At 51.3% G+C, this 71,139-nt stretch overlaps 1 protein-coding gene across 4 annotated transcripts; it reads right to left on the reverse strand.

Annotated features, from left to right (window-relative positions):
* Positions 1 to 8,736: 8,736 nt before the first annotated feature.
* On the reverse strand, positions 8,737 to 54,918 carry LOC140425400 (uncharacterized). Of its 4 annotated transcripts, none has more exons than XM_072509632.1 (9): positions 54,723 to 54,918; positions 37,037 to 37,136; positions 34,848 to 34,972; positions 34,247 to 34,396; positions 34,119 to 34,146; positions 29,432 to 29,482; positions 29,280 to 29,321; positions 22,098 to 22,163; positions 8,737 to 11,162 (listed from the first exon to the last, which is right to left on the reverse strand). In XM_072509632.1, the coding sequence occupies exons 2-9, from the start codon at positions 37,086 to 37,088 to the stop codon at positions 11,140 to 11,142; spliced, it is 537 nt and encodes a 178-aa protein (XP_072365733.1). In that variant the 5' UTR covers positions 37,089 to 37,136; positions 54,723 to 54,918; the 3' UTR covers positions 8,737 to 11,139. The 4 variants fall into 4 exon arrangements, with proteins under 4 accessions (XP_072365733.1, XP_072365730.1, XP_072365732.1 ...); XM_072509629.1 differs by lacking the exon at positions 54,723 to 54,918 and adding an exon at positions 54,514 to 54,701; XM_072509631.1 differs by lacking the exon at positions 54,723 to 54,918 and adding an exon at positions 54,462 to 54,558.
* Positions 54,919 to 71,139: the final 16,221 nt, after the last annotated feature.

The following is a 71,139-nucleotide window of genomic DNA, read 5'->3' on the forward strand; positions in this document are numbered from 1 at the left end:
GAACCACAAATTCACCCCGGCGACACTTAAGACCATAAGACATAGGAGCGGAAGTAAGGCCATTCGGCCCATCGAGTCCACTGCACCATTCAATCATGGCTGATTTCAACTCCATTTACCCGCTCTCTCCATAGCCCTTAATTCCTTGCGAAATCAAGAATTTATCAACTTCTGTCTTAAAGACACTCAACGTCCCGGCCTCCACCGCCCTCTGTGGCAATAAATTCCACAGACCCACCACTCTCTGGCTGAAGAAATTTCTCCTCATCTCTGTTCTAAAGTGACTCCCTTTTATTCTAAGGCTGTGCCCCCGGGTCCTAGTCTCCCCTGCTAATGGAAACAACTTCCCTACGTCCACCCTATCTAAGCCATTCATTATCTTGTAAGTTTCTATTAGATCTCCCCTCAACCTCCTGAACTCCAATGAATATAATCCCAGGATCCTCAGACGTTCGTCGTATGTTAGGCCTACCATTCCTGGGATCATCCGTGTGAATCTCCGCTAGACCCTCTCCAGTGCCAGTATGTCCTTCCTGAGGTGTGGGGCCCAAAATTGCAAACAGTATTCTAAATGGGGCCTAACTAATGCTTTATAAAGCTTCAGAAGTACATCCCTGCTTTTATATTCCAAGCCTCTTGAGATAAATGACAACATTGCATTTGCTTTCTTAATTACGGACTCAAACTGCAAGTTTACCTTTAGAGAATCCTGGACTAGGACTCCCAAGTCCCTTTGCACTTCAGCATTATGAATTTTGTCACCGTTTAGAAAATAGTCCATGCCTCTATTCTTTTTTCCAAAGTGCAAGACCTCGCACTTGCCCACGTTGAATTTCATCAGCCATTTCTTGGACCACTCTCCTAAACTGTCTAAATCTTTCTGCAGCCTCCCCACCTCCTCCATACTACCTTCCCCTCCACCTATCTTTGTATCATCGGCAAACTTAGCCAGAATGCCCCAGTCCCGTCATCTAGATCGTTAATATATAAAGAGAACAGCTGTGGCCCCAACACTGAACCCTGCGGGACTCCACTCGTTACCGTTTGCCATTCCGAAAAAGATCCTTTTATCCCAACTCTCTGCCTTCTGCCTGACAGCCAATCATCAATCAATGTTAGTACCTTGCCTCGAATACCATGGGCCCTTATTTTACTCAGCAGTCTCCCGTGAGGCACCTGTGGGGCCCAAAACTTGGGCCGCCTCTTTCTAAAGCTGGACGAAGGACACTCACGGCAGGGGACTTTTGCTAGACAGCAGAATAGTGACCCTGGGAAAACTGTCGGACAAGCTACAGCTCCCAAAAGAAAAAGAGTTGCAATACACGCAACTGAAGAACTTCATGGGTTGCATGGTGGAGCAATGGTTAGTACTGCTGCCTGACAGTGCCGAGGACCCGGTTCGATCCCTGCCCACTGTTCGTGTGAAGTTTGCACATTCTGCCCGTGTCTCACCCCCACAACCCAAAGATGCACAGGGCAGGTGGATTGGCCATGCTAAATTGCCCAATTGGAGTTTTAAAAAAAAAGAACTTCCTCCGCAAGGAAACAGCAGCGTTCCCCCAATGCCCAGGACATTCCTAACTGGACAGGCCCTTTACCGCAGGCAAGCCAGGGGACAGAACTGTGCTGACAAATACGGAAGACTACTGGAGAAAACAAGGTCACCACTGGACGAGATAAAAAAATGGGAGGATGAACGAGGCATGGAAATAGGGGGAGGACTCTGGATCAAGGCACTGCACAGGGCAAACTTCATCTTACACGCAGCGCTGAGCTTAATGCAGCTGAAGGTTATGCACAGAGCAGACTTGACAAGAACACACATTAGCGGTTCTTCCCAGAGGTGGAGAACAAATGCGAATGGTACCATGTCCCAGACTTGCTGGGTGATGCGCAATCAATTACCCTCGAGACAAGGTGAGTCATAACTAATAGGCTTTAATCAGCTAGAACTGTTCCCAGCGGCTTCGAAACAGAAAGTGAAGGCTGCTGGGATGGCACTGGTTCTTATACTCCGCCTCTCAGGGCGGAGCTATGTATATTAGCCAATGGTAGACTCCTAGGTCTAGCCAATGGTCATCCACCTCTAGGTACTGCAATACCTGGTATTACCACATTCACCCCCTGTTAAAAAGAACCCGGCGCGGTGATGGCCTGCGTTAATGTCGCCTTTCGCATGGTAGGACCAGGTATAGAGGTACCGTGATGTCGAAGGTAACAGAAAAGTGTTTATGGTGCAGCAATCAGTCGATCGGGTGGCCTGGTCGTCCTTCTGGAGCGTCTGAGCTTCGGCGATGATCCTGGTGGGGGCCCCGGCGGTTGCGACTCTGGGAATGTGGTGTCTTCATCCCAGGCAGCTTCGTTACCCCTGGGAGGCGCTGTTGGGGCAAAAAGTGGGCAGGGGGGAGGGACGCCTGTAGGGGGGAGGGGTGCCTGTAGGGGGCATCGGTGCTTGTTCGGCGCTGGGTAGGGGTGGCGGCAGTACTGACCCTCCGGTCAGGTGCTGCGGGGAGGGTGGGGCTGGGGGCAATGGTGCTGGTGCGCGTGGGGCTCCGGCGGGCGCCAGGTCCCGAAGGGAGACCGTGTCTTGGCGGCCGTCGGGGAACGCTACGTAGGCGTACTGGGGGTTGGCATGCTGCAGGTGGACCCTCTCGACCAACGGGTCCGACTTGTGTTTCCGAAGCAGGACGGGTCCGGGTGTCGCTAGCCAGGTTGGGAGCGAGGTCTCGGAGGAGGACTTCCTGGGGAAAACAAGGAGACGTTCATGAGGTGTCTGGTTTGTGGTAGTACAGAGCAGTGTCCGGATGGAGTGAAGGGCCACCGGGAGGACTTCTTGCCAGCGGGAGACTGGGAGATTCCTGGACCGTAGGGCCAGCAGGACGGTCTTCCAGACCGTTCCGTTCTCCCTTTCTACCTGCCCGTTTCCCCGGGGGTTGTAACTGGTCGTCCTGCTGGAGGCGATGCCTTTGCTGAGCAGGAATTGACGCAGTTCGTCGCTCATAAAGGAGGACCCCCTATCACTGTGTATGTAAGTGGGGAAACCGAGCAGTGCAAAGATACTATGGAGGGCCTTGATGACAGTGGTTGTGGTCATGTCTGGGCAGGGGATGGCGAATGGGAAACGGGAGTATTCGTCAATCACGTTCAGGAAATACGTGTTGCGATTGGTGGAGGGGAGGGGGCCTTTGAAATCCATGCTGAGGCGTTCAAAGGGGCAGGCAGCCTTTATCAGGTGCGCCCTCTCTGGTCGGTAGAAGTGCAGCTTGCACTCCGCACAGATTTGGCAGTCCCTGGTGACTGTCCTGACCTCCTCGATGGAGTAGGGCAGGTTGCGGGTCTTGATGAAATGAAAGAAACGAGTGACCCCCGGGTGGCAGAGGTCCTCGTGGAGGGCTCGGAGGCGGTCCACTTGTGCGGTGGCACAAGTGCCGCGGGACAGGGCATCAGGAGGCTCGTTCAGCTTCCCGGGACGGTACAAGATCTCGTAATTGTAGGTGGAGAGTTCTATCTTCCACCGCAAGATCATGTCATTCTTAATCTTGCCCCGCTGTGCATTATCGAACATGAAGGCAACCGACCGTTGGTCCGTGAGGAGAGTGAATCTCCTGCCGCCAGGTAATGCCTCCAGTGTCGCAGTTTCTACTATGGCCTGGGCCTCCTTTTCGACCGAGGAGTGGCGGATTTCAGAAGCGTGGAGGGTGCGGGAGAAGAAAGCCACGGGCCTGCCCGCTTGGTTGAGTGTGGCCGCCAGAGCTACGTCGGACGCATCGCTCTCGTCCTGGAAGGGGAGGGACTCGTCGATGGTGCGCATCGTGGCTTTTGCGATGTCCGCTTTGATGCGGCAGAAGACCTGGCGGGCCTCCGTCGACAGGGGGAAGGTTGTGGACTGGATCAGTGGTCGAGCCTTTTCTGCGTAATTGGGACCCATTGTGCATAATAGCTGAAGAAGCCGAGGCAGCTCTTTAGGGCCTTGGGGCAGTGAGGGAGGGGGAACTCCATGAGGGGGCGCATGCGTTCAGGGTCGGGGCCTATGACTCCACTTTGCACTACGTTGCCTAGGATGGCTAGACGGTCGGTGTTAAACACTCATTTATCCTTATTGTCGGTCAGATTAAGGATATTTGCGGTCTGGAGAAATTTTTGGAGGTTGGTGTCGTGGTCCTGCTGGTCATGGCCGCACATGGTGACGTTATCAAGATACGGGAACGTTGCGCGTAAGCCGTATCGGTCAACCATTCGGTCCATCTCACGTTGGAAGACCGAGACCCCGTTCGTGACACCGAAGGGAACCCTTAAAAAGTGATAGATCTGCTTCGAAGGCAGTGAACTGGCGGTCACCATTACGGAGGTGTCTAGTGGTAGGCAGACTTGAGATCCACCGTGGAGAAAACCTTGTATTGCGCAATCCTGTTCACCTGGTCGGCTATACGGGGGAGAGGGTATGCATCCAGCTGTGTAAACCTGTTGATGGTCTGGCTATAGTCGATGACCATCCTATGTTTCTCCCCGGTCTTTACCACCACGACTTGAGCCCTCCAGGGGCTGTTGCTCGCTTCGCTGACCCCTTCCTTCAGCAGCCTTTGGACCTCTGACCTGATAAAGGTCCGTTCCTGGGCACTGTACCGTCTGCTCCTGGTGGAGATGGGTTTGCAATCCGGGGTGAGGTTCGCAAACAGGGAAGGCGGGTCAACCTTAAGGGCCGCGAGGCCGCAGACAGTAAGGGGGGGTATAGGGCCGCCAAATTTAAAGGTCAGGCTTTGCAGATGGCACTGGAAATCCAGCCCAAGAAGGGTGGCTGCGCAGAGGTGCGGCAGAACGTACAGGCGGAATTTGCGGCATTCCCTGCCTTGGACAGTGAGGTTCGCTAGGCAGAACCCCTTTATCTCCACCGCGTGTGACCCGGAGGCCAGGGAGATCCTTTGGTTTACGGGATGGGTGACAAGAGAACAGCGCCTTACCGTGTCAGGGTGAACAAAGCTTTCCGTTCTCCCAGAGTCGATCAGGCACGACGTCACGTGGCCGTTGATGGCGATCATTGTAGTGGCTTTCGCTAGCGTCCGGGGCCGACTCTGGTCCAGGGTTACGGAGGCCAGCTGCAGTAGAGTCCTGGTCGGGCAGCATGTAGTCGGCTGTGCTGGGGGCCAGAGGCCCCATTCAAGATGGCGTCAGCCACGGGTTGCACATGGAGTCCGGGGATGCCGAAGATGGTGGCGGCGAGGGACAAAATGGCGGTGCCCACCCGTCCAGCGTGGAGGCCGGGGGCCAAAATGGCCGCAGCCAGGTGTCGCACGCGGCCTGGAGATAGGAGGGCGGCGGTGGGCCTTGGATGGACAGGACCTGAAAGAAAGGCTGCCGATAGTCGCTGGAGACCGCGGCCACGGCGCGGGCCTGGCAGACCCCGACATAGTGGCCTTACTTGCCGCACCTTTTGCAGGTGGCGGTGCGGGCCGGGCAGCGCGGGCGGTGATGATTCGCCTGCCCGCAGAAGAAGCAGCATTGGCCGGCGGCGATAGCGGGCCGTCTCGCCGCGCAGGCTTGCGGGGTTAGCGGAAAAGTCTGGGGGGCTGCCGCGACGGGGTGCCACGCAGCCCAGGGGGGCGCCGCGAGTCCGGAAGCAAAAGCCAGCGTGTTTCCAGTGTTTCTTCAGGGCTTTGCCTTCTAATTGCCAGCAGGTGACGGGCGTAGACCTGGTTCACAGGACGGATGTAATGTCCTCCTAGCAGCTCGATAGCTGCAGCATAGTTCGCCGCCTCTTCGATCAGAGGGTGGATCCCAGGGCTGACTCGCGAGCGTAGAAGGTGCATTTTCTGCCTTTCCGTGGGGGTGTCGACGGCCGTGTCGAGTTAGCCCTTAAAACACGCCAGCCAATGCTTGAAGATGTTTCAGGCGGGATAGAGGGGGATGTAAAAGGGGTGGCGGAGTTGCGCTACTGGTTAGGGAGAATATCACAGCTGTACTGCGGGAGGACACCTCAGAGGGCAGTGAGGCTATATGGGTAGAGATCAGGTATACGAAGGGTGCAGTCACAATGTTGGGGGTTTACTACAGGCCTCCCAACAGCCAGCGGGAGATAGAGGAGCAGATAGGTAGACAGATTTTGGAAAAGAGTAAAAACAACAGGGTTATTGTGATGGGAGACTTCAACTTCCCCAATATTGACTGGGACTCACTTAGTGCCAGGGGCTTAGACGGGGCGGAGTTTGTAAGGAGCATCCAGGAGGGCTTCTTAAAACAACATGTGGACAGTCCAACTAGGGAAGGGGCAGTACTGGACCTGGTATTGGGAAATGAGCCCGGCCAGGTGGTAGATGTTTCAGTAGGGGAGCATTTCGGGAACAGTGACCACAATTCAGTAAGTTTTAAAGTGCTGGTGGACAAGGATAAGAGTGGTCCTAGGATGAATGTGCTAAATTGGGGGAAGGCTAATTATAACAATATTAGGCGGGAACTGAAGAACATAGATTGGGGGCGGATGTTTGAGGGCAAATCAACATCTGACATGTGGGAGGCTTTTAAGTGTCAGTTGAAAGGAATTCAGGACCGGCATGTTCCTGTCAGCAAGAAGGATAAATACGGCAATTTTCGGGAACATTGGATAACGAGAAATATTGTAGGCCTCGTCAAAAAGAAAAAGGAGGCATTTGTCAGGGCTAAAAGGCTGGGAACAGACGAAGCCTGTGTGGAATATAAGGAAAGTAGGAAGGAACTTAAGCAAGGAGTCAGGAGGGCTAGAAGGGGTCACGAAAAGTCATTGGCAAATAGGGTTAAGGAAAATCCCAAGGCTTTTTACACGTACATAAAAAGCAAGAGGGTAGCCAGGGAAAGGGCTGGCCCACTGAAGGATAAGCAAGGGAATCTATGTGTGGAGCCAGAGGAAATGGGCGAGGTACTAAATGAATACTTTGCATCAGTATTCACCAAAGAGAAGAAATTGGTAGATGTTGAGTCTGGAGAAGGGTGTGTAGATAGCCTGGGTCACATTGAGATCCAAAAAGATGAGGTGTTGGGTGTCTTAAAAAATATTAAGGTAGATAAGTCCCCAGGGCCTGATGGGATCTACCCCAGAATACTGAAGGGGGCTGGAGAGGAAATTGCTGAGGCCTTGACAGAAATCTTTGGATCCTCACTGTCTACAGGTGATGTCCCTGAGGACTGGAGAATAGCCAATGTTGTTCCTCTGTTTAAGAAGGGTAGCAAGGATAATCCAGGGAACTACAGGCAGGTGAGCCTTACTTCAGTGGTAGGGAAATTACTGGAGAGAATTCTTCGAGACAGGATCTACTCCCATTTGGAAGCAAATGGACGTATTAGTGAGAGGCAGCATGGTTTTGTGAAGGGGAGGTCGTGTCTCACTAACTTGATAGAGTTTTTCGAGGAGGTCACTAAGATGATTGATGCAGCTAGGGCAGTGGATGTTGTCTATATGGACTTCAGTAAGGCCTTTGACAAGGTTCCTCATGGTAGACTAGTACAAAAGGTGAAGTCACACGGGATCAGGGGTGAACTGGCAAGGTGGATACAGAACTGGCTAGGTCATAGAAGGCAGAGAGTAGCAATGGAAGGATGCTTTTCTAATTGGAGGGCTGTGACCAGTGGTGTTCCACAGGGATCAGTGCTGGGACCTTTGCTGTTTGTAGTATATATAAATGATTTGGAGGAAAATGTAACTGGTCTGATTAGTAAGTTTGCAGACGACACAAAGGTTGGTGGAATTGCGGATAGCGATGAGGACTGTCTGAGGATACAGCAGGATTTAGATTGTCTGGAGACTTGGGCGGAGAGATGGCAGATGGAGTTTAATCCGGACAAATGTGAGGTAATGCATTTTGGAAGGTCTAATGCAGGTAGGGAATATACAGTGAATGGTAGGACCCTCAAGAGTATTGAAAGTCAAAGAGATCTAGGAGTACATGTCCACAGGTCACTGAAAGGGGCAACACAGGTGGAGAAGGTAGTCAAGAAGGCATACGGCATGCTTGCCTTCATTGGCCGGGGCATTGAGTATAAGAATTGGCAAGTCATGTTGCAGCTGTATAGAACCTTAGTTAGGCCACACTTGGAGTATAGTGTTCAATTCTGGTCGCCACACTACCAGAAAGATGTGGAGGCTTTAGAGAGGGTGCAGAAGAGATTTACCAGAATGTTGCCTGGTATGGAGGGCATTAGCTATGAGGAGCGGTTGAATAAACTCAGTTTGTTCTCACTGGAACGAAGGAGGTTGAGGGGCGACCTGATAGAGGTATACAAAATTATGAGGGGCATAGACAGAGTGGATAGTCAGAGGCTTTTCCCCGGGGTAGAGGAGTCAATTACTAGGGGGCATAGGTTTAAGGTGAGAGGGGCAAGGTTTAGAGTAGATGTACGAGGCAAGTTTTTTTACGCAGAGGGTAGTGGGTGCCTGGAACTCGTTACCGGAGGAGGTGGGGGAAGCAGGGACGATAGTGACATTTAAGGGGCATCTTGACAAATACATGAATAGGATGGGAATAGAGGGATACGGACCCAGGAAGTGTAGAAGATTGTAGTTTAGTCGGGCAGCATGGTCAGCACGGGCTAGGAGGGCCGAAGGGCCTGTTCCCGGGCTGTACATTTCTTTGTTCTTGTTGTTCTATAGCAGCGGAGTTGTCTGCATGGGGGCTGAGCTGAAGGCACTCCGGCTTGATGCGGATATCCATCTTTTCAACTGAAGTAATAGCTGATTAAATTGATGCGCAATCAATTACTCTCGAGACAAGGTGAGTCACAACTAATAGGCTTTAATCAGCTAGAACTGTTCCCAGCGGCTTCGATACAGAAAGTGAAGGCTGCTGGGACGGCATTGGTTCTTTGGGCGGAGCTATGTACATTAGACTCCTAGGTCTAGCCAATGGTCATCCACCTCTCAGGTACTGCAATACCTGGTATTACCACATTGGGTACTGGACTGCCTTCTTCGAGGTTACACGGGGGTTGGGGGGGGGGGGGGGGGGGAGTAGAAAAAAAGAGGGTGGAGCCGTGCCGAAAAGGGACGGTCTTCGGGTATCAGAACCGCCACAAGGAGAAGGGCAGGCGCCCTCGCCTTTACGCCCAAGTTGCCCCCTCTGGAGAATCAAGGGAAAGGGGGCCGAATTGGACAGAGAAGGGGGTGGGGGGGGGGGGGGGGGGGGGGGGAAGAGGGATCTAAAAATGGGAAGCGGACATAGCCCAGAACACAGGGGAAATAGGACGGAGGCAAGGGGAAAAACAGGCCAGGAAGGATGCCTAGAACAGCAACAGGAAGAACACACTTGGGGAAGCATAAGCATGCCCCTGGTTATATTTCAAAACCAGAGAGCCACACAGTGGTAAAACAGAGGGGTCAGGTTCCAAACCACCAGGAACCTTGAGCAAACAGAGCCCCCACACCCTCAAAACCTGTGCTCGACAGTACTTGCAAGAAAATACATCAACTCCCAGTTTCAACTATACATTTTCAATAGATCCCTTGTTACTTATACATGCTTCTTATAAGTTTAAACACTAATGTAACAACTCTGCGGTGTAAAAATGGGGGAGCGGGGAAGAAAGGGTAGGCTATGTTTCGGGGTTTTATGTTTGTACCGGTGTTTTACTTTGTCTTATTGTTTGGCACAATTGTGAATTATATAAACTGAAAAGACGAATAAAAATATTTAAAAAAATAAATAATTGGAAGATGAAGAAAACAAATGACACTTATTTTGCAAACATTTCCATAAGTAGTAACTCCTTAACAATCCATTCAGCCATGAAACCCAGGTGGGATCGAGTGGGCTTTCTTGGCTGGTTTCAATCTTAGTGGCAAACATCGAAAATAGGAGGAGTAAGTCATTCGGCCCTTCGACCCTACTCTGCCATTCAATAGTATGGTTAATCATCCATCTCAATGCCATATTCCCACTTTCTCCCCATACTGCCATTAAAATCTAAAAATTATCCATCACATCTCTTGAATACATTTGGTGATTTGGCTTCCACCGCCTCGGTGGTGATAGAGAATTCCACATGGTCACTACCCTGAGTGAATAAATGTTTCCTCATCTCAATCCTAAATGGGGGATTTAAAATGACTGCATTTGACAAAAGAACAGAAGACAAAGGTTATCTTGGTATTCCAGTGAGCAGTTTTAGCAAGACAGAGCAGACCCTATTGTGTTTTATGCTGTTGAACCAGGTCTGGATGTGAATGGCTACCCAGTAAATTTTCCGCCATGTCCCCATTTAAGTCTGTATCCCTTGAACATAGGGGAGTGGAGATGGCCACTGCACCAGGGGGGAAATGCTGTTCTAAGGTTAGCATTCTTAAATGTGTCAATAAATATCTTCCAATGAAAAATAAATAACAATCACATTCCACTGCATTGTGCACTGATTCAGGGTTGATTTTACAACAGTATTATGCAAATTTTGCCCGAGACGGGTCCCGCCCTCTCAGCCTTGAAACATGATTTCTCAAAAACAACTTGTGCCAAAGCGGAAACTCCTATCCTGACAAAAGGGGGGCGGGGGGGGGGGGGTTGAATCTTCTGTGATGTGGCAATCGCTAGGCTTGCCACTCTGCTCCTACATTCATTATCTTAAGCTGGAGCTCTAGACTTCTCGAAAGTCCATGGCTTGGTAAGAAATGTGGAGCGCAGTAGCTCCTGTAGTGCTCGAGTTTAGCGTAGGAGCATTGGGGGAAATGAAGCCATGCCTGCTTCTTACAGCACTAGCTGCCGTGTTCCAACAAGTTTAAATGGCTCAGCCACTTTGACAAGCTAGGAGAAGACTGGCAAGTGGGTGAGGGGGTTGAGATCGGTTGTACATTGTTACCCAGGGGTTAGAACCTTTTTTAATGCTAAATTGTCTGGGGTAACTAGTCGGAACTGACTTTTAAATTGGAGTTCCGGAACATTCCATTTGCAGGGGGATTGCCCAGCAGACGATGAAACTTCCCTGGCAATTCCAGTGTAGTGAGTGCACGCAGATTTCCAACGGGTCCGCAGTGCATCTTTTGGGGGTACCTCTAGGGTATGATCCTCCGGAAAATTAAGATATGGTCCAACATATCTAACATTTCGTAAAAACCAAATTAATTCATACAAATATTCAAATTCAATTTTCTGTCAGTTGAGTTGGTTTCGGAGGTCAGCATCATCTCTTTCAGCTGCTTTCTCCTGCACTGCCTAAGAAAAAAAAAAGTGGCAACAGTAAGTTATGATAAGCTGCATTTATTTATAGCTACCATCCTTGGTCCATGATAGTAATGCCATTGCAGAGCCAAATTAGCAATAAGTTTCCTGCCTGATCCCAAACTTGCTCATTCCATCCGAGTATTATTAACTATACAGGATAGATAGCCTTATCGCTAAAATTGTCAACCACTGAACACAGCAATTTGCATTTTGCTGGTGAATTTCAAGCATTAGGGTGACCAGATCCATGTTACTCCCGGGTGCACTTTCAACACATTTGTTGCTATTTATCCGGTCCTATTCAAATCACAAGCCTTGCATTCTTTATATTAGTTTCCCCCACACAATCTAGAAAATGGATTGTGTCGCTCCCATTTTTTATAAGCGTAAAAATATGCACGGAAGACCTCTATGTCCTAGGTGATGCATGGCATTCATTATGTGTGCTCGAACATTGTTAAGGTTCCTCTGCAGGTACTCGAGCACATACTGGAAATGGATGTTAAACTTTAACATATGCAAAGTCAGGGGGTGGGATTCTCCGGTCCGCCAGCCGCGTTTTCCAGCACGGCGCGTTCCTGCCAGCAGCGGGGCTCTGTTGCCGCAGCCAGCCAATGGGGTTTCCCATTGTGGCCATCCCACGCCATCGGGAAACTGCGGGCATGGGTGCGCTGCTGGCAGACCGGGGGACCTGTACCAGAGAATTCCACTGAGGGTCTTTTGGAAAATTTCACTCCAGGTTAGCAGCCAAATCCAACTGTTTTTGAAGGGACCACTGGATGCTGTCAACTGAAGCGTTATCTAAGGTTTTCATTTGCCTTATTGCAAGCCCCAAGGAGTAAGATTGTACCTCCCCTGTAAGACAGCATCGCAAGACCTCAGTAGAGTCCAATCCAGTTGAATTCTCTTCCCCAACATGCCAGTGATAAAGATGCACAGTGGGTCTTCTGGTGGTGGCCACGGTGTAAGTGGTCACACACAGGGCATATCCTGCTGGAAGCCACAGAAAGGAGCTCTTTTTACCCGATACTTGGTGGAATTTTAATGAAAAGGCGTAGGTGAAGGTTGGAAGAGCAGTTGCCCCCGGAAGTGGTATGTCTGCTGGTTATCAAACCCGGCAGAACACAGTGAGAGGCCAGGCCAAAGAGTTGGAGGCGGCTGATTTGTTATATTGTAGGTGTAACGTAAGCGGCTTCCTTGTAGTGCACTTGACAAAGGAAGGTTCAGACGTGGAGATAACTTCAACACGTTTATTAAACTATTTACACTTCTATTACTTGTGTTCGACACTACTGCTAATCCTACTATAGCTACCCAGACTGACTAACCAGCTGCTGCAATCCACGTGGTGGGTGTAATATTGAATCAACCCTGTGTCTCTACTCACTGACTGGAAAGAGGCAGATCATGTGTGTGGTGTCCTTTATATATGGGTTGGTGTAATGCCCCCCCTGTGGTCGTGTCACCTCCTTGTGTATCGTGAATGTCTATTGGTCCTGTCCTATCTAACTGATCTATTGGTTGAGTGTGTGTCTGTGATGTCTTTGGTGCTCCCTCTAGTGTCTAGCTAGCCTACATGCATTTACATTGATGCATATCACCACATCCCCCCTTTTTTATATGTTACATATTTTCTGTACACTAAGAAAATTGAACAAAAAACAGGTAGATACGTTAAGGTATATACAAGTCATGGGAACAGTGATTAAACAATAAGCCCAAAACATTCGTGTGAGTCCAAAAACCATCAATCATCATGGTCAAATGTCTCTCTTGGTTATGAATGCCATCAACGTCCCTGTGCCACAGGAACCAAGAAGTGGTCAAATCACTTCGCTGTCTGATTTGGAGTCCCTTTCTTTTTCCGATGTTTGTGATGATGCTGTCGGATGGCATCTTGTGGCTGATAAGGTGTTGACATTGAAGAGGTACCATCAACAGTATCATTTGAGGTCATGGATGTGCCATATGTTGAAGTTGGATAAGACTGTACATACTGGTTCTGGCCACATGCTGTGTAGGAAGGGTGATCCTGCTGAGAACCATTGTAGCTTGTCGAATTGGAACCGGAATTGCTGCTCGCATAAATACCTAGTGATGGTGTGAAACTGGAACCTTGCATCTGATAGGAATATGCCGGCTGTCCAGGCTGGGGTGCAGCAAATCCTGGGCTGTAACTAAGGCATCCAATCTGTAGTGCAGATTGTGCTTGCGGTAGTCCTCCTTCGGTCCAGATTCCATTAGTGGGCAATCTGTAGTGCTGGCCTGTTTGAGAATATGCTGCATAGCCTGCTTGCTGCTGCATGCCCGAATACTGGCTTTGTCCAGCATGAGCTGTCATTGGCTGCACTGCTGGTGTGGAAAAAATGTGTGGGCATAGCTGTGGTGAATATTGGTGTATTCCTTTTGGACTGTAGCCGCTGCTTGTTATTACTGACCCAGTGTAATTGTTAAGTGATCCATCTCCTGTCGTTGGGGCATCTGCTGTCACCCTGAGCGTGCCATCACTGAGGTTGCGGCACTCCCTGTCTGGAGTAAAGTCCAGCTTACATGAATCAGAGTCGGCGTTTGGTTGCTCCCCATCTGGAGTCTGGTCTGTTTTAACTGAGTCAGTGTTGGTTTGTTGATGCTCCCTGTCTGGAGTCTCAGCAGGTTCACTGGAGTCAGCTGAGATTTCTTGAAGCTGCATGTCTGGAGTCGGAACATGCAGGAATGCATCGACTTGTGAAGAGGTTCGAGTGAATGAGGGTGGAAGTATCGTGGTGTCACCGGAGTCACCAGTGGTCTCACAGTGATCGTTGAGTGCCTCTGTACACACTAGCTGAGGTCTGTCACTTTGCACATCTTGCATGGGAAGTGGAATGCTGTCGTCACTCGTCTCACATGCTGTGGGTAGATCCTCAGTAGCTGCTTGTTGTTCACTTGGGTTGGGTAAATTGTCAGTCTTCATCTGGTAGTGCAAACAATGTGGGTGGACTGTCATTGCCACTTTGTTCTTCACCGTAGCATGATAGACCGTCATGGTCGTCCTGCTGTGCACTGGAGCGTGGTAGACTGTCATAGTCTTCTTGCTGTTTACTTGAGCATGGCAGACTTGCATCGTCTGCCGCTAGTTGGTCAGAGGAGGTTGCTAGACCCTCATGGGCTTGTTCCTGCAAGGACTGCGCGTCGGAGTCTTGTGTTGCTTCTATCGTGGAGGCTGTCCACGAGCTTGCTGCGGAGGCTTGTGACACTGGAGTCACGTCTTGTGTGTGAAAGGACTGCGCTCTGGAGTCTTGCGTTTCTTCTATCGTAGAGTCGGGAACCCTGAGCGGTGCGTGGACCACGCTCTGTGTGGCAGCAGGCCGCTCTCTGTGGGCTTGCACCGCTCTCTGTCTCGTGGTTTCAGGCTGCAGCATCATCCTGCACTCACGTGTCGGGATGTCATATCTGCTGGGCTGAGGATCCTCAAATCCGAAGAACAAATCCGCGTCTGCGTCGGATTCAATACAGGGGTCGCCAATGTGCAACATGTCTCATTGCGGTTCGGATTTGGTACTGGGATAGCCTCCCAAGGTGAAAGGTTCGTCCGAGTCGTAGTCTTCTAGGCCATATCATCACTGTTTGCATCAGAGCTGGCATTGGGCTCGTGAGGTCCAGAGAAAATGTAAAGGTCGGTATCGAAGTATTCAAGGTCGGAATCATCGGTTTGGGCGTAGGTAACTGCTTGTTGCAGGGTTCTTCGGAGGTTAATTTCATTCCCTGGTTCAATGTGAGGCATTGTGCTGTCATTCCAAGTGAAGGAAGGTTGTTTTACAGCTTTAAAAGATTTTTTCTTTGGTTTGGGATGTTTTCCCTTTAAATGGGCGTGGTCCGGGGCCTCTGGCATCATGACGCGCATGGCGTAGCGCGTAGGAAGCGATTGCGCATGCACAGATCGCTGTTACTTTACCGATGGCCGTTTCCGTGATTGCGCATGCGCGGCGTCTCGCTCATGCGCAAACAGATCTTCCCGTTCTGTGCGCTTCTCGCGCAACTGCGCAAGTGCAGTCCCTGTAGAAAGATGGCCACCGTCCAAAATTGTTCTCTGCTCCGGGATTTCGGCCTCGAGGTGAGTACTGGCGCTTCTCTTACCTTTTCTTGCTGGTTGGAGTGTGTTTTCCTCACAGTATTTGCCGAATTTGTCCAGGACTGCATGGAAGTCGCTCCTGTTTTGCCCCTTGGAGATCTTGAATTTTTAAAAAGATTTATTCTGCTCTGGCACCGGCGATGGTGAGGAGAAGCTCTGTTTTTTCAGGATCGGCCACTTCTTCTAGTTCGGCTGCCACCAGGAAGATTTCAAACTTTTTGCCGGAATACCCGCCAGTTTTCCGGAGATCGCCGTGGCACTGGAGCTGCTGCGGAACCTGGACCTCGAACATCTTGCCTGGGTATCATTGCTGGTTGCCACTGTACGCTGAGGTATTGCTATGTGGATTGAAACAGTTCACTTCTGGTACCCTGATTTGTTATGTTGTAGGTTTAACATAAGCGGCTTCCTTGTGGTGCACTTGACAAAGGAAGGTTCAGACATGGAGATAACTTCAACACGTTTATTAAACTATTTACGCTTCTATTACTCGGGTTCGACACTACTGCTAATCCTACTATAGCTACCCAGACTGACTAACCGGTTGCTGCAATCCACGTGGTGGGTGTAATATTGAATCAACCCGGTGTCTCTGCTCACTGACTGTCGCCACTGGAAAGAGGCAGATATGTGTGTGGTGTCCTTTACATATGGGTTGGTGTAATGCCCCCCTGTGGTCGTGTCACCTCCTTGTGTATCGTGAATGTCTATTGGTCCTGTCCTATCTAACTGATCTATTGGTTGAGTGTGTGTGTGTGTGTGATGTCTTTGGTGCTCCCTCTAGTGTCTAGCTAGCCTACATGCATTTACATTGATGCACATCACCACAGAGGCCTGTACTGCAGCAGAAACCAGTGTAAGCAAAGCGGCGGGGGAAGGGTTGATGTAAGCTGGAAGGCACCACATGGAGCAGTTTATGTTTTTTATTAAGGAGGAATTCGTCAGCAGAGGAAGGAAATGCAGGAGGATCGCTCAAAAGGCCATCGAAGGAACTGTGGCACATCTGAAGAGTTTGTTGGAAAGGGTGGAGAAGTGTTTGGAGGTGCAGATCTGGAAGATCGAAGGAGTGATCTCAGGCCACAACGATCGTGTGGTGGCTCTGGAGGTGGAGGTGGGGCTCCTAGGAGACCTCGGTAAAATGTTGAGGGCAAAGGTGGAGGAGCACGAGAATGCCTCGAGAAGGCAGAACTTGCGTTTGTGGGCCTGCCTGAAGGAATGGAAGATGCGAGTGCCACGAGGTAAGTCTCAAAGATGCTGGCAGGGCTGGTGGCGGAAAGGGTGCTGGATAAGGCGCCTGAAGTGGACCGAGCGCATAGGTTCCCGCAGAAGCCTAGAGCTGATGAGCTGCCACAGGCGGTGATCGTGAGACTGCACAAATTTGTGGAGAAAGAGAAGAATTTTTGCCGTGGGCCAGGGAATATGATCCGAATTTATTAGGATATCGGAGCAGAGTCGACAAAGCAGCAGGTAGGCTTCAACAAGGCCAAGGCGGTGCTGTACCGGCGGCATATCAGGTTCGGGGTGCTCTACCCAGCGGAATTATGGGTAACGTTCATATTTCGAGACCCCAGAAACAGCCAAAGACTTCATTAAGGAGTATAAACTGGGGGAGAACTGAGTGGACAATGCTTGGGAACCGGGGTGCTGGCACTTTGAAATGGTTGGCAGCATGTTTGAAGTGGGGGATTGTCTTTTTTTGCGGGGGGGAGGGGGGGTTGCTGCTTACGGTTGGGGTTATATGTGAGGATGGATGTTTCCATCCCCCCTCCTGTTTTATGGGACTGTTTGTGTTTAACATTTGTTTGTTTGCTTTTGGAGAAGGCTGCCTGGAGTTCAGAAGTCTTTGTTTGGGTGGGGGAGGGTAAGGCCAGCAGGGAGCCTTCCTCCTTGACCCGAGGAGTGGTGGGGGGGAAAAAAGGACTGGTCATTGGGAGATGCCTTTGAGCGGGGGCTGCCGCGCTAGAAAGTGAATGGAAGTGAAGTGGCTGGGGCAGCGGGGGGGGGGGGGGGGGGGCGGCCAAAGCAGGCGTTTAGTGGGGAAGATGACGGATAGTAGAGGGGATTGGAGGCGTGAGCCTCTGGTACGACTGGTAACATGGAACGTCCGAAGACTGAATGGGCCAGTTAAAAGGTGGCGCGTGTTCACGCACCTCAGGAGATTGAAAGTGGGGTGGTCCTTCTGCAGGCGATGCACCTCCGTGTGAAGGACCAGGTTAGGTTAAGGAAGGGGTAGGTCAGGCATATTTTCCACTTGGGGTTTGATTCACAATCGAGGGGAGTGGCGATTTTAATGAGCAAAAAAATGGGATTTGAGAGTGCCAAGGAGGTGAGAAATCCGGGTGGGAGATATGAGTGGGGTATTGGAAGAGGCACTAGTGGTGTTGGTAACTGTGTATGCCCCAAATTGGGATGATGTGGGTTTTATGAGGGGGTTGCTGGCAGCAATCCCGGATTTGGCCTTGCACCAATTGATCACGGGAGGAAATTCTAACTGTGTCCTAGAGCAGAGGGTGGAAAGGTTGAGCCCCAGACCGATGGGTAGGGTATGAATGGCAAGGGAGCTGGGGGGTGTTTATGGCGAGGATGGGTATGGTGGATTCATGGCGCTTTCAGAACCCAGGGTGAAGGGAGTATTCCTTTTCACACGTCTATAGAGAGTATTCAAGGATTGATTACTTTGTAATGAGTAGTGAGATTTTGGTTGGGGTGGAGGGGGCAGAGTATGCGGGGATAGTTATCTCGGACCATGCACCCCACTGGCTGGATATTCGGTTTAGATTGGGTGGAGAGCAGAGGCCAGGGTGGAGGTTTGATGAGGGGTTATTGGTGGAAGGAGGTTTTTGTGATAAGGTGCGGGTGGCGATTAAGGAACATGTGAAGTTGAATCAGAGTGGGGGGGTGTCGGTGGCCATTTTATGGGGAAGCGCTGAAGGCAGTGGTTCAGGCGGGAAAATTATTTTGTTTAAGGCCCGTAGAGATAGGGAGAGGAGGCAGGAACATTACTGTCTAGTGAGCAAGACAGTGGAGGTGGACAGGGAATATTCGAGGATGCCGACCACGGAGGGATTGGTGAGGAGGAAAACGTTGTAGGACCTATTTGACAGGCTGGCAACGGGAATGGCGGTAGGGCAACTGCATAGGGCAAGAGGGGTGCAATATGAGTACGGGGAGATGAGCTGCATGCTGGCGCACCAGCTGCGGAGACAGGCCGCGTCCAGGGATTGGGGATGTGGTGTCGGAGCCAGGGAAGATAAATGAGTTTAGAGTATTACCAGGGACTTTATGAGGGGGACCCGGGGGAGGAAAGGGGGACATGGGCAGTTTCTGGATGAGTTGGAATTTCCCCAGGTGGAGGAAGCAAAGAGGCAGGCATTGGAGGAGCCCCTGGGGCCTAGGGAGGTGCTGGATAGTATCAGGGGTATGAAGTCGGGGAAGGCCCCTGGGCCGGATGGGTACCGGGCGGAATTTTATAAGGAATTTGCGGCGGACAAGGCACCACATCTGTTGGGGGCGTTTAATGAAGCACTGGAGAAGGTAGAGTTGCAGGAGACGATGAAGCAGGCAGTAATCACACTAATCACGGAAAAGGGGAAGGACCCGGTGGAACGTGGGTCGTATAGACCCATATCACTATTGAACACGGATGCGAAAGTATTGGCTAAGTTGCTGGTAGGGATGATGGAGGATTGTGTCCCGGGGGTGGTTGCAGAAGATCAAACAGGCTTCGTGAAGGTAGGCAGCTCGCAAGTAATACAAGACGACTGGTGAAAGTGATGATGAATCCCATCGGGGGCTCTGGTACCAGAGGTGGTGCCGTCCAAGGACGCGAAGAAGGCATTTGATTGGGTGGATTGGCGATACCGGTTTGAGGTTTTGGGAAGGTTTGGGTTTGGGCCAAGATTTGTGGCATAGGTGCAGTTGCTCTATGTGGCACCAAGGCGAGGACGAATGATATGAGCTCACAAAGCTTTGACTTACACATGGGCACGAGGCAGGGGAGCATGCTGTCGCCGCTGCTGTTTGCGCTGGCCTTAAGAACCATTAGCGATGGCTCTTCGGAGGTCGGTGGAGTGGCGGTGAATTATGAGGGGACAGAGGGAGCATCGGGTGTCGCTCTATGCCGATGACCTCTTGCTGTATGTTTCAGATCCGCTGGAGAGTATGGGAAGGATTATGGGCCTGCTGGGGAGATTGGAGGGTTCTCAGGGTATAAACTGAATGTAGGGAAAAGCGAGGTTTTCCTGGTGAATGAGCTGCGACAGCGGGCTAATTTAGTGGGGGGGGGATGCCATTTACGGTAGCGAGGGATCGGTTCAGGTATTTGGGGATTCAGGTAGCGAGGGAATGGACAGGGCTCCTTAAGTGGAACTTAATGAAGCTGGTGGAGGCGGCCAGGGAGGATCTTAAGAGGTGGGATTCATTGCACTTAACGTTGGCGGGGAGGGTCCAAGTGGGGAAAATGAATATTCTGCCGAGGTTCTTATTTATGTTTCAGGCTCTCCTCAATCTTTATACCAAAGGCCTTTTTTTCGGAAAGAGGACACAACCACTTTGGACTTTGCATGGGCTGGGAAGGTGCCGAGGGTGGGGGGACCCTACTACAGAGGCAGGGGAGGGGGGGTTTGGCATTGCCAAATTTGCTTCATTATTATTGGGCAGCGAATGTGGACATGGTGCGGCGGTGGTGGGAAGGAGAAGGGGTAGAGTGGGTTAGGATGGAGGAGGAATCTTGTAAGGGGTCTAGTTTGAGGGTTATGGTGACAGCAGCATTGCCAATGGCTCCGGGTAGTTATTCAGGGAGCCCGGTGGCGCAGTCCACGGGGAAGGTATGGAATCAGTTGAGGAGGCATTTTAGGATGGAAGGGATGTCGGTGTTAACGCCGCTGTGCGAGAATCATGGTTTGACCCGGAGGGGATGGATAGTGTGTATAGGCAGTCAAGGGAAGTGTAACTGGTCAAGGTGAGGGATCAGTATTTGGTGCAATGGTTTGCCAGTCTGGAGGAGCTAAGGAAGAGGGTACAGTGGGGGGTGAGTTCAGGTACTTTGGACAAAAGATCTGGAGGGAGGTTCCCTCGGTTGCCGGGATACACCCTGCTGGAGCGATTGCTGCTTCCAGATGTGGAAGGGGAGGGAAAAATCGGGGATACACAAGTGGGTGGGGGAGCAGGGAGGCAGTGGTGAAGACCAAGGAGAAATGGGAAGCGGAGTTGGGAGGGGAGAACAATTGGAGAGTATGGAGTGAGGCACTGTGTAGGGTAAACGGGACCTCCGCTTGTGCAAGGGCGAGCCTGGGGTGGTGCACATGACTCAGGTGAGAATGAGTGCGTTCTTTCAGGGGATAGCAGATGAGTGTGAGAGGTGTGGATGGGGGCCAGCGAATCATGGGCACATGTTTTGGGGTTGCGAAAAATTGGAAAAATCTGGGCGGGAGTGTTCACGGTCTGAGCCAGGATAGTGGAGGAGGAGGTGGATTCCGACACTTTGGTGGCGATATTTGGGGTTTCAGAGAAGCCAGAACTCATGGAGGAGAAGAGGAAGGCCGATGTCTTAGCCTTCACCTCTGATTGCACGGTGACAGATTTTAATGAAGTGGCGGTCGGCATCGCCACCGGGGATAGCGGCTTGGTTGGGTGACCTGTACGACTTCCTGCATTGGAGAAGATAAAATATGAGTTAAGGCGCTCTGCAGGGGGGGGTTTGAGAAAAGGTGGGGGATGTTTGAGGATCTGTTCGTCGCAGGGGGTGAGAAAGGGAAAAAATCTGCACGGACTGTATAGTTGATTGCTGGGAAGTATGTTTCCCAGGGTGTTTATTTGCTGTAACCTGTTTTAATACAGGTTTGTAATAAAATACATTTTTTTAAAAAAGATGCACTGTGGTCCTGCTGCCTGTCTCGTTACACATGTGCAAAGTACTAGATCACACTCCAGTTTGAACACAATCCAATTTCTAGGCCGCTACATCTCTCAATGTTAAAATTCATCTCAGGCAGCACAGTGGCTAGCAATGCTGGTCACGGGGCTGAGGACCCGGCTTCGATCCCAGCCCCGGGTTTCTCTCAGTGTTTGCGTGGTCTCACCCCCCACAAAGATATGCAGGGTAGGTGGATTGGTCGCGCTAAAAGTGCTTCAGAATTGGAAAAAACAATTGGGTAAAATTTGATCGCTCATTTGTCTCATTCCTTGGTTAATGACTCTCAATGTACAGCAACCTGCTGGTTCTGGCGGCTGGCGAGTAATCCAGTGGTCGTGAGGCTAAATGAAAGACACGGAATTCAATAATTCCACGTTTGTATAATTGGTCACCAATGTCTGTTCAAAACAATTTGTTATGTTTCACTCATTTGCTGTTGAGTTTCAACATGGTAAATAGAGGAGAATTCTCCCTTGGCAACATCACAATGAATCAAATGAACTAAAAATCATGCCCTTGGTGATGACGCTCTTTTGCCTGGAAGACAGCCCAGGAATTCTGATGCTGCATCCCACAATTTATTTTGTCTGAAACTGTATGTTCGGAACTCAGTTCCTGCAACTAAAAGTTCCTACTAGGCGAGAAAGAGAGAGCGAGAGAGAGAGAGCGAGAGAGCAAGAGAGAGAAAGAGAGAGAGAAAGAGAGAGCGTGGACAAAAAGCGACAAAAAAAGAAAGAGATTTTATCAAATCTGCATTTATTCCAGTCTGAATACTTCTCCTGCACTACTATTGGCCAAGTGCCCAGAATTAAACGCCTTAAAATTGATCATTTAGGAAGATACAGTCTTCCAAAAATAAAGAAAATGTCAAGGTTCAAAATTACATTTGTTAAGTCCCACTCACCTTTAAGTTGATAAAAAGCACAACAAATCACAACGAGAACTACAATCACAATTGATATGCCAATACCTAAAGAAAAATGATGAGAGATATTCAAATTAATGAATTGGTCTTGTGCCAGGATTCCTCCATCAACATATTTTCTTCCTTCTACACTCACAAGCACATACAAATAGATGCACAATAAACATATGGCAGTCGAATGGCACAAAGAAAGGCCCTACAAACAGCAACGAGATAAATGACCGGATAAAGTGTTTTGGGGATGGTGATGGAGGCATGTTAGCCAGGCACTGGAGAATTCCCTTGTCCTTATTCAAATTGTGCCAATGAATCTTTTATGCACAGTTGCAAGAACAACTGGAGCCTTGGTTTAACATCTCATCTGAGGGGTGCCTCTGATAACGCATCAATCAATTCTCAGTATTGCAAGTGTCAGCTTGGATTGCGTTTCCGGGTTTTTAAAATCCGAAACCCACAACCCCCCATTCGCTGATATTCTGGTCAGAGCGTTATTTGAAATGCCTTGAGCAGTTTGTAATGAATCAAAACTGTGCCTAAATTAGTGTAATTTGGCATGAGACTCGCAACCCTGCTCCAAAATACTCAGCAGGCCTATCGCGCCATTATTAGTAAGGGTCATTTCTGACGTTAGAATTGAGCGTATGGTTGAATCGTTTCAATCCAACTATTTCACACTTCACTAGGAGATGGAGGCTGATTCTGAATGCCACTAAATTCCCTCACATTTAGCTGCATGTACTCAGCTCCACACAACCAACTTTCCATCTCTTCATTTGCCATATACCTGCCCATTTCACCACTCTTGACGAGGATTGTAACAGCATTCAGAAGGACAGAGCCAATGTTTGCTACTTTTCCCTTCTTCCCAGGGCACTATTGATTTAAGAATTTGTGCCTCCATCCAATTTAGGCTCTTATTTTCCAGGTGTTCTCCTTGTTATAACCTGCCTACTGACGATTGGCTGGGGACTAATGACTATCCCACAATCCTATGGGAGTATGAACTTCCCCAATGAGGGGGGCGGAGAAACTCCTACTATAAATAAGCTGGCCAGTCCAGGAACCAGGAGGAAGGAGAAGGTAGCAAGGGAAGTTACTGCTACTGCTATGTATATATTGTTATAGTAAATAAATGTTATTATTTTGTATCCTTACAACTCGTGCTGGATTCTTCAGGGCCCTTACAAAACTGGCGACGAAGGTAAAAGTGAATAGCTGTCTACACTGCTGAAGCCACCTCCCTGGATTTTTGTTGGATACAGGTTGGAAGTTGTTTTCTATTATACCATGCCTCTGTACGGACGTTTGGATGTTTTTGATGCTGCGCTGGAAAGCTGGAACCAGTACACACAACGGATGCAGTACTATTTCCGGGCAAACAATATCACTGAAAACGAGCGCCAGGTGGTCATATTGCTCACCGCCTGCGGGCCGCATACGTTTGGGGTGATTAGGAGCCTTACGTACCCAGCTGCGCCGGACACCAAAACGTTTGACGAACTTGTGAATATAGTGGGGCAACACTTTAACCCAACCCCGTCCACGATAGTCCAGCGTTACTGGTTTAATACTGCTGAAAGGACCCCTGGAGAATCCCTTGCTGATTTTTTTATCTAGGCTACGCGGGATTGCGGAATACTGTGACTATGGTGAGACCTTGTCAGAAATGTTACGCGACCGTTTGGTTTGCGGTATTAACAATGCGGCCACCCAGAGAAAGTTGTTAGCGGAGCCAACATTGACTTTTCAACAGGCAATACAAATAGTCTTGTCCCGAGAGAGCGCAGAGCGAGGAGTACAGGAGCTACAGGGAATGGAAGTGCATGCCTTGGGGCGCAACCCTTTCCGCCCAAAAACGTCCCCCCGCACTCCTGCGGTACCTTGGGCGAGGCAACGACTAGACCGACGCCAGTGGCCATCGGACATTCCTCCCCGAAGGGAGCCTTCTCCAGAGCCAATGGATGAGGAGCCATGTCCGTGTCAGACTTGCAGGTGCCGACCCCGTCGCGGACGGCGGTCCTGGGGACGCCAGAGGCGCCGTTGTTCCGACCGAAACTGGGACCAGCCCAGGGGCCGTAACTGGGACCAGCCCAGAGGCCATACCTTCCATGTGGATGAACCTGCGGCGACCACACCTGAGGACGTGGAGACGGAGGACGACTGCCTGCAGCTGCATTGTGTGGCAGCTCCCCGTGTGGCCCCCATTAAGGTGACAGTACGGGTCAATTGCCACCCACTGGAGATGGAGTTGGATACTGGCGCAGCGGTCTCCGTGATCGCCCAGAGGACATTTGACCGCATCAAGCAGGGTATACAGACCCTTACATTAACTGACTCACAGGCCAGGTTGGCCACCTACACGGGGGAACCACTGGACATTGCAGGAACTACAATGACCCCTGTTGTCTATGGACGCCAGGAGGGGCGTTTCCCACTTATCGTAGTGCGTGGCCATGGGCCCAGCCTGTTGGGTCAGGACTGGTTGCGCCATTTGCGGTTGCAATGGCAGCACATCCTCCAAACAGTTTCTGGAGGGTTGACTAAGGTGCTAGGACGATACCCAGAGTATTCCAGCCTGGTTTGGGGAAAATAAAAGGGGCCGTAGCCCGTATCCAAGTTGAACCAGGAGCCACGCCGCGCTATTTCCGGGCGCGCCCAGTGCCTTACGCCTTGCTCGAGAAGGTAGAAGGGGAGCTCACACGTTTGGAGAGTTTGGGTATTATCAGGCCCGTCCGTTTTGCTGACTGGGCAGCACCAATTGTACCAGTAATGAAGCCAGATGCCACAGTTCGCTTGTGTGGCGACTATAAACTTACAGTGAATAAAGTTTCCCGACTCGACCGATCCCCAATGCCTCGCATAGAGGATCTCTACGCGAAACTTGCAGGCGGACTCTCATTCACAAAATTAGATATGAGTCACGCCTACCTGCAGTTGGAGCTGGACCCTGCCTCCCAACCATATGTAACAATTAACACACACCGGGGCCTGTATGAATATACACTGTTGCCCTTTGGAGTATCCTCTGCCTGCGCAATTTTTCAATGTGTTATGGAGGGCATTTTGAGAGGTTTACCACGTGTGGCTGTCTACCTAGATGACGTGTTGATTACAGGGACATCGGAGCAAGAGCTTTTGGAAAATCTGGAGGCTGTCCTTAAACGCCTTTCGGAGGCTGCAGTCCGTTTACGTCACACAAAGTGCGTATTTCAGGCAAAAGAAGTAGGTTATCGGGTGGACCGCGAGGGTCTGCACCCCGTCGCAGAGAAGGTGCGTGCAATTCAACATGCCCCCACCCCGACTGACACTTCGCATCTTCGTTCTTTTCTTGGTCTCGTAAACTATTACAGGAAGTTCCTCCCCAATCTGGCAACTACGCTGACCCCCTTACACCTGCTGCTAAAGAAAAATCACACCTGGGTTTGGGGTCAGCCGCAAGAAACCGCTTTCCGGCGGGTAAAGCAACAATTGTCGTCGTCTGGGTTACTAACCCACTATGATCCGGGAAAGCCTTTGCTCGTCACATGTGATGCATCCCTGTATGGTATTGGGGCTGTCCTGTCCCACAAGATGGAGAACGGGGCCGAGCAACCGATAGCTTTCGCCTCCTGCACATTGACTGCAGCGGAGAAAAAGTACGCGCATATCGAGAAGAAGGACCTGGCAGTGGTTTTCGCGGTGAAACACTTCCACCAGTATGTGTACGGCCGCCATTTCACTATCGTGACTGATCATAAGCCCCTGCTGGGACTCTTCAGAGAGGATAAGCCAATACCGCCCATTGCTTCTGCACGGATCCAGCGCTGGGCTTTGTTGCTTGCTGCATATGAGTATTCTCTGGAGCACAAACCAGGTACGCAGATAGCAAATGCCGACGCACTGAGCCGATTGCCTTTATCAACCGGCCCCATGTCGACCCCCACGACCGGTGAGGTGGTCGCAACCCTAAATTTTATGGACACCTTGCCTGTCGCTGCATCACAGATCCGTGAGTGGACCCAGACGGAGCCAGTCCTGTCAAAGGTTCGGCACATAGTCCTGTATGGTGGGCAGCATAGACAGCTCCCAGGTGAGTTGCGGGCATTTTCCTCCAAGCTGTCAGAATTCAGCGTGGAAGACGGCATCCTCTTGTGGGGGACGCGTGTGATTATCCCGGAAAAAGGCCAGGAGCTGATATTATCAGACTTGCACAATGGGCATCCGGGCGTGACCAAGATGAAAATGTTGGCCCGGAGTTAGGTCTGGTGGCCAGGCCTCGACACCGACATTGAGAAGGTGGCCCAAAACTGCTCCATTTGCCAGGAGCATCAGAAGCTTCCGCCGGCCGCGCCCCTACATCACTGGGAATGGCCAGGGCGGCCTTGGGCACGCTTACATGCAGATTTCGCAGGCCCTTTTCAGGGATCCATGTTCCTTCTACTAATTGACGCCCAGTCCAAATGGCTGGATGTGCATAAGATGCAGGGGACAACGTCCTGTGCAACAATTGAAAAAATGCGTTTATCATTTAGCACGCATGGCCTCCCCGAGGTGCTGGTCACGGATAATGGCACTCCATTCACGAGTGAGGAGTTTGCTAGGTTTACAAAGACGAACGGCATCCGCCATATCCGCACTGCCCCTTACCACCCGGCTTCAAATGGGTTGGCAGAGCGTGCAGTGCAAACATTCAAAAGAGGCCTAAAGAAGCAGTCTTCCGGGTCAATGGACACGAGACTGGCTCGGTTTTTGTTTACGTACAGGACCACCCCCCATACAGTGACGGGGTAGCTCCCGCAGAACTCCTAATGGGCCGGAGACTTCGCACCCGCCTTAGTATGGTCTTCCCGGACATTGGCGCAAAGGTACGCCGCACACAAGAACGGCAGGGACCGGGATTGTCTTGGCATCGTCCGATTTGGCAGTTTGCGCCCGGTGACCCAGTATTTGTGCGGAATTTTGCTGGTGGTGCCCAATGGGTTCCTGGTGTAATCTTTCGCCAAACGGGCCCTATATCGTACCAAGTGCAAGCCCAGGGTCGTCTCCAGCGAAAACATGTAGACCACGTCCGGTCCAGAAGATCATCCCCGCAAAAGATTCCCCGCCCCCGGAGCTCAGTTCAACAGCGGCAAAGACCAGAAACAAGGGAAGGTAGTCCTCAATCTTCCACTGGTGCCTCACTCGAAGCCTGCGCAGGTCGTGACGGGACCGAATGGGGATAGAGACGCTGACATGACGGAGGCAGCAGACTCTGACTCCGAGATGGAGACACAGGATGAATCAGAGGGGGAATCCTCGGGTCCACAGGCCGTGGATGTACAACCGCGCCGTTCATCACGGAAGCGCCGGTCTCCGTCTCGTTATACGTCGCCTGATCCAGCGCCGCGTGCAAATGGCGTCCGGCCTGCGGCCAAACTAGTTTGACGCCTTCCTTCGCCAGGGCCTACAGTGGATTCCTTGGACTTTGGGGGGGGAGGGATGTTATAACCTGCCTACTGATGATTGGCTGGGGACTAATTACTATCCCACAATCCTATGGGAGTATGAACTTCCCCAATGAGGGGGGCGGAGAAACTCCTACTATAAATAAGCTGGCCAGTCCAGGAACCAGGAGGAAGGAGAAGGTAGCAAGGGAAGTTACTGCTACTGTTATGTATATATTGTTATAGTAAATAAACGTTATTATTTTGTATCCTTAAAACTCGTGCTGGATTCTTCGGGGCCCTTACAAAACTCCTCAATCCCAACAAAATGCACCACCCTCTTATTTGTCCAAAATAAAATTTAATTAACATTCCCAAACCCATTACATATGTCAATGTTTTTTTTTTTTTTGCTGCAGTCTTCCTCAATATGAACCGTATTCCCCAATTTGGCAATCCTAGAATGTGAAAGAGCACTACTCGCAGCTGAAGAAAGGTTCAATTTATACATATTTTGCGAGAGGAGGAGGGGAAGTGAGGAGATTACTTAACTAGACCTGAAGCAAAGGATATTTCGTACTTTTCTCTTACTGCCCGCTCCCCCAGTTGCGTTGTGCCCTGGCAATAGAGCCACTCGCAATGCCATTTGAGCGTCAAGGGGTTGGAAAGGGATTTTTAAAAAATGTACAACACATGGTAGCCATTTGTACATAGCAAAGTTCCACACACAACAATGCGGTAATGAACAGATAATCTGTTTCGTTAGCTGTTGGTTTACAACTTAACAACTAGACCTGAAGTAGGCGACGGAGGGACTTAGAAAGTGATCTTTTGAACTGAGGAAGGATGTCACTAATGCCCAGAGGGAATAAAATAAAGGGTGGTCAAAATTAAAACCAACAGGTGGTCAAAGCCGTTGAGAAGATTTGAAGATATGCGCCAAAGTGAACAAATTGAGAATGAGCTTGAATAAATGGGGAGGCAATAGTGTAGTGATAATGTCACTGGACTAGTAATCCAGAGACCTAGGCTAATGCCCTGGCGACACCAGGTTTGAATCCCACAATGGCAGGTGGGGGGAATTTGAATTCAACCACTTAATAAATTCAATTGATTAATAACATTTCAAAGCTAGTACAACATTAGCCAAAGGAGGGATCATTGCATCTCCTCAGTCTGGCCTCCATGTGGCCCTAGATGTTGCAACTCTCATTCAGGGCAAGGATGGATAATAACTGCTGCCTCACCAAAGTCAGCGACAGCCCAAGAACAAAAAAAAAAGTTGTCCAAATCCTACATGCCAACTTTTACTACTCATTCTACTATGTCACCCACAGTGTGACTAGCAGTTGGCTCACTGTCCAGGTTACTTCACGGAATCAGAAACAGAGGTCCAAGCACTTGAGGAACTCGCTAAATTGGTATTGATGCCTATCACATCCTTAAGAAACCAAAAAAATCAAACCCATTAACACACATTAAACCGGGTTGTTCTTGAAGAAGTCTTGGGAACATGGGCAGCTGGAATGCCCTCACACTGTGCCTGCAAATATGGCACATCGATCAGTTCAGAACATAGAACACTTCCACCTTTTGTTCGATAAATTGGACATTCTGAATTCTCCCTCTTGGTACCCGAACAGGCACCGGAGTGTGGCGACTTGGTAATTTTCACAGTAACTTCATTGCAATGTAAGCCAACTTGTGACACTAATAAAGATTATTAGTTTTCATAACTGCCAAGACTTTTATGACTTACCTATATGCATATGCTCCGCTTTTGACGTTGGTGTGTGAGATTCTGGATGGAAAAATTTTTAAGAAGTACACGATTAATCATGAATGAAAATCACACGATGGAAGTATAAAGGAATGCAGTAACCTGCTCAGAAATAATTGCCAAGAGCTTACCTGGACTAACTGTTGTCAGGTTTTCAAAGGGAGATACCAGCTCTTGTATATCTATTAAAGATACTGTAATTATTTTGGAGCTTAATAACACCTTTGATCAATTAAGAAATTAATGTGATAATTTTTGTGTAGATGTACTTTTCAAACATTTTACCTGACTCAATGTCTTTGTTCCCTTCTAAATGGTTTTAATTTAACAACCCTTCCTCCTCTTTTCTAAGGTCCACATTTGCTTAAGAACGTTCGTACATGCTGTCCCTTTCAGCATCAGCTTTACTCCAGCGGTAACTTATCTCCGTATCAGAAGGCTATGGGTTCAAGCAGCACTTCAGAGACTGGAGTACATAATCTAGGCAGTTTTTTTCTGTGCCGTGTAGAGAGAGTGCTGTGTGTTAGAGGCAACTGCTAGCGGATGTGAAATTAAACCTTCTTCCTTCTCAGATGGACCGAGGAGATACCATGCTCTATTGAGAGAAAAGTATGGAAGTTCTCTGAGCGACTGAGTAACAGTTATTTCTCGATTAACATCTCAGATTGGGTAGATGGACATCAAATTACTGGAGCGTCATTCTCCGCCCCCCCGCCGGGTCGGAGAATGGCCGTTGGCCGCCGTGAATCCCGCCCCGCCGAAGTCTCCGGTACCGGAGATTGGGCGGGGGCGGGAATCGGGCCGCGCCGGTTGGCGGGACCCCCCGCTCAATTCTCCGGCCCGGATGGGCCGAAGTCCCGCCCAGAAATTGCCTGTCCCGCTGGCGTAAATCAAAGCTGGTATTTACCGGCGGGACCAGGCGGCGTGGGCGGGCTCCGGGGTCCTGGGGGGGGGGCGATCTGACCCCGGGGGGTGCCCCCACGGTGGCCTGGCCCGCGATCGGGGCCCACCGATTCGCGGGCGGACCTGTGCCATGGGGGCACTCTTTCCCTTCCGCCTCCGCCACGGCCTCCACCATGGCGGAGGCGGAAGAGACTCTCCCCACTGCGCATGCGCGAGAAACCGTCGGCGGCCGCTGACGCTCCCGCGCATGCGCCGCATTTCCGCGCCAGCTGCCGGGGCAACAAACGCCATTTCCGCCAGCTGGCGGGGCAACAAACGCCATTTCCGCCAGCTGGCGGGGCGGAAATCCCTCCGGCGTCGGCCTAGCCCCTCAATGTTGGGGCTCGGCCCCCAAAGATGCAGAGCATTCCGCACCTTTGGGCCGGCGCGATGCCCGTCTGATTGGCGCCGTTTTTGGCGCAAGTCGGCGGACATCGCGCCGTTGGGGGAGAATTTCTCCCCTGTTCTGGGAACTGGTTGTTCATAAGTTGATGCCTTTCCTTCCATCATTGGTAGGGTTGTTCGCTGATAACTGCACAACGTTCAGTGCCATTTGTGACTCCTCGGACACTGAAGCAGTCCATGGAAATGCAACAAGATCTGGACAATATCCAGGCTTGGTGGTGGTGGAATTGGGGGTGGGGGGGCAGCGGCAAGTAGCAAATAACATTTGCACCAGTAAAGACCATCTAACCATTACCCTTTTGACTTTCAATGACATTACCATCACTGAATCCCCCACCATCAATCTAACCATCACCCTTTGACTTTCAAGTTATTACCATTACTAAATCCCCCACCATCAACATCCGGGGGGTGCGACATCCGGTGGCAGCCATGGAGTGAGCAGTCACATATTTGGTAGCCCCCACTCGACGTGGATTTTTATTTGGACCTTTCCCTATTCGTAGGGTGGACGTTTGGATGGAAAAGGTGTAGGAGTGCCAGCAGACAGTGTGACTCCACTGGTATGGCTGGATCCACAGACAAGAAGTGGGTCAAGAAGAAGGAAGCTGGGGGAGCAGGAGAATCTTTGTACGCCACAGATCAAGATGGTGGTAGGTAAAGGGCCTGTTCTGCCCACACAATGGTCAACAGTGCAGCTGGTGGACTTCTTGAATGAGACGTTCATCCAGCAGAGAAGGGATGCCCATGAGGACCTAGCCAGGGTGGCAGAGCTGCTTAAAAGCAGGGATTGATCATGTGGAGCAGAGGCTGGAGTCCCAGGGCCAAGCGATCCAGAAAGGAGGAAATGGTGGGGGAGCAGGAGGAGCAGCTCGCCTCGTTGGTGGCTGAGATGGGAGTGATGCAGGAGACCCAAAAGCGGCTGAAGGTGACGGAGGAGTTGGAAGACTGCTCCAGAAGACAAAATTTGCGGATCATGAGGATGCCAGAGGGCACTGAAGGAGCAGATGCTGGCACACATGTGGCCGAGGGCGCTGATGAGGCCGCAGGCGGGCGAGCCACCGAGGGCGATGGTGATGCAGCTGCACTGTTTCCTGGACAAGGAGAAGATTCTGCGATGGATGAGGCAGACAAAGAGATGCACCTGGGAAGGGAATGAGCTGCGGATGTACCAAGACCTGGGCGCAGAAATGGTGAAGAGGGGCCAGGTTCAACTGGGTCAAGGTTGCCCTCTTAAGAAGGGGCTGAAGTTTGGGATGTTGTACCTTGCCCACCTCTGGTTGACTTTCCAGAACCAGGAACATTTTGGTACGCTAGAGGAGCTGACGGAAATTTTGAGGGACAAGATTGGCAGGAGGAGGACATTGAACTGTGAGGAGGTTCGGGGTGTGATTTTGTTTGGTTTTTGTTGGAGCTTTTCTCCGGTGAGATGCTTTGTTGGACTTGGTGGTGGGGAGCTTTCTGTTTCTTTCTTGAGGGAGTACGAACGGCAGGCGGAGGTGTGGGAAATCAGTGGGGGGTTTGGAGACTTCGGGCGGGGGCTGCCAGCCTAGCTGGGCTGGCTAGTTAACGGGAGCACAGTGAGGGGCAGTCAGGTAGTTGGTACAGGGTTGGGGGATGTGGTTGTTGTTTTTGCTGGGGGTGGGGTGGTTGCTGACAAGGGTGTGGTTGCTGTGGTGCAGCAGGAAAGGATGTGATGACGGTGGACATCCGAGGATGGGCCGGAGGGTCACATGACATGGGTGCTGGCCCAATGGCCTAAAAAGGGATATGGTAGGTCGATGGGGGTGAGGGAGAAGCTTCCCAACCAGGCTGTTAACGTGGAAAGTGAGAGGTCTGAATGGGCTGGGCAAACGGTCAGGTCTGTTTGTGCACCTGAGAAGTCCGAAGGTGGACCTGGCTTTTGCTCTAAACAAGAGATTCATTTCAAGATAGAGGATCAGACCAGGTTGAGGAAAGGATAGGTAGGCCATGGGGGTTCGGGAGACCGAGCGCAAAGGATATTTCGTACTTTTCTCTTACTGCCCGCTCCCCCAGTTGCGTTGTGCCCTGGCAATAGAGCCACTCGCAATGCCATTTGAGCGTCAAGGGGTTGGAAAGGGATTTTTTAAAAATGTACAACACATGGTAGCCATTTGTACATAGCAAAGTTCCACACACAACAATGCGGTAATGAACAGATAATCTGTTTCGTTAGCTGTTGGTTTACGGATAAATATTGTCCAAGACACTGGAAGAATTCCTTTCTCTTAACTAAGATTACTGGAGGCAGCACGGTGGTGCAATGGGTTAGCCCTGTTGCCTCACGGTGCCGAAGTCCCAGGTTCGATCCCGGCTCTGGGTCACTGTCTGTGTGCAGTCTGCACATTCTCCCCGTGTTTGCGAGGGTTTCACCCCCACAACCCAAAGATGTGCAGGATAGGTGGATTGGCCACGCTAAATTGCCCCTTAATTGGGTACTCTAAATTTATTTTTTAGAACTAAGATTACTGGAATCTTTTACATGAATGAGAGACAGCTTTATGGTGTGGGACATTGAGTCAACAGTCTCGAGCACTTTCACAATGACGTTATTGTAGAAGTGCATTGTATCACATCAGAAATACTAGCAATGATAATTAAAAGTCAGATTAAGGAGTTACCTCGAGATTGCGCAAGTTTAGGTTAAGAATGCAAAGCCTTCATCCTTCGCACACTCTTGCAAATGGCAATCTTCGAGTTAACTTCAAGACCACATGCATTTCAAGCTCAGGTCAAGTTATAACATTTTCAAGACTACATTCAAACTGTCCTTTCTTCACCAGATTTATTCTCCCAGAATAAACAATAGTCTCAAAAAATATGCTGATAGGGCAAGGGGAAGTATGGTAGGAGGCGGCTGGAGGGACCCTAGACAGACTATTGGCAAAATATAATAGCCGGAACGTGACGATCACAGCTGGATTGACCTTACAACTGAAGGTGTGTAGTGCAGTGCAGCAGGCTCACGAGATCTTCAGGGCAGCAGAATCAGAGGAAAGGAAGCACCTTTACAGCACTATCGGCTTTAAAATAGGCAGGTTTTAAGGTCCCAGCAGGTTTTAAGGTCCCAGCAAGTGTGTAACGTAGGTGGGTAGGCCGGGAGGTTTAGCAGTCAGGAGTGTTCAAGTTAAAAATAGTTTTAATTCTAACTGCTCCTGGATAGCTATTCTGATAAGACAGCAGGAACCATCTGAAGTTTCTAGTTTAAAATCGGAGTATCAGATTGGTCCCAGTGCAGTGTAATCGTCCATCTGAAGTTTGAACTTCCCTGGCAAATACCCTGCAGTCCTTGTGTGGGGACACCAGGAGGGCCTCCTAGTCTATCTTCTGGGGTACATCCTGGGTATGAGCCACCCACCCCGGAGATCTAACGTTACGGACTGATGTGTCCAATATTTAGTACTTTACTATTTAAAACAGTCAGTAAAGTAAATCCAAACGGTTACTTGCCTCTAAAGTAAAAGGTGACCTCATCCACCTAAGAAAAAGAACATAAACGTGATTAGAAAATAAATTACTAAATGTTGAAACTAAAAACCATTTAATGATTCACCCCCCCCCCCCCACCTTAACCTTACCTGGTTATCTTTTGTGCATCTGCATGTATGTTTCACCAATGCGTGTTTTATTAAAGTGCAATTAAGCCATATCTCCTGGTGCTGTAGATTTAGACAAGGGCGAGTGCAATTTGATGGTTTGCCATGTACCAAAATAGCAACGGGTTTATTCTGTGACAAGAACAAAATTCTATTAATGTGCTTCGATTCCTTAAAATAACATCCAGTTACAAATTACTTCTTGCAAATAAAATTGAAATTTACTATGAAATTAGAAATTATAGGCATATTAAAGAGCCATAGGCAAAGAAAGTAAACGCTGGACAGAACTCCCTAATGCATCAGCCAAACCCTCTAAACCCCACTTACTGCACAGAGACACTAGAGGGGCCAGGGGTCGAGTGCGGAGGTGGGGAGAAGAATGGTGAAGGGCAGAGGCACTGCCTTTAAAATTTCTAATCCAGCGACAAGCCCACCGTAGAGGAAATTTCATCTCAAATCTTTATTAGTGCTACAAGTAGGCTTACGTTAAGACTGCAATGAAGTTACTGGGCAAATCCCCTAGTCATCACACCATTAGACATGGAGCTCCTAAAACGAGATTTCAAGTTGGAAAACTTACATCCACATTCCATTCTTTTTCTTCCTGCCATCCAGCCGGGCAGCCAGAAAAGATGTTTCCCGTCTTAATTCTACATTCATTCCCAACATCGATGATTGGGTACGTTTTCTCTTGAGCCATTGTAACTGTAAAGTGAAAGCACTCTGTAAGAATATCGAGCAGTGGACAGATTCTATGTAGGCTCTAGGGCGAGATTTTCCATTGCATCAGCAGGATCTTCTAGTCTCGCAGACAACACACCCCTACTGTAGGTTCCCCAACGGCGAGGATGCAACAACGGGACACCCCATTGACCGACAACAGCGGTACCAGAAGATCCCGCCACCAGCTACAGGCCAGTCATCCTACCCTGTAGATTGACTGCCTTGTTGCTGCGCTGCAAAATGGTGTCATTTTTTTTAAACACACGCGCTGAATACAGATATAAAATATATAAGCCCATCTTTACACCAGAAAAGATTCAAGCGTGCTGCATCGGCCAAGTACAACTGCTGTGACCATTATTGCTGTGTTATTGCACTCCATCAATGGGAAATAATGGCCTTGAATTTTCTGTGCTGTTACATCAGGAATGTAGTGTAATTTGGACAGGAAATGATGGGCTACTGCTCCTTCTCCATTCACACCAGAAGTGGACAGGCAAAAGATTACAATATGCAAAGGAGGAAATTGCATAACACAACACATTTCTCCAACGATTGCATTCGCGATGTGGGTGTCTCTAGTTAGGCCAGCATTTATTGCCCATCCCTAGTTGCCCTTTAGGAGGTGGTGGTGAGTTGCCTTCTTCAACCGCTGCAGTCCTCGAGGTGTAGGCACACCCACTGCGCTGTTAGGGAAGGAGTTCGAGGAGTTTTCTCCAGCAACATGTCACAATGCTCACCACAAAGGATACCCAGGTGCCCCTCATGTTCGGTGTTGGCAAGGACCTGCAGCGGAAGTGGAGGGGTGTTTTATATTTGAGATGACCAACTTGCCAATATGTTGACCAGGACCCCCAAAATCTTTAACCGCTCCCGAGTCCAGGAAATAGGCCGGTGTCAGGGACATAACCTGTCCCATCGAAAATTGGCCAGCACAGCAGCAGACATGATGTTGAGAAGCTTTGTATCTCCCAATTTTAAAAGGGGTGCAGAAAGAAAAAATCGTGGTGGTGTTTGCGAACAAGTCTCATGAAGGTGGCAGGACATGTACAGAAGGCCATATTAAAAAGAAAACATGGAACTCTTTGTTTTACTGATAAAGACAAGGGGTGCAAAAGCAAAGAAGCTATGCAAACCCTAAGTTAGGCCCTAGCTGCAGTACAGTGTTCAATTCTGGGCACCACACTTTATGGAGGCTTTATAGCAGGTGAAGAGATTTACTAGAATTGTACCAGGGGTAAGGAAATCCAGTTGTGTGGACGAGAGAAGCTGGGACTTTCATCAAGCAGAGACTCTGTGCCCACAGGGAAGGCTCAAGAGGATTGACAAAAGAACCAGAGGGTTACATGAGGAAACTTTTTTCTTTTAAAAAGCGCAAATTGTTGAGAGATGGAATGCACTTGGTGAATGAGTGGTGGAAGTTGATTCAGCAGTGACAGTTCTAAAAGAAATCAGTTAAAATACTTAGGAAAGGGGGGGGGGGAAATCAGGGCTGAATAAAGAATTGGATTAATTGGATAGCTACACCATGGAACCAGCACAATGGCATTGCACAGTTAAGAGTCAACAACATTGCTATGGATCTGGAGGAGTTTCACAAAACCCAGATAGGACAAGGTCAAGGGTAGCAGATTTATTTCCCCAAAGGATATTAGTGAACCAGATGAGTTTTGTTTTTACAAAAATCTGGCAGTTTCATGGTCACCATGACTGAAACAGCTTTTTCATTCCAGATTTATTCAGCTAATTTAAATTTTGCAGCTGCCGTGATGGGATTTGAACCCAATGTCTGGGTTATTAGTCCTGGCCTCTGCATAGACCTGTAACCTGTAAGATGTGCAGGTTAGGTGGATTGGCCATGCTGAATTGACCCTAAGTGTAACATAAGGACTATGTTACTGTGCCCATAATTGAAAGGGTCTGAATTTACAAAGAGCCATCATCTGGCCCATTTAAATTGTTTCTTTTGTCAGTTTGTGGATCCACAATGCAGTTTAAATGGTAACGCGTATAGAATACAATAATTTTTAACATTGTTTCACCTACCTTTTGTTATAACAGCGAGGAGGAAAAAGTACAGGTTCAGAGTCTGAAACATAGTGATCGGATTAAAGAGCTCGGAGACGTGGATGAAGTTACAGTGAATCTAGGGGGAGGGAAAAAACAATTTGAAGGAAAAATAATTATGGGACGATACGTTTTATGGAATGAAAACTGTTGCGATTAGCTGTAACACAGTCACCTCGAAACCAGAGAATCTGGATTACTTCAGAGACCTTAGCGCAAAGTGCAGGATGGTTATACTCCACTGGGAGAGTTCAGCATTCTAGGAGGCATTCATAGAATTAGAGAATTCCTACAGTGCATAAGGGGCACAGCGCCAGGGACCCGGGTTCAATTCGGACCTTGGATGACTGTGTGCGATGTTGCATGTTCTTCCTGTGTCTCCTTTGGTTTCCTCCATGTGCTCCGGTTTCCTCCCACAGTTCAAAGATCTACAGGTTAGGTGGATTGGCCATGCTGAATTGACCCTCAAGTGTCCAAAAATGTTAGGTAGGGTTATGGCATAGGGTGGGGCCTCGGTCAGGTGCAGTGGGTCATCTCTCAGAATCCCTACAATGCGGAAGGTGGTGGCCATTCGGCCTATAGAGTCTGCACCAACCCTCTGAAAGAGCACTCCACCCAAGCCCACTTCTCCTGCCCTATCCGCATAACATAACCTGCACATCTTTGGACTGTGGGAGGAAAGCGGAGCATGCAGATGAAACCCTTGCAGACACGGGGAAAATGTACAAACTCTAGACAGACAAGCCAACCAAGGCCGGAATCAAACCCAGGTCCCTGCCGTTGTGATGCAACAGTGCTAACCACTGTGTCACTGTGCAGTCTTCCAGATTTTACATCCTACCTATCTTAGTATCTGGATTTTTTTTAAAATTCGTTTTGCATCAAGACAAGCAGAGCTGTGTCGGGTCAATATTAACCTCTGAATCAGCATCATTAAAAAATTCTCTGGTTATTAGCACCATGGCCATTTTCTGGGACCTTGCTGTGCACAAATTGGCTGCCCTGTTTGTAACATTACAACAGTGACTACATTTCCAAAAATACCTCATTGGCTGCAATGTACATTGGGAATTTTCGAATTTTCAAAGAATGTACAAGGAGCAATAGAAACACAAATTACTTCATCTTTCACTACGTACTGCACACATGGATAAATCAGAATGGGCAGACAATTGGAAACTGTCAACAAACAACAAAATGTGCTGGAAAATCCCAAGCACGTCTTGCATCTGTGGGCTCAAGCTCCAGGAATTCTCTTTAGTGAATAGCAGAGGCACAGGCTGGAGCCCTGTAGAGGTTGATCAAATGTCAGGGATGTAAGAAAAGACTTCATTTAGCCTAACAGTGTGAAGAAAGTTCCAGCACAGGAGCTAGATCAGAGTCTGAATCACAGTCCCCACAAGAGACCAAAAGATAACTGCCAGCCAACATCAGGCAAAATGGGAAATGGGAGATGGCCAGCTCCAGAGTCACTCAGCAAAAGAGCTTCCCGATTATCAACAAACAACTCAAGGACCAATACACTATCCACGAAGTGGAATCCATAAATAGTATCAAAGGATGCAAATCATGTTCAAGTTGACTGCACTCGACCACAAACAAAATTGTTGTGAAACCGTTAAACTAAAACTAAAAAGATCAACAGAAACAGCCTTCTCACTAAATCAAAGGGATTGTGGTCTGCATTCATAGATACCTAAATTACATCAGCAAATCTGTATAACCCTAGATTCTCTACTGGTGGGCCCAAGCCTCTGTCAAAAGGATGTAGAAAAGTTGGTTCTGAAGACAACGTGGTTCTGGACTGCTAACGAGAAATTGTCTGGGTTCTTTTGGAGATTGAGCAGCATCACTGCAGAGCATGTGAGAGGTTGCGAGGTTCATGGATAGCACGTTTATAGATGTGGTCACCCTCCAGCTTAAGGCTATGCAGGGAAGGAAGGCTTGAAGGAAATCCCCAGGCAGTCAAGAAGAAACCTCTAGTTGTACAGGAGTCCCTAGAGTGCATTGCACACTCTAACCAGTATTCAGAGAAGGAAGGGGACAGGAGAGCACAAAGACTGGAAGAATAGTAATGGTACGAAATTCAATAATTAGGTGAAGAAACTGGCATTTTTTGGCTGCAGATGTAAATTTGGGATGATGTTTATGAACATGGGGAGTGTTGTTAGGGATGATTTTCTCTGCTCAACTCAAAGACAGGAAGCTCGTGCTGGGGTTTGGGGGGGGGGGGAATGGAGGAAAGAAAGGGTTGCCTCCCACATTGCAGCACTTGTCAAGAACAGGTCAATTACAGGGTTTTTTCTCATAAGGGTTAAAAGGACACACGCACACAAAGGTTCGGGATGTCCTTCTAACACCAGTCATGGTGCAATCAAAGCCCTGTAGCAAAACTTTGGTTCAGTTCTCAAATGGAACGGCCAAGGCCAATGGCATATCTCTGCAACTTAGACAAGACTTCACTCCTTCACTGATCTGGATGTTTCTCCACTTCCAACCTCAAAGGAACAACCTGACCTCAGGCTGGCAGGCCAATTAAAGACTCAGTGATTAAACAATTGTAATGCAACATCCCAGGGTGCAACCTGATCTATGTAGAGGATTTAAATCTTATTGCACTGTGTTTTATGAACATTTTGAAATTTTTGCAATGTTCTTTTACATATTTTATAAATAAAGTATATTTTTGCAACATGTGGTACCCTCAATAACGAGGTTTGAGTGTAAACAGTAAAGAAGGCTTTAATAAACTAAGAACTAGACTAGTGCCAAGACGTGTGCTAACTGCTGCACTGCCCACAAGGCGGCCCCTTATATACGGCTCCCAGATGGGCGGAGCCAGAGTTCCCCAGGGTTCCAAGCCCGGTCTTAAAGGGGACATCACCTTACATGATGACAAGGATACAGTGTTACAGTAACCGTTCATCGCATTCACCCCCTGTTTAAAAAAGAGTCCGGCGGGGGTGAAGTGCCATCATAGGTCCATCCGTCTCAGTGACCGGATCGTCCTCATCGACCTCCTCAGTTTGGGCGGTGGTGCAGCAGCCGGTGGTGCTGCGGACACGGACGTCCTGGTTGAGGGTACGACCGGGAGCACGGCGGTCGGAGCTTCGGTCCGGGTCGGGGCAGGGGAACAGGGCGCAGGGAGAATAGGTGGGGCCGGGGGTAGCGGTGCTGGCGCTGGCGGGGTGTGTAAAGGCCCCGCCCGGTAGTGCTCACCAACGGGGGGTGGGGCCGGGAGGGGGCGTGTTGTATGGGGTGCCAGGTTCTGCAGGGGAGCGGCGCGGGAAAGGGTTGTCTGTAGTGGGGGATCCAGCAGGTGCCAGATCCCGGAGGGAAACCGTATCTTGCCTGCCGTCGGGGTACTCGACGTATGCGTAACTGGGGTTGGCGTGGAGTAATCGGACCTTTTCGACCAGGGGGTCAGTTTTATGGCTCCTTGTGTGCCTCCGGAGAAGAACAGGCCCTGGAGCCGTCAGTCAAGGTGGAAGGGAGACCCCGGAGGTAGACTTCCTGGGGAAGACAAACAATCGGTTGTGAGGGGTCTCATTCGTGGCCGTGCAGAGGAGCGACCTAATGGAGTGTAGGGCATCGGGCAGGACCCCCTGCCAGCGGGTAGTTGGGAGACTTCTCGACCGTAGGGCCAGAAAGACAGCCTTCCACACTGTCGCGTTCTCCCTCTCCACTTGTCCGCTTCCCCGCGGGTTATAACTGGTCGTTCTGCTCGAGGCGATGCCTTTGCTGAGCAGATACTGACTCAGTTCATCGCTCATGAATGATGTAACCCGGTCGCTGTGGATACTGTGGATATAAGTGGAGAAACTGAACAGAGATGGGAAACCGGAGAACTCATCGATAACGGTGAGGAAATAGGCATTACGATTGGTGGACGGGAGGGGCCCCTTGAAGTCCACGCTCAGTCGCTCAAAGGGCCCTGAGGCCTTCACGAGCCGAACCTTATCTGGCCGGTAAAAGTGCGGTTTGCACTCCGCACAGATCTGGCAGGCCCTGATCACGGCCTTGACCTCCTTGGTTGAGTAAGGTAGGTTGCGGGACTTGATAAAATGGACGAGCCGGGTAACCCCCGGGTGGCAGAGGCCATTGTGGATGGCTTGCAGGCGGTCGTCCTGCGCGTTGGCGCATGTGCCGCGGGACAGGGCATCTGGGGGCTCGTTGAGCTCCCCTGGACGAAACTTGATATCGGATCCTCCACCTCAAAATTCGGATCCTCCACCTCAAAATTTCGGATCCTCCACCTCAAAATTTTATCATTTTTTATTTTGCCCCATTGCGTGTAATCGAACATATAGGCGACTGACCGTTGGTCAGTGATGAGGGTGAACCTCCTACCAGCTAGGTAGTGCCTCCAGCGCCGCACAGCCTCCACAATGACATGTGCCTCCTTCTCGACTGTAGAGTGTCGAACCTCGGAGGCGGTGAGGGTCCGGGAGAAGAATGCTACTGCTCTGCCTGCCTGATTGACGTTAGCGGCCAGGGCGATGTCTGATGCATCGCTCTCTACCTGGAAGAGGATAGTTTCGTCCACCGTGCGCATAGCGGCCTTGATGCGGTTGAAGACCAATTGAGCCTCAGCCGAGAGGGGAAAAGTGGTGGTCTTTATGAGTGGGCGGGCTTTGTCCGCATACTTGGGGACCCACTGGGCGTAGTCGGAGAAGAGCCCAAAGCACCGTTTGAGGGCCTTGAGGCTGCGGGGGAGGGGGAATTCCTTAAGGGGGCGCATGCGGTCGAGGTCAGGACCTAGGACCCGTCTTCTACGACATAGCCGAGGATGGCTAGCCGGGTTGTGTGGAAAACGCATTTTATCATTATAGGTCAGGTTAAGGGCTCGGGCGGTCTGGAGGAACTTTGAGGTTTGCGTCATGGTCCTGCTGGTCATGGCTGCAGATGGTGACATTGTACAAGTACGGGTATCTAGCCCGCAAACCGTACTGGTCCACCATTTGATCCATCGCCTTTTGAAAGGCGGAGACCCCATTTGTGACACCAAAGGGGACCCTGAGGAAGTGGACATCGCCCTGGCTGCTTCGAAGGCAGTATAGGGGCGGTCTTTTGGTCAGATGGGGAGCTGGTGATAGGCGGATTTGAGGTCGACCGTGAAAAATACTCGGTATTGGGCGATCCAATTTACCATTTCCGCGATGCGAGGAAGTGGGTACGCATCATGCTGTGTGAATCGGTTTATGGTCTGGCTATAATCCATGACCATCCGTTTCTTATCCTCGGACCGGACTACCACCACTTGTGCTCTCCAAGGGCTGTTGCTAGCCTCGATGACCCCCTCTCCCAGTAAACACTGGACCTCTGACTTGATAAAAGCCATATCTTGGGCACTGTAGCGCCGGCTCCTGGTGGCACCTGGCTTACAGTCGGGAGTGAGATTCGCGAATAGCGAGGGGGGTGCGACTTTCAGTGTCGCAAGGCAGCATACCGTGAGGGGGGGCAAGGGTCCACCGAACTTCAGTGTCAGGCTTCGGTGGCTGCACTGGAAATCCAGTCCGAGCAGCAGGGGGGCACAGAGGTGGGGAAGGATATAAAATTTGAAACAGGTGTACTTGGCGCCCTGGATCCAAGCATGCACATTAGCCATCCAAGCAGGTGCCGATCATGATGCCTCTACTAAGAAAACAAAACCTTCTGCCCTTACTCGGTCCATATCCTGCTTCCAAAGATGGCGCCGAAGCGTGGCGACTCACCCACACATCCGCTGCTTACATCTCCTAGAACCGTACTAATCTCCTAAAACGTAATTCTACATGGTTTACCTAGTGTTGCCCTTTTACGTATTTTCTTTTCTTGCACCAAGTCATCTGTTTGAGCTGTACGCAGAAAAATACTTTTCACTGTACCTCGGTACACAGGACAATAACAAATCCAAATCCCTCCCTATTAATGTATCCATCCAGACACCTCTCAAATGTTGCTAATGTGCATTCTTTCTAGCAGTGTGTTCCAGGCACCCACCACACTCAGCGAGAAAAATTTACCCCACACATCCCCCTCCCCCCCCCCCCCACATTGAAACTGTGCCCCCTTGCAATTGACACTTCCACCTTGGAAAAAGCCTCCGACTGTCCACCCTGTCTATGCCTCTCATAATTTTGCAGACGTCTATCATGTCTCCCCTCAGCCTCGGTCTTTCGCGTGAAAACAATCCCAGTTTATTCAACCTCTCCTCATAGCCAATACCCTCGAGACCAAGCAACATCCTTGTTAACCTTCTTTACACTTTCTCCAAAGTTTCCACGTCCTTCTGATAATGCGGTGACCAGAACTGCACTCAATACTCCAAATGCAGCCTAACCAAGGTTTTATATACCTGTGACATGATTTCCAAACTCTTGTACTCAATGCCCCGGCTGATGAATGCAAGCATGCCATATGCCTTCTTAAATCACCTTCGTCACCCATGTTGCCACTTTTAGGGAACTGTGAACCTGCACGCCCAGATCGCTCTGTATGTTAATGTTCCTAAGGGTTCTGCCACTTACAGTACAATTCGTACCTAGATTTGATCCTCCAAAATGCATTACCATGCATTTGTCCGGATTAAACTCCATCTGCCATTTCTGTGCTCAAGTTTCCAATCTATCTATATCCTGTTGCATCCTCTGACAATCCTTGGTACCATCAGCAACTCCACCAATCTTCATGTCATCTGCAAACTTTAGTGTCAGATCACCCACATTTTCCTCCAGGTCATTTATATATAACCGATAGAAGTCAGAGAGTGGTGATGGATGGCAAATATTCAGCCTGGAGCCCAGTTACCAGTGGCGTACCGCAGGGATCAGTTCTGGGTCCTCTGCTGTTTGTGATTTTCATTAATGACTTGGATGAGGGAGTTGAAGGGTGGGTCAGTAAATTTGCAGAAGATACGAAGATTGGTGGAGTTGTGGATAGTGAGGAGGGCTGTTGTCGGCTGCAAAGAGATATAGATAGGATGCAGAGCTGGGGTGAGAAGTGGCAGATGGAGGTTAACCCTGAAAAGTGTGAGGTTGTCCATTTTGGAAGGACAAATATGAATGCTGAATACAGGGTTAACGGTAGGGTTCTTGGCAATGTGGAGGAGCAGAGAGATCTTGGGGTCTATGTTCATAGATCTTTGAAAGTTGACACTCAAGTGGATAGAGCTGAGAAGAAGGCCTATGGTGTACTAGCGTTCATTAGCAGAGAGATTGAATTTAAGAGCTGTGAGGTAATGATGCGGCTGTACAAAACCTTGATAAGGCCACATTTGGAGTACTGTGAGCAGTTCTGGTGGCCTCATTTTAGGAAGGATGTGGAAGCTTTGGAAAAGGTGCAAAGGAGATTTACCAGGACGTTGCCTGGAATGGAGAGTAGGTCTTACGAGGAAAGGTTGAGGGTGCTAGGCCTTTTCTCATTAGAACGGAGAAGGATGAGGGGAGACTTGATAGAGGTTTATAAGATGATCAGGGGAATAGATAGAGTCGACAGTCAGAGACTTTTCCGCGGGTAGAATAAACCATTACAAGGGGACATAAACTTAAGGTGAATGGTGGAAGATATAGGGGGGATGTCAGAGGTAGGTTCTTTACCGAGAGAGTAGTGGGGGCATAGAATGCACTGCCTGTGGAAGTAGTTGAGTAGGAACTGTTAGAGACCTTCAAGCGGCTATTGGATAGGTACATGGATTACGATAGAATGGTGGGGTGTAGATTCATTTGTTTTTAATCTAGGGCAAAGGTTTGGCACAACATCGTGGGCCGAAGGGCCTGTTTTGTGCTGTATTTTCTATGTTCTATACTACAAAGGTCCCAGCACTGATCCCTGTGGAATACCACTAGTTACAGATCTCCATTCAGAAAAACACCCTTCCACCTCTACTCGGTCTTCTATAACCAAGCCAATTCTGTATACATCTAGCCAGCCCACCAAGAATCCCATGTGATTTTAATTTTTGTACCAGTCTGCCATGTGGGACGTTGTCAAATGCCTTGCTAAAGTCCATATAAACTACATCCCCAGCCCTTCCCTCAATTTTCTTTGTTACCTCTTCAAAAAACTCAATCAAGTTGGTGAGACGTGAGTTCCCCATACAAAACCATGCTGCCCGTCACTAACTAGTCCATTTTCCTCCAAACTTGCATACACCCTGGGCGTCATTCTCCGACCCCCCGCCGGGTCGGAGAATGGCCGTTGGCCGCCGTGAATCCCGCCCCCGCCGAAGTCTCCGCTCCCGGAGATTGGGTGGGGGCGGGAATCCGGCCGCGCCGGTTGGCGGGACCCCCCGCTGGATTCTCCGGCCCGGATGGGCCGAAGTCCCGCCCAGAAATTGCCTGTCCCGCCGGCGTAAATCAAACCTGGTATTTACCGGCGGGACCAGGCGGCGTGGGCGGGCTCCGGGGTCCTGGGGGGGGGCGCGGGGCGATCTGACCCCGGGGGGTGCCCCCACGGTGGCCTGGCCTGCAATCGGGGCCCACCGATCCGCGGGCGGGCCTGTGCCGTGGGGGCACTCTTTCCCTTCCGCCTCCGCCACGGTCTCCACCATGGCGGAGGCGGAAGTGACTCTCCCCACTGCGCATGCGCGGGAAACTGACAGCGGCCGCTGACGCTCCCGCGCATGCGCTGGGAAACTGACAGCGGCCGCTGACGCTCCCGCGCATGCGCCGCATTTCCGCGCCAGCTGGCGGGGCAACAAACGCCATTTCCGCCAGCTGGCGGGGCGGAAATCCCTCCGGCGTCGGCCTAGCCCCTCAATGTTGGGGCTAGTACTCATTAAGAATTTCATCCACTTCCTGTGGTTGCACGCATAACTTCCCTCCATTGTCCTCAAGTGGTCCTACTCTTTTTCTTGCTACCCTCTTGCTCCTAATATATGCATTAAAAAGCCTTGGGATTCTCCTTGACCATGTTTGCTAAAGACATTTCATGGCCCCTTTTAGCCCTCCTAATTCTGTGTACCCGAACAGGCACCTTGACTGGGAACTTTTCACAGTAACTTCATTGCAGTGTTAATGTAAGCCTAATTGTGATAATAAAAATTATTTTTCTTTAGCTTACAATTTCCCTCGTCATCCATGGTTCCAGAATCCTGCCATTTCTATCCTTCATTTTTGCCGGCGCTTCAATCAACCAGCCTTTAAAAGCCTCCCACGTGTCAAACTTGGGTTTGCCCTCAATCCACATTCCACAGTTTCTGTTTAATATGCATGTGATTGGCACTCCCCCGATTAAGCAACCTCAACTGTGAGCCACTCTTGTCTTTATCAACGACTACTCAAAATCATATGGAATCATGGTCGCTAAGCCCAAAATGCTCCCCCACTGAAACATCAATCACCTGGCCTGGATCATTCCCCATTGCCAAGTCTTGTATGGCCCCCTACCTGTTTGGATTGTCAACATACTGTATCAAAAAGCACTCCTGGACGCATCTAACAAATTGCTCCATCCGTGCCCTTGCCTGTAAGGGATTCCCAGTCAATATAGGGGAAAGATAAAACCAGTCAATATGGGGTAAGTTAAAATCGCCCATCACAACTACCCTGCTTTTTTCACATCTTTTCAGTCTCTGACGACACAACTGCTCCTCTGTCTCCTGCGGGCTGTTGGGAGGTCTATTCTACACTCCCAACATTGCGATTTCACCCTTCTTATTCCTGAGTTCCACCCATAATACCTCACTACAAGATCCCTCCAATGTCTCCTCCCTCAACACAGCTGTGATCTGCTCCCTAATCAGCAATGTAACTCCCCCATCTCTTTTGCTTCCTCTTCTGTCCCGTCTGAAACAACGATATCATGGAACGTTAAGCTGCCAGTCCTGTCCCTCCTTTAACCATGGGCTGGATCCTCCATTTTGGAGACCAAGTCCCCACGCCGGCATGAAAACGGTGGTCTTTTACGCCAGGAAAACTGGTGCAAAACAGCCACCGATTCCCCGTTTTGCTGGGGACTAGCAGGGAGGCAGTGTTGAGCTCGCAGCTCTAGCTGCCGATCCGGCTGAAGTGTTGGGTGCTCTGAGATACAGACGAATCAACACGGTTGCGACTGGTACAACGCAGTTTTATTCCATTCAACTATTTATACATCAGACTTGGTACTCAGCATGTTGTGACTGTGAGAGTGTCTTGCTTTGAGGTCTTGGCCCTGTGCCGTCTCCAGATGGACTGCCCAGGAAGTGTCGTGTTTCTTATTTTGTACTGTGTCTGCTCTTGTCTGTGATTGGCTGTCGTGTTATGTGTGCTAATTGGTCCGTTGCTCTGTCTATCTTTATGTATGTGTTATGATGTATGTTTGAATATCATGACATCCCCCCTTTTTTACAAGATTATGTGCCTACGTGGTTATAAATATAAATGTGTCCTGAATGCCGCTAAATGTGTGTGTGTGCGTAATATTTACATCATGTACATGGGGCTTAACTATATACAAGGGGCGGTGTCAGGTGTGACATGCTAACGAGGTTGTACCATAACAAAGAGAAAAACAACGTGGAAATTTGGAACGATCAAACAAATGCCTGTAACGAGAAACAGAGATATGTTATAAAACAGTGGTTGCAAAAGTTCAACGTGCGAACAGTCTCATAAGTCCAGTCTAGTAGGTGGGCGACGAATTCGGGTTGACCGCCTCAAGCGTGGGTCGAGAACCAGCGGCTGAGGTGCGGGCCTGGCCACGGGCGGCGACAGAAGGGGCATGGTAAACGGCAGCTCCACGAAGTCGCTATCAGGAACCAGTGGAGGACACGGTGTCTGTGTAAGGTCCCGTTGCGAGCGTGGAAGTAAGCGAAGAGCTCGGCGATTGCGCCTACGCACGGATCCATCAGGCATGCATACCAGGAACGGGCGGGGAGCCACGCGTCGGAGAACATTGGCAGGTGCCGACCAGCCACCGTCTGGTAGGTGGATGCGGACGTTGTCTCCAGGGGCCAGGGAGGGAAGATCAGTTGCCCGTGTGTCATACGATCTCTTCTGGCAACCGCGCTGCAGTTGCATCCTATGCAGTACCGGAGCATGGTCTATTGTTGGTGCCAGGATGGAAGGCACGGTGGCTCTGAGGGCGCGACCCATCAGCAGCTGTGGTGAGAGACCAGAGGCTAGTGGGGCCGAGCGATAGGCCAGCAGGGTGAGGCAGAAGTCTGACCCGGCAGCAGCAGCCTTGCAGAGGAGCCGCTTGGCAATGTGAACGCCCTTCTCCGCCTTTCCATTTGACTGGGGATGCAGAGGGCTAGACGTCACGTGTGTGAAGCCATACGAAGCAGCAAAGGACGACCATTCCTGGCTGGCAAAACAGGGCCCATTGTCCAACATGACTGTCATCGGAATGCCGTGGCGAGCGAAGGTGTCTTTGCAGGCCCTTATGACAGCAGACGACGTTAAATCATGCAGGCGTATGACTTCAGGGTAGTTTGAGAAGTAGTCAACTATGATGACATAGTCCCTGCCGAGCGCATGAAACAGGTCGACACCCACTTTCGCCCAGGGGGACGTCACCAGCTCATGGGGCAGAAGCGTCTCAGGAGGTTGCGCTGGCTGAAACCTTTGGCATGTTGTACAGTTGAGCACCATGTTGGCAATATCGTCACTGATGCCCGGCCAGTATACCGCCCCTCGGGCCCTCCGACTGCACTTCGCGACCCCCAAGTGGCCTTTGTGTAGTTGGTCGAGAGCCAGCTGGCGCATGCTGTGCGGAATCACAATCCGGTCCAGCTTCAGAAGGACACCATCAATGATGGCCAGGTCGTCTCGTACATTGTAGAACTGCAAGCACTGCCCTTTGAGCCATCCTCCCGTCATGTGGCGCATCACTCGCTGCAGAAGGGGGTCGGCCGCAGTCTCTCGGCGGACACGGGCCAGACTGGCGTCGTCAGCCAGCCGATTTGCCGATCTGAAAGCCACCTGTGCCTCGACCTGACATACGAACCCCTCCGCATCTGGCGGCGTGCTCACTGCTCTGGATAGGGCATCCGCCACGATGAGGTCCTTCCCTGGAGTGTAGACCAGTTGGAAGTCATACCTCCTGAGTTTAAGTAGGATGCGCTGGAGGAGAGGGGTCATCTCGTTCAGGCCCTTGTTTATTATGCTGACCAGGGGGCGGTGGTCAGTTTCGACAGTGAACCGGGGAAGACCATACACATAGTCATGGAACTTGTCTAAACCGGTTAGCAAGCCCAGGCACTCTTTTTCGATCTGCGCGTAGCGCTGCTCTGTGGGGGTCATGGCCCACGGTGCATAGGCCACTGGGGCCCATGATGCCGTGTCATCCCTCTGCAGGAGCACTGCTCCAATGCCGGATTGGCTGGCATCAGTTGAGATTTTGGTGGCACGAGACATGTCAAAGAACGCCAATACCGGTGCAGTGGTGAGTTTGAGTTTGAGTTTGAGCTCCTCCCATTCCAGCTGGTGTGTGTGTTGCCACTGGAACTCTGTGGATTTTCTGATGAGGTGGCGCAGAGTCGTCGTGGGGGAGGCAAGGTTGGGAATGAACTTCCCCAGGAAGTTGACCATGCCACAGAAGCGTATGACAGCTTTCGTGTCGGCCGGCTGCGGCATGGCTGTGATGGCGCTCACCTTGTCTGCATCCGGACGGACACCTGACCGGGCGATATGGTCCCCCAGGAACTTCAACTCGGTCTGGCCAAAGGAGCACTTGGCTCGGTTGAGGCGCAGGCCGTTTTCCCGTATGTGGGCAAAAACACGTTGGAGACAATATATGTGCTCCTGCGGTGTGGTGGACCAGATGATGACATTGTCCACATATACGCGCACCCCTTCGATGCCTTCCATCATCTGCTCCATGATTCTATGGAAGACCTCGGATGCCGAGATGATGCCAAATGGCATCTGGTTGTAGCAGAACCTGCCAAAAGGGGTGTTGAAGGTGCATAGCTTTCGGCTGGACGGGTCCAGTTGGATCTGCCAAAACCCCTTAGAAGCATCCAGTTTCGTCAATATCTTCACCTGGGCCATTTCACTGGTGATCGCCTCCCATTTGGTATGGGATAATGTTCCCTCATAATATTATTATTGAGGTCTTTGGGGTCAATACAGATACGGAGCTCGCCGGAGGGCTTCTTGACACACATCATGGAGCTGACCCATGGCGTGGGCTCCGTGACCCTGGATAGGATCCCTTGGTCCTGGAGATCCTGCAGCTGCTGCTTGAGGCGGTCTTTAAGTGGCACAGGAACCCTGCGAGGTGCGTGAATGACCGGGATGGCGTCCGGTTTGAGGTAAATTCGCTAGGTGTATGGCAGTGTTCCCATGCCCTCGAATGCCTCCTGGTTGTGGGCGAGGAGCGATTGGAGCTGTGCGTTGAACTCTGCATCCAGGAAGTCAGATGTACCGTCTGGAGAGAGAGAGAGAGAGAGTGGACTCGTTGCACAAGGTGGAGAGCCTTGCATGCCTGTGCGCCCAGCAGGGAGTCCTTCGATGAGCCGACTACCTCGAATGAGAGTGTGGCCGTGTGTGTGTTGTGTGTCACCTGGAACTGGCAGGATCCCATGGCCGGGGTAACGTTCCCGTTGTAGTCGACCATCTTGCACCGGGATGGCCGGATTGGTGGTCTGGCCTTCATGGCGCAGAAGGCTGACCATGCTATGTGGTTGGCAGAGGCGCCAGTGTCCAGGTGGAAAGTGATCGGCGATCAGTTGACCGTCAGGGTGGCACACCATTCATCGCCTGGATTGATGGTGTTGACCCGGTTCACATCAATGACCACAACCCGGAAGGCGTCTTGGTCACCTGTGTCGTCGGTTTGGATGTCATGATGTGGAGGCTGAATGGTCCGCACGTTCCTGCGAAGTTGTCGGAGATGTGGAAGATGTGGAAGATCAACAGGTTGAGCCGCTCGACAGTAGGCAGCGTAGTGGCCCACCTTGCCACAGCATAGGCAGTCGGGTTTTTGCAGGACATTGCCCTTTTAAATGTGCAGCTCCACAGTTGCCACACGTAGTGTCGTCATGGTGTTCGTTACACCACTGCGCATGCGCAGTTCGGTCTTGCGTCGGGCGTGCCTGTGCAACACGTCCCTCAGTGTTGCCGTAGGTTTTGGCGCGCACAAACGCGAGAGGCTTTGAAAAGCGCGCGGAACGGCCGCCCTCGTCCGGGCCGCAGGCCGGGAGAAACTCGATTGCCTGGACGCGTTCGGGAGAAACTCGATTGCCTGGACGCGTGGGTGGCCTGGCTTGCCGATTCGGTCGCATGGGACCCCCTCCGTGCCGATTCGGTCGCCTGAAATTGGGCATAGCAGCTAGTCACATTCTCATGCAGGACACAGGCTTCAACTGCAGATGCTAAGGTCAGGCCTTTCATTTTTAGAAGCTGCTGGCGTAGACTGCCCGAGGCAACCCCAAAAACGATCTGGTCCCGGATCATGGACTCTGAGGTGGTGTCGTAACCGCAGGACTGCGCGAGTATGCGGAGGTGCGTCAGGAAGGACTGAAAGAGCTCATCCTTACCTTGCAGGCGCTGCTGAAAGACATACCTCTCAAAGCTCTTGTTGACCTCAACGTTGAAGTGCTTGTCGAGCTTGAGGAGGACCGTGTCATACTTAGCTTTGTTCTCGCCTTCCGCGAACACCAAGGAGTTGTATACATGGATGGCATGCTGACCTGCGGTAGTGAAGAGAATGGCAATCTTTGTTTCGTCCGCGGCGCCCTGTTTTTCATTGGCTTCCATGAAGAGTTCGAAGCGATGCTTGAAGAGCGTCCAATTTGTGCCCAGGTTCCCAGCGACTTGCAACGGCTGCAGTTTGTTGAGGGTGTCCATGGCTCAGGATGGCAGATTTGCTGGTAGGTCTCGATTCACTCCTGGGGCAAAATTCTCCAGTATCGGCGCGATGTCCGCCGACCGGCGCCTAAAACGGCACAAATCAGTCCGGCATCGCGCCACCCCAAAGGTGCGGAATCCTCCGACCCTTGACCGGCCGAGTCCTAACCTTGAGGGGCTAGGCCCGCGCCAGACTGATTTCTGCCCCGCCAGCTGGCGGAAGTGCCCCGCCAGCTGGCGCAGAAATGACATTGCCGGGCGGCACATGCGCGGGAGCGTTAGCGGCCGCTCACGGCATACCCGCGCATGCGCTGTGGAGGGAGTCTCTTCTGACTCCGCCATGGTGGAAACCGTGGCGAAGGCGGAAGGAAACGAGTGCCCCCACGGCACAGGCCCGCCTGCGGATCGGTAAGCCCAGATCGCGGGCCAGGCCACTGTGGGGGCACCCCCTGGGGCCAGATCACCCCGCTCCCACCCCCCAGGACCCCGGAGCCCGCCCGCGCCGCCTTGTCCCGCCGGTAAGAGAGGTGGTTTAATCCACGCCGGCGGGACAGGCATTCTAGCAGCGGACTTCGGCCCATCCGGGTCGGAGAATCGCGGGGGGGGGGGGGGGGGGCACCAACCTGCGGGGCGCGATTCCCGCCTCCGCCGAATCTCCGGTGCCGGAGAATTCGGCAGCTGGCGGGGGTGGGATTCACGCCAGCCCCCGGCGATTCTCCGACCCGGCGGAGGGGTCGGAGAATCTCGCCCCTGGTATCATGAAGTGTTGGGTGCTCTGAGGTACAGACGAACCAACCGCAAAAGTAGTGCCCCCCTTCAGCTGCTCACACACCCCGGAATGAAGCCCCGCTGCTGCAGATCAGCACACCTCCGACTGGCGGTGGTGGACTGAGTCGCAGCTGCCACACGAGGTTGCCAGTGTGAGCAGACAGGCAATGGCCTGAGGGCGTGGATAATCAGTGCGGCGTACTCCTCGAGTACACCACTTTTCAGGGGGCGGAGAATACAAAAACCAGCACCGCTCGAGATATTGGTGTCAAAACGGATTCTCCGCGCCGTCGCCGAATGCGATTTCGGCCTCTGTGTGAAGAATCCAGCCCGATAAACTCCGTTATTGCAATTACATCATCGTTCCATGCCGTAATCCAGTTCATCTGTCTTACCTGTTATACTTCTTGCATTGAAGCAAACGCACTCCAGACCCACAGTCCCGCTGAGTCCTGCGGCGAGATTCTCTGACCCCCCCGCCGGGTCGGAGAATCGCCGGGGGCTGGCGTGAATCCCGCCCCTGCCGGTTGCCGAATCCCCCCCCCCCCCCCCCCCCCCCCCCCCACCCCCCCCCCCCCCCCCCCCCCCCCCCCCCCCCCCCCCCCCCCCCCACCCCCCCCCCCCACCCCCCCCCCACCCCCCACCCCCCCCCACCCCCCCCCCCCCCACCCCCCCCCCCCCCCCCCACCCCCCCCCCCACCCCCCCCCACCCCACCCCCCCCCCCCCCCCCCACCCCCCCCCCCCCCCCCCCACCCCCCCCCCCCCCCCCCACCCCCCCCCCCCCCCCCACCATGGCGGAGGCGGAAGAGACTCCCTCCACTGCGCATGCGCAGGGATGCTCTGAGCGGCCGCTGACGCTCCCGCGCATGCGCCGCCCGGCAATGTCATTTCCGCGCCAGCTGGCGGGGCTCCAAAGGCCTTTCCCGCCAGCTAGCTGGGCGGAAATCAGTCCGGCGCGGGCCTAGCCCCTCAATGTTAGGGCTCGGATGGTCAAGTTGTGGAGGATTCCGCACCTTTGGGGCGGCGCGATGCCCGACTGATTTGCGCTGTTTTTGGCGCCGATCGGCGGACATCGCACGGATAACGGAGAATTTCGCCCCTTATGTTTATCTTAGTCTCTTTTCCCCAGTCTGGACACTTACTGGCCTGCTGTTCCAGTTCCCATATCCCACCACAGTAGTTTAAACCTTCCTGAAGAGCACTAGCAAACCTCCTCCCTTCCCCCCCCCCCCCCTCCAAGGATATTGGTGCCCCAATTTAGCCCGATTCCACATTCGGGGCTGGATTCTCCGCCGTCGGGTGCTCCGTTTTGCCGGCAGCCCGGGGGTTTCCTGACGGCGTGGGGCTGCCCCATTGACCGGCCGGCGGAACGGAGCATCCCGCCGGCGGGGTTAAATAGAAATGTGGCTTGAATAGAAATTCAGCCTAGGCCAGTCTGCCACCAGGAGCGGCATCAGAGACACTTCCTCAAGAGTTAAAAACAAAAATGATCTTGCAAGACGATTGTAAGCAAATACATTCGAAGTGGAGTTAGTGCCGTTAGGAAAGAGGCAGGGAGCCCGGAAGCAATAAAAATAAAATGAAAGTTTTGGTGGGACGCGGGTTAGAGAGGAGCAGTAATTTGGGCGATTGTGTAATTAGTTACGAGTAATAACCACCTCCGGCCTGAACCCTAGCAACAGTTCATGCACAGTGCAGGGTGAAAGTAGGTGCCATGTACAGACGGGACATGTACAATTACACTCGGAAAAGCAAAGTACTTCAGTGAATTAAATAGATTGTTAAATTAGCACACCGCACGCACAATTTCTGTACTCAACTCCTGTACACGTCAGAAATGTTTCACCATCAGTGGATAAAAGTCACTGTTCAGCTTACTTACAGCACGATGCCGGTCGGAGACGGTGTTATCCGTTCACACCGAGTGTACTTACTGCTCTATCTATGTTACTCTCTCGATCTGCAGCTGATCTCCGCACCAATGGAGGGAGGGGATTTCCACACATACCGGAAAGGGAGCAAGCACCAAGCCCAATGGACTAGATATTTTTTTAAAGCCGAAATTTCAGCACAAGAGAAAAAAGAATATGGAGCTAACTCTTACAAACTGCTCGTTCACTCAGCAAAGGTGACGCGTACTCACATGATCCTTCTTCTCACTCAGGTCGCTATCACCCCAGTGTATTTGGCAGCTAACAGAAAACACTGCGAGTGTGATATCCTAAAACAGAGAAAGGAAATATAGAAAATGTTTGAAGAAAGTTTAAAGTTTTTAAACACACAATGTTTCTAACGTGCATCTGATTTTTCTATGGTGATGCAGGAAGCAGGACATCCAGGAGGGGTGACAACAGGGCTCACGTTGTTCCTTTTTGCTAATCTCATTGTAAACATGTTTTGGATTGTAATCAGTCCTCTGGGAGCGCGGTAGGCTTCCGAGCACCGTGACGAAAGGAAAGCAACCCGATGTCTTTACGTCGGGACCAAATCTCTCAAAGGCTGGCTTACTCTGAACTCCTTTCAAGTTCCAACTGAAGTGAACAAATTGAGGGACAAATTAAAAGGGGTCGCTCCGTGTGGAGTTTGCACATTCTCCCCTCCTCTGCGTGGGTTTCACCCCCACAACACAAAGATGTGCAGGTTAGGTGGATTGGCCAATCTTTTGAGGACCACCAACAAATATTAGGGACAAAGCAAAAAAAAGCTGCTCGTGTTAGGGGCACTGTCCGAACATAACGAAGATCAACGGAAACTTAAAAACATCAAATAAGAGTGCAATTAAAGGGGTCAATAAAGCACCCCAACCTCTGGTGCCCATGGACACCTGGGCTCCCTCTCCAGGGACTCCCGGCCTTGAATGAAGCCACAGAAGACGGGCAGACAGTCATGTTGGATTGTCTGCTCAGTCGCCCACTGCCTGGATACGTTAGGACCTTACTCTGAAATGGACATTAATTCAGCCTGTTAAACAGACAAATTAAAACCTGTTGTCTAATTTTGTGATGGGTACTGGGAAACAGCAAAGTCTCCTGTAGCAGAATGTGGTGGTCTGTCTCTTTAAGACGGCAGAGGAGGATCACCTGGCTTGGGGAACCATTTGGGGACCGAGAGCTGGTGATCACCCCAGAGGGTGGAGTCCCCTCTAAGGCAGAGTACATCTGGAAGCCATGTAGTTAGCTGTGTAAGGGGCTGATGAATCCCGCCCCTGCCGGTTGCCGAATTCTCCGGCACCGGTTTTTCAGCGGGGGCGGGAATCGCGCCGCGCCGGTTGGCGGCCCCCCACCCCCCCAATTCTCCGGCTGCTAAAATGCCTGTCCCGTCGGCGTAGATTAAACCACCTACCTTACCGGCGGGACAAGGCGGCGCGGGTGGGCTCCGGGTTCCTGGGGGGGGGGTGCGGGGCGATCTGGCCCCGGGGGGTGCCCCCATGGTGGCATGGCCCGCGATCGGGGCCCACCGATCCGCGGGCGGGCCTGTGCCATGGGGGGCACTCTTTTTCTTCCGCCTTCGCCACGGTCTCCACCATGGCGGAGGCGGAAGAGACTCCCTCCACAGCGCATGCGCGGGAATGCCGTCAGCGGCCGCTAACGCTCCCACGCATGCGCCGCCCGGAGATGTCATTTCTGTGCCAGCTGGCGGGGCACCAAAGGCCTTTTCCGCCTGCTGGCCGGGCGGAAATTCGTCCGGCGCGGGCCTAGCCTCTTAAGGTTGAGGCTCGGCCCCCCAAGATGCGGAGCATTCCACACCTTTGGGGTGGCGCGATGCCCGACTGATTTGCGCCGCTTTGGGCGCCAGTCGGCGGACATCGCGCCGATACCGGAGAATTTCACCCCATGTATCGTCCCGGGAAGCTAAACGAGCCTCCTGACGCCCTGTCCCACGGCACATGTGCCACCGCACAAGTGGACCGCCTCTGAGCCCTCCACGAGGACCTCTGCCACCTGTGGGTCACTCACCTTTTCCATTTTATCAAGACCCGCAACCTGCCCTAATCCATCGACGAGGTCAGGACAGTCACCAGGGACTGCCAAATCTGCACGGAGTGCAAACCGCACTTCTACCGGCCAGAGAAAGCACACCTGATAAAGGCTTCCCATCCCTTTGAACGCCTCAGCATGGAATTCAAAGGCCCCCCTCCCCTCTACCGACCGCAACTTCCTGAAGGTGATTGACGAGTACTCCCGGTTCCCATTCGCCATCCCCTGCCCCGACATGAACGCAACCACCGTCATCAAGGCCCTCCATAGCATCTTTGCACTGTTCGGGTTCCCCGCTTACATACATAGTGATAGGGGGGTCCTCCTTTATGAGCGATGAACTGCGTCAATTCCTGCTCAGCAAGGGCATCGCCTCGAGCAGGACGACCAGTTACAAACCCCGGGGTAACGGACAGGTAGAGAGGGAGAACGGAATGGTCTGCAAGACCGTCCTACTGGCCCTACAGTCCAGGAGTCTCCCAATCTCCCGCTGACAGGAAGTCCTCCCGGATGCCCTCCACTCCATCCGGTCACTGCTTTGTACCACCACCAACCAGACACCTCACGAACGTCTCCTTGTCTTCCCCAGGAAGTCCTCCTCTGGAACCTCGCTCCCGACCTGGCTGGCAGCACCCGGACCCATCCTGCTCCGAAAACATGTGCGGGCGCACAAGTCAGACCAGTTGGTCGAGAAGGTCCATCTTCTCCACGCTAACCCCCAGTACGCCTACATGGCGTACCCTGACGGCCGACAAGATACGGTCTCCCTACGAGACCTGGCGCCCGCCGGAGCCCCACGCACACCCCAACCACCAGTCCCACCCTCCCCTCCACCAGGGCACCTTACAGGAGGATCGGTCCTTCCGTCGGCGCCGTCTAGGCCCCCCACCCACCGACCCCCCCCCCCCCCGCAGGCGCTCCCTTCCCAGGTCAACCGTTTTCCCCACCAGTGCCGTCTAGGGGTGTCGAAGCTGCCACGGAAATAAAAGCCACACTCCCGGAGTCACAGACGCCCGAGCCTCCACCGGAGTCACCACCGAAGCTCCGACGATCACAGAGGACGACCACGGCCCCCGGTCGACTGATTGCTTCAATTTAAATTGTAAACTGTAAATTTAAATCATAAATTGTAAATAGTTATTAGAATTGTAAACAGTTACAAAACGCTGTACGGAGGTATTACAGTACCTCCATAACTAATTCTACCACGTTGCCATGTTTGTAGTATTAGGCCACCACCCTTGCCGGGCTCTTTTTAACAGGGGGTGAATGTGATAGTAGAGGTATTACGGTACCTGGTAATGCTGGAGCACCATTGGTGGAAACTGTATACTTCCGATTGGTCAAGATGTATGGTAGCGCGCCCTGTTAGGCGGGGTATAAGAGCCCGTGCCGCCCCAGCAGCCTTCATTCTGTACCTGAGCCGCTGGGGGAAACATCTAGCTTATTAAAGCCTTCAGTTGGACTACAACCTCGCTTTAGTGGTCATTGATCATGCATCACCGTTCAGGCTGGTGGGGGAGAGTTTCCGATATTTGGGGATTCAGGTGGCACGGGACTGGGGCAAGTTGCATAAGCTCAACCTCTCCCGACTGATGGAACGAGTGAGGGAGGAGGTCCGGAGGTGGGATGCTCTCCCGCTGTCATTGGCGGGCAGGGTGCAGACTGTTAAGATGACGATTCTCCCGCGGTTCTTGTTTGTTTTTCAGTGTCTCCCCATCTTTATCCCGCGGTCCTTCTTTAAGAGGCTGAATAAAATTTATTCTGGGATTTGTATGGGCAGGGAAGTCCCCGCAGGTAAAGAGGGTGATGCTTGAACGGAACCGAGGAGAAGGGGGGCTGGCGTTGCCGAACTTCAGCAACTATTACTGGGCGGCCAACATAGCGATGATAAGGAAATGGATGGTGGCTGTGGGGTCGGTTTGGGAGCGGATGGAGGCTGCTTCGTGCAGGGGCACTAGCTTAGCAGCCCTGGTCATGGCACCTCTGCAGCTTCCGCCGGCACGGTACTCCACCAGCCCGATAGTGGTGGCGGCTCTTCGGATCTGGGGCCAGTGGAGGAAGCATGTAGGGGAAGTAAGAGCGTCGGTGTGGACAACAATCTGCGGCAACCACCGATTTGCCCCGGGGAACATGGACGGGGGATATCAACTGTGGAGAAGGGCGGGGATTGTGAGGATGGGGGCTCTGTTCCTGGAAGGGAGCTTTCCGAGCATGAGGGTGCTGGAGGAGAAGTTTGGGCTGGTGAAGGGGAACAAATTTAGATACTTACAGGTGCGGGATTTTGTATGCAGACTGGTGCCGTCCTTCCCACGTCTCCCGCCGAAGGGGAGGCAGGACAGGGTAGTTTCTAGGGGAGAGGTGGGAGAGGGTAGAGTCTCAGAAATCTACAAGGAACTAATGGGAGCTGAGGATACGCAGACCGAGGACCTGAAGCTTAAGTGGGAAGAGGAGCTCGGGGCGGGGGGGGGGGGGGGGGGGGGCGCTGAGATGGAGGACGGTATCTGGACAAAAGCTCTGAGCAGAATAAACACAACCGCAACATGCGCCAGGCTCAGCCTGATCCAGTTTAAGGTTGTGCACTGGGCCCACATGACGGTGGCCCGGATGAGCAGATTCTTCGGGCTGGAGGACAAGTGTGCTAGATGCGCCAGAGGGCTGGCTAACCATGTACACATGTTCTGGTCATGCCCTAAACTCAGGGGGTATTGGCAGGGATTCGCAGATGTCATGTCCCGGGTATTGAAAACTGGGGTGGTAATGAGCCCTGAGGTGGCAGTCTTTGGGGTTTCGGAGGACCCGGGAGTCCAGGAAGAGATAGAGGCCGACGTTCTGGCCTTTGCTTCCCTGGTAGCCCGGCGATGAATACTGTTAGCATGGAGGGACTCAAAGCCCCCGAGGGCTGAGGTATGGCTATCGGACATGGCGTGCTTTCTTGGCCTAGAGAGAGTCAAGTTCGCCTTGAGAGGTTCGCTACTAGGGTTCGCACGAAGGTGGCAGCCATTCATTGACTTCTTCGCAGAGGAGTAAGCGTCAGCAGGAGAGGGGGGTGGGGGCTAGGGTAGAGTAGAGTAGAGTAGGGGGATATTGAGGCAGGTCCTTGTGTGAACAGAGCCGTGGTTTGCACTATGTTTAATCTGTGCCTTGACTTCTTTTAATTGTACTGTACAATGTCACTTTTTCTCTCTGCCTAAAATACCTCAATAAAATTATTTGTTAAAAAAAAGAATTAAGCCCGAGAGAGCCAGTTTGCTGTCGCCCTCAGGGGGCCCTAGCCTAGAGTAGTAATGATCAGCTGTGTGGGTGCATTTTAGTCACATCATACTGGGGTTTTGTTGATTTAATAAGCTAATGATATAAGGTTGAGTCAAAGCCTGTTTGTCACATGTATTTTGTTCTTATAATTCCAGGGTCCAAGAATCACGGTAAAGAGGAAGGGAACAGAACCACTTTAACATTCCTGAATCGGGGTTGAAACATTCCGGAATCAGGTAATCCCACAACATTCTGGCATCCTCACAAGTTCTCCACACCACGAGCCATGCCTGGCCACCTCTTTGTACAGCCTGGGCACCTCAGTATTCAAAGAATCCCTGTGCCTCTATTTCAAAGAAAGAACAAAGAAAAGTACAGCACAGGAACAGGCCCTTCGGCTCTCCAAGCCTGCGCCGACCATGCTGCCCGTCGAACCTAAAACCTTCTACACTTCCGGGGTCCGAATTCCTCTGTTCCATATTATTCATATATTTGTCAATACGCCCTTTAAACATCACTATCACACCTGCTTCCGCCACCTCCTCCAGCAGAGAGCTCCAGGCACCCACTATCCTCTGTGTAAAAAAACTTCCCTAGCACATCTCCTCTAACCTTTGCCCCTCGCACCTTAAACCTATGTCCCCTAGTAGTTGACTCTTCCACCCTAGGAACAATCTTCTGACAATCCACTCTGTCCATGCCCCTCATAATTTTGTAGACTTCTATCAGGTCCACCTCAACCTTTGTCATTCCAGTGAGAACAAACCGAGTTTATCTAATTTTTCCTCACAGCTAATGCCCTCCATTCCAGGCAACATCCTGGTAAACCTCTTCTGTACCCTCCCCAAGGCCTTCACATTCTTCTGAAAATGTGGCGACCAGAATTGAACACTGTATTCCAAGTGTGGGCTGACTAAGGTTCTATACAGCTGCAGCATGACTTGCCAATTTTTATACTCAATGCTCCAGCCAATGAACGTAAGCATGCCATATGCCTTCTTGACTACTTTCTCCACCTGCATCGCCACTTTCAGTGACCCATGGACCTGTACTCCCAGATCCTTCTTGCCTGACAATATTCTTAAGGGTTCTGCCATTTACTGTATATCTCCCACCTGCATTAGACCTTCCAAAATGCATTACCTCACATTTGTCCAGATTAAACTCCATCTGCCATTTCTCCACCCAAGTCTCTAACCGATCTATATCCTGCTGTATCCTCTGACAGTCCTCATCACTATCCGTAAGGCCACCAACCTTTGTGTCGTCCACAAACTCACTCATCAGACCAGTTACATTTTTCTCCAAATCATCTCTAATTATTACAAACAGCAAAGGTCCCAGCACTGATCCCTGTGGAACACCACTAGTACAGCCCTCCATTCAGAAAAGCGCCCTTCCATTGCTACCCTCTGTCTTCTGTGACCCAGCCTGTTCTGTACCCATCTTGCCAGCTCACCTCTGATCCTATGTGACTTAACCTTCTGTATCAGTCTGCCATGAGGGACCTTGTCAAAAGCCTTACAGAAGTCCATGAAGACAACATCCACTGCCCTACCTTGTTTAAAAAATAAATTTAAAGTACCCAATTCTTTTTTAAATTTCCAATTAAGAGGCAATTTAGCATGGCCAATTCACCTACCCTTCTCTCTATGGGACCTAATGGAGATTAACTCTCCCCTAATGACCGCCTTCAGAGCCTCCCAAACCACTGCCACCGTCACCTCTCCTGTGTCATTCGCTCCCACATAGTTCTCAATACTCCACCTTATCCGCTCGCACACCTCTTCGTCCGCCAGCAGCCCCATATCCAGTCTCCAGAGAGGGCGCTGACCCTGTTCCGCCCCCAGTGGCAGGTCCACCCAGTGCGGGGCATGGTCCGAGACCGCGATGGCCGAGTATTCAACCCCCTCCACCCTCGGGATTAAATCCCTACTCAACACAAAGAAGTCTATTCGCAAATAGACTTTATGGACGTGGGAGAAAAAGGAAAACGCCTTTTTCCTTGGCCACGTAAACCTCCAGAGGTCCACTCCCCCCATCTGGCCCATGATCTCCCACAAGGCCCTGGCCGCCGCCGGCCTCTTTCCCGTTCTGGACTTGGAACGGTCCAAGCCCGGATCCAAGACCGTATTAAAGTCCCCTCCCATTATCAGGTGACTTATTTCCAAGTCCGGGATCCTACCCAACATGCGCCTCGTAAAGTCCGAATCGTCCCAGTTCGGGGCATATACATTCACTAACACCACCCGGGCCCCCTGCAGCTTGCCACTCACCATTAGATACCTGCCCCCCTTGTCCGCCATGGTGCTCCCCGCCTCAAATGCCACTTGTTTACTGACCAAAATGGCCACCCCTCTGGCCTTGGAGTCTAACCCCGAGTGAAACACATGTCCCACCCATCCTTTCCTCAGCTTCGTCTGGTCCGCAAGCTTCAAGTGCGTCTCTTGCAGCATGGCCACGTCCGCCTTCAACCCATTCAAATGCGAGACCCCTTGACCGGCCCATTCACGCCCCTCATGTTCCACGTGATCAGCCTGGTCGGGTAACCACCCCCCCCATCCCGCTGACTAGACAACTCCCTTTTTCGGGCAGCCGCGTGCCGCCTCCCTCCTCCAGCCCTCCCCCCGGCGGCTCCCCCGCCCGACTCTCCATCCATACCCCTCACCTGACTCCCCGTCAGTCAGCAAAGCAACACCCCTTCCCCCCCCCCCTTCCTCCCCCCCCCCGCCCCCCGCCGGCTCTGGTTTCCCCCCCATTGTGCTTCCGTGAGTCAGCTCATCCATGCTGACCATGGCCGCTCCCGCCTCTACATACCAACCCTTAACTTGTTGCCGCCTTCGGGCCACCCTCCCCCCCCTCCCCCGCAGGGTAGAGGGACAAACGCCATCTGGGACCTCCCCGTGTGCCGGATAGCCCGTCCCGGGCGTTTCCCGCCCCCTAGCACCGAACACCTGGAAAACAAAACAGCTGGAAAACAACCACCAACCAAACTAGGGCAGACAGGCCCATAAACGTATGCTTTACCCGCCGTCCTCCCCTTGGTCCCTCCCCACCCGCACATTTCACCCCCATACAACAGTCCCTTAGTTCAGGTCCAGTGTCTCCTGCCGGATGAACGACCAAGCCTCGTCTGGGGTATCAAAATGGTGGTGCCTGTCCTGGTATGTTACCCACAGTCTCGCCGGGTGCAGGAGCCCAAACTTCACCCCTTTACCGTGGAGGACCTCCTTTGCCCGATTAAAACCTGCACGCCTCCTCGCCAGCTCAGCTCCCAGGCCCTGGTAAATTCAGATCTCGCCGTTCTCCCACTTACTGCTCCGCTCCTTCTTCACCCACCGCAGGACTCGCTCTCGGTCTGCCAAGCCCTAAAACCGTATCACCATCGCCCTCGGTGGCTCGTTTACCCTCGGCTTTCTGGCGAGAACCTTGTGCGCCCTATCCAGCTCCACGGGATGCGGGAAGGCCCCCGCGCCCATCAGCGTCCCCAGCATTGTGGCCACGTACGTGCTCGCATCGGGCCCCTCCGCTCCTTCGGGAAGGCCAAGGATCCGCAGATTGTGGCTCCGAGACCTGCACTCAAGGTCATCCAACCTCTCCTGCCATCTCTTATGGAGCGCCTCGTGTGCCTCCACTTTCACCGCCAGGCCCAGGATCTCGTCCTCGTTCACCGCCACCTTCCTCCTCACCTCCTTGATCTCCTTCTTATGCGCCTTCTGGGTCACCACAATTCTTTTCAAGGAGGCCAGCATCTCCGTTTTCAGCTCCATGAAGCAATTTTTCAGGCGCTCCTGTTGTTCTCTGGCCCACTGGGCCACACCTCCCGATCTTCTCCGGCCGCCATTTTGTCCTCCTGGACCTTCTCGACCTTCTTCCCCGGGTTCGCGCGTCTGCCTGCTCCGCTCCTGGTCCTCTCCATGCACCAGCTGGGGGTGGGGGGGCTCTCCCACGTCTGTTCCCACACCAGTCCCTCCTGTCAATTGCTGCCGCCTCTCCTTTTAGCGGCCCGAAACACCAGTCCCGGTGGGAGCTGCCGTTCGCGTGACCTAGCAGGTCATGGCCGCTACCGGAAGTCGCTCTTTAACATCTTTAATTAGCCTTAATCAGGTGGTGGCGGGGGTCACTGTCCCATCCTCACATCACCGAGGTGGGCATTGCCAGTGCTGGGAACTGCATCTCGAAACTGACACATCGATCTGCACAGTATTTTGGGGTCCTGTTCGCCTCTATTCCTGACCCAGGGAGGCCAGAAAATGCAGCCCTATGTCCCTTGCTAGCTTGATCAATTAAGGCCCGCTCAGCGTGAAACATCATGGAGTCATGGAGTCACACAGCTCAGAAAAGACCCTTCGGCCCATTGAGTCTGCGTCAGTCAAAAACAACCACCTAACTATTCTAATCCCATTTCCCAGCATTTGGCCCATAACCGTGTATGCCTTGGCATCACAAGTGCACATCTAAATACTTTTTAAATGTTAGGAGGGTCACTGCCTCCACCACTCTTTCAGGCAGTGAGTTCCAAACTCCCACCCCCCTCTGGCTGAAAAGGCTTTTCCTCACATCCCCTCTAAATCTCCTGCCTCTCACTTTAAATCTATGCCTCCTGGCCATTGATACCTCCACCAAGGGGAAAAGATTATTCTTGTCTACTCTATCTATTCCCCTCATAACTTTATACGCTTCAATTATGTCCCCTCTCAATCTCTTCTGCTCCAAGGAAAACAACCCGTCTATCCAATTTCTGTTCATAACTAAAAATCTCCAGCCCAGGCAACATCCTGGTAAATCTCTTGTGCACCCTTTCCAGTGCTATCACATCCCTTCTATAATGTGGATTGCAGAACTGCATGCAATATTCTAGCTGTGGCCTAACCAACATTTTATACAATTCCAGCATAACCGCCCTGTTCTTAAACTCTATGCCTCTGCTAATAAAGTACGAAGTCTTACAACACCAGGTTAAAGTCCAACAGGTTTGTTTCGATGTCACTAGCTTTCGGAGCGCTGCTCCTTCCTCAGGTGAATGCAGAGGTCTGTTCCAGAAACACATATATAGACAAATTCAAAGATGCCAAACAATGCTAGGAATGCGAGCATTAGCAGGTGATTAAATCTTTACAGATCCAGAGATGGGGTAACCCCAGGTTAAAGAGGTGTGAATTGTATCAAGCCAGGACAGTTGGTAGGATTTTGCAGGCCAGATGGTGGGGGATGAATGTAATGCGACATGAATCCCAGGTCCCGGTTGAGGCCGCACTCATGTGTGCGGAACTTGGCTATAAGTTTCTGCTCGGCGATTCTGCGTTGTCGCGGGTCCTGAAGGCCGCCTTGGAGAACGCTTACCCGCAGATCAGAGGCTGAATGCCCTTGACTGCTGAAGTGTTCCCGACTGGAAGGGAACATTCCTGCCTGGTGATTGTTGCGCGATGTCCGTTCATTTGTTGTCGCAGCGTCTGCATGGTCTCGCCAATGTACCACGCTTCAGGACATCCTTTCCTGCAGCGTATGAGGTAGACAACGTTGGCCGAGTCGCACGAGTATGTACCGCGTACCTGGTGGGTGGTGTTCTCACGTGTAATAGTGGTATCCATGTCAATGATCTGGCACGTCTTGCAGAGATTGCCATGACAGGGTTGTGTGGTGTCGTGGTCACTGTTCTGAAGACTGGGTAGTTTGCTGCAAACAATGGTTCGTTTGAGGTTGCGCGGTTGTTTGAAGGCAAGTAGTGGGGGTGTGGGGATGACCTTGGCAAGATGTTCATCGTCATCAATGACGTGTTGAAGGCTGTGAAGAAGATGACGTAGTTTCTCCGCTCCGGGGAAGTACTGGACGACGAAGGGTATTCTGTCGGTTGTGTCCCATGTTTGTCTTCTGAGGAGGTCGGTCCGGTTTTTTGCTGTGGCGCGTTGGAACTGTCGATCGATGAGTCGAGTGCCATATCCCGTTCGTACGAGGGCATCTTTCAACGTCTGTAGATGTCTGTTACGCTCCTCCTCGTCTGAGCAGATCCTGTGTATACGGAGCGCTTGTCCAGAGGGGATGGCTTCTTTAATGTGTTTAGGGTGGAAGCTGGAGAAGTGGAGCATCATGAGGTTATCCGTGGGTTTGCGGTAAAGCGACGTGCTGAGGTGAACGTCCTTGATGGAGACGAGTGTGTCCAAGAATGCAACTGATTTTGGAGAGTAGTCCATGGTGAGTCTGATGGTTGGATGGAACTTATTAATGTCATCGTGTAGTCGTTTCAATGATTCTTCGCCGTGGGTCCAAAGGAAAAAAATGTCATCGATGTATCTGGTGTATAACGTCGGTTGAAGGTCCTGTGCGGTGAGTAGGTCCTGTTCAAACTTGTGCATGAAGATGTTGGCGTATTGGAGTGCGAATTTGGTCCCCATGGCTGTTCCGTGCGTCTGGATGAAGAACTTGTTGTCGAAGGTGAAGACGTTGTGATCCAGAATGAAGCGGATGAGTTGCAGAATTGCGTCTGGAGATTGGCAGTTGTCGGTGTTGAGTACTGAGGCTGTTGCAGCAATGCCGTCGTCATGGGGGATGCTGGTGTAGAGTGCCGAGACGTCCATTGTGACGAGGAATGTTTCTGGTTCAACTGGTCCATGGGTGCTGAGTTTCTGTAGGAAGTCCGTCGTGTCGCGACAGAAGCTGGGTGTACCTTGTACGATGGGTTTCAAGATGCCTTCGATGTAGCCAGAGAGGTTCTCACACAGGGTCCCATTGCCTGAAACGATAGGGCGGCCTGGTGTGTTGGCCTTATGTATTTTCGGGAGGCAGTAGAGATCTCCAATGCGGGGAGTACGTGGGATGAGAGCACGTAGGGTGCTCTGAAGATCTGGATCCAAGGTCTTGATCAGTCTGTTAAGTTGGCGGATGTGTTCCTTGGTCGGATCTGCGGGTAACTGTCTGTAGTGTTCTTGGTTGTTCAGTTGTCGGTATACTTCTTTGCAGTAGTCCGTTCTGTTCAGTACGACAGTGGCCCCCCCTTTGTCTGCTGGTTTGATGACGATGCTGCGGTTGGTCTTGAGAGCGCGGATGGCATTGCGTTGTGCTTGGGTGACGTTCGGGGCTGTCTTGTGAATGCGACTGATGAATTTGGCATTGACACGACTCCTGACGGCTTGAGCATACATGTCGAGTCCAAAGCAGCGGCCTTCCGGAGGGGTCCAATTCTACTCTTTCCTCTTCGGTTGCCGCACCGCAGATCTCTCGGTCTGCTGTTCCGGTTCATTGGTAGTCTGCTTGGGTTCGCTGTTGGCCTCTTGGGGTCTGTGGAAGAATTCCCGGAGCCTCATTCGCCTGATGAATTCCTCCGTGTCTGCCGCGAGACTGATGGGGTCCATTTTGGTGGTGGTGCAGAAATTGAGCCCTCTGCTGAGGACTTCGATTTCGTCTGGTTGAAGGGTATATATGTGTTTCTGGAACAGACCTCTGCATTCACCTGAGGAAGGAGCAGCACTCCGAAAGCTAGTGACATCGAAACAAACCTGTTGGACTTTAACCTGGTGTTGTAAGACTTCGTACTGTGCTCACCCCAGTCCAACGCCGGCATCTCCACATCATCTGCTAATAAAGGCAAGTATACCATATGCCTTCTTAACCAGTGTATCCACCTGCTCTGCTACCTTAAGGGACCGGTGTACATGCACACCAAGGTCCCTCTGATCCTGCTTAGAACATAGAACATAGAACATACAGTACAGAAGGAGGCCATTCGGCCCATCAGGTCTGCACCGACCTACTTAAGCCCTCACTTGCAGCCTATCCCCGTAACCCAATAACCCCTCCTAACCTTTTTAGTCACTAAGGGCAATTTATCATAGCCAATCCACCTAACCTGCACATCTTTAGACTGTGGGAGGAAACCGGAGCACCCGGAGGAAACCCACGCACACACGGGGAGAACGTGCAGACTCCGCACAAACAGTGACCCAGCGAGGAATCAAGCCTGGGACCCTGGTGCTGTGAAGCCACAGTGCTACCATGCTGCCCTGCTTCCCAGGGTCCTGGCGATTATCATGTATTCCCTTGCCTTGTTTGTCCTGGCCAATTGCATCACTTCATATTTATCCAGATTGAATTTGATTTGGCACTGATCAGCCCATCTATATCCTCCTGTAATCGAAGGCTATCCTCCTCAATATTTACCACCCCACCAATTTTCACATCAGCCGGAAACTTACTCATCAACCCTCCGACACTCATACCTAAAGCATTTGTATAAATCACAAAAGCAAGGGCCCCAACATTGAAACTTGCAGGACCCCACTGGACACAGGCTTTCAGACAGAAAAACACAACTTGACTAATGTCAATTAGAGGGGTGCAGTGCTCTGACTGTGAGATGTGGCAGGTCTGGGAGGCTTCCAGCGTCCCGGATGGCTTCATCTGCAGAAAGTGCTCCCAACTGGAGCTCCTCACAGACCGCATGGTTCGGTTGGAGCAGCAATTGGATGCACTTAGGAGCATGCAGGTGGCGGAAAGCGTCACAGATAGCAGTTATATAAATGTGGTCACACCCAAGGTGCAGGCAGAGAAATGAGTGACCACCAGAAAGGGCAGGCAGTCAGTGCAGGAATCCCCTGTGGTTGTCCCCCTCTCGAACAGGTATACCCCTTTGGATACTGTTGGGGGGGGATGGCCTATCAGGGGAAAACATCAGCAGCTGGAGCAGTGGCACCACGGCTGGCTCTGATGTTCAGAAGGGAGGGTCAAAGCGCAGAAGAGCAAATCTCATAGGGGACTCTATAGTCAGGGGCACAGATAGGCGCTTCTGTGGACGTGAAAGAGACTCCAGGATGGTATGTTGCCAGGGTCCAGGATGTCTCCGAACGGGTAGAGAGCATCCTGAAGGGGGAGGGCAAACAGGCAGAGGTCGTTGTACATATTGGTACTAACGACATAGGCAGGAAGAGGCATGAGGTCCTGCAGCAGAAGTTCAGGGAGCTAGGCAGAAAGTTAAAAGACAGGATCTCTCGGGTTGTAATCTCGGGATTACTCCCTGTGCCACGTGCCAGTGAGGCTAGAAATAGGAAGATAGAGCAGCTAAACACGTGGCTAAACAGCTAGTGTAGGAGGGAGGGTTTCCGTTATCTGGATCACTGGGAGCTCTTCCGGGGCAGGTGTGACCTATATAAGAAGGACGGGTTGCATCTAAACTGGAGAGGCATAAATATCCTGGCCGCGAGGTTTGCTTGTGTCACACGGGAGAGTTTAAACTAGTATGAAATGAAAATCGCTTATTGTCACAAGTAGGTTTCAATGAAGTTTTGTGAAAAGCCCCTAGTTGCCACATTTCGGCGCCTGTTTGGGGAGGCTGTTACGGGAATTGAACAGTGCTGCTGGCCGGCCTTGGTCTGCTTTCAAAGCCAGCGATTTAGCCCTGTGCTAAACAGCTAAACAGTATGGCAGGGGGGTGGGCATGGGAGCAATAGGTCAGAAGGTGAGAGCATTGAGGGAGAACTAGGGAATAGGGCCAGTATGGCTCTGAGGCAGAGCAGACAGGGAGAAGTTGCTGAACACAGCGGGTCTGGTGGCCTGAAGTGCATATGTTTTAATGCAAGAAGTATAACGGGTAAGGCAGATGAACTGAGAGCTTGGATTAGTACTTGGAACTATGATGTTGTTGCCATTACAGAGACCTGGTTGAGGGAAGGGCAGGATTGGCAGCTAAACGTTCCAGGATTTAGATGTTTCAGGCGGGATAGAGGGGGATGTAAAAGGGGTGGCAGAGTTGCGCTACTGGTTAGGGAGAATATCACAGCTGTACTGCGGGAGGACACCTCAGAGGACAGTGAGGCTATATGGGTAGAGATCAGGAATTAGAAGGGTGCAGTCACAAAGTTGGGGGTTTACTACAGGCCTCCCAACAGCCAGCGGGAGATAGAGAAGCAGATAGGTAGACAGATTTTGGAAAAGAGTAAAAACAACAGGGTTGTGGTGATGGGAGACTTCAACTTCCCCAATATTGACTGGGACTCACTTAGTGCCAGGGGCTTAGACGGGGCAGAGTTTGTAAGGAGCATCCAGGAGGGCTTCTTAAAACAATATGTAGACAGTCCAACGAGGGAAGGGGCTGTACTGGACCTGGTATTGGGGAATGAGCCCGGCCAGGTGGTAGAAGTTTCAGTAGGGGAGCATTTCGGGAACAATGACCACAATTCAGTAAGATTTAAAGTGCTGGTGGACAAGGATAAGATTGGTCCTAGGGGGGAGGCTAATTATAACAATATTAGACGGGAACTGAAGAACCTAGATTGGGGCGGATGTTTGAGGGTAAATCGACATCTGACATGTGGGAGGCTTTCAAGTGTCAGTTGAAAGGTATTCAGGACCGGCATGTTCCTGTGAGGAAGAAGGATAAATACAGCAATTTTCGGGAACCTTGGATAACGAGAGATATTGTAGGCCTCGTCAAAAAGAAAAAGGAGGCATTTGTCAGGGCTAAAAGGCTGGGAACAGATGAAGCCTGTGTGGAATATAAGGAAAGTAGGAAGGAACTTAAGCAAGGAGTCAGGAGGGCTAAAAGGGGTCACGAAAAGTCATTGGCAAATAGAGTTAAGGAAAATCCCAAGGCTTTTTACACGTACATAAAAAGCAAGAGGGTAGCCAGGGACAGGGTTGGCCCACTGAAGGATAGGCAAGGGAATCTATGTGTGGAGCCAGAGGAAATGGGCGAGGTACTAAATGAATACTTTGCATCAGTATTCACCAAAGAGAAGGAATTGGTAGATGTTGAGGCTGGAGAAGGGCGTGTAGATAGCCTGGGTCATATTGAGATCCAGAAAGACGAGGTGTTGGGCATCTTGAAAAATATTAAGGTAGATAAGTCCCCAGGGCCTGATGGGATCTACCCCAGAATACTGAGGGAGGCTAGAGAGGAAATTGCTGAGGCCTTGACAGAAATCTTTGGATCCTCACTGTCTTCAGGTGATGTCCCGTAGGACTGGAGAATAGCCAATGTTGTTCCTCTGTTTAAGAAGGGTAGCAAGGATAATCCAGGGAACTACAGGCCGGTGAGCCTTACGTCAGTGGTAGGGAAATTACTGGAGAGAATTCTTCGAGACAGGATCTACTCCCATTTGGAAGCTAATGGACGTATTAGTGAGAAGCAGCATGGTTTTTTGAAGGGGAGGTCGTGTCTCACTAACTTGATAGAGTTTTTCGAGGAGGTCACAAAGATGATTGATGCAGGTAGGGCAGCGGATGTTGTCTATATGGACTTCAGTAAGGCCTTTGACAAGGTCCCTCATGGTAGACTATTACAAAAGGTGAAGTCACACGGGATCAGGGGTGAGCTGGCAAGGTAGATACAGAACTGGC

Source organism: Scyliorhinus torazame, chromosome 6, assembly GCF_047496885.1.
Source record: "Scyliorhinus torazame isolate Kashiwa2021f chromosome 6, sScyTor2.1, whole genome shotgun sequence".
NCBI classification, from domain to species: domain Eukaryota; kingdom Metazoa; phylum Chordata; class Chondrichthyes; order Carcharhiniformes; family Scyliorhinidae; genus Scyliorhinus; species Scyliorhinus torazame.

Excerpts from the sequence above, each read along its gene's own strand:
- LOC140425400 (XM_072509629.1), bottom strand. The coding sequence starts at position 54,585 with ATGTGTGGAAATCCCCTCCCTCCATTGGTGCGGAGATCAGCTGCAGAT. Across the intron at positions 34,147-34,246 it reads GATGCACAAAAGATAACCAG|GTGGATGAGGTCACCTTTTA; the intron begins GTAAGGTTAAGG and ends TCTTTTTCTTAG. Across the intron at positions 11,163-22,097 it reads TGCTTTTTATCAACTTAAAG|GCAGTGCAGGAGAAAGCAGC; the intron begins GTGAGTGGGACT and ends TTTTTTTCTTAG.